The 72,089-nt window shown below is 35.8% G+C and overlaps 2 protein-coding genes across 2 annotated transcripts in view; both read left to right on the top strand.

The window, feature by feature from the left end:
• Positions 1 to 31,455: 31,455 nt before the first annotated feature.
• On the top strand, positions 31,456 to 54,987 carry LOC129237922 (probable multidrug resistance-associated protein lethal(2)03659). Its single transcript, XM_054872911.1, has 7 exons — positions 31,456 to 31,535; positions 48,051 to 48,281; positions 48,359 to 50,263; positions 50,538 to 50,853; positions 50,922 to 51,072; positions 51,143 to 52,091; positions 54,675 to 54,987. The coding sequence occupies exons 1-7, from the start codon at positions 31,456 to 31,458 to the stop codon at positions 54,943 to 54,945; spliced, it is 3,903 nt and encodes a 1,300-aa protein (XP_054728886.1). The 3' UTR covers positions 54,946 to 54,987.
• Positions 54,988 to 66,367: 11,380 nt separating this feature from the next.
• Positions 66,368 to 72,089, top strand: part of LOC129239030 (sodium-coupled monocarboxylate transporter 1) — a 21,468-nt gene continuing 15,746 nt past the window's right edge. Inside the window, exon 1 of the mRNA XM_054874298.1 lies at positions 66,368 to 66,681. Coding sequence (XP_054730273.1) covers positions 66,440 to 66,681 — 242 coding nt within the window. The 5' untranslated portion in view covers positions 66,368 to 66,439. The remainder of the gene's footprint in view (positions 66,682 to 72,089) is intronic.

Here is a 72,089-nt window from a genome sequence, read left to right as displayed (position 1 = left end):
ACCTGTAAACGGCCATATTTTTCCTGATTTTCATTAAAATTATTTAAAATGAAGAAGGCAATATATTTTTTTTCAAAATTGGCATATAGTTTATTTATACATTAAAATAATATACATTTTTTTTTCGTCGCAACGGGGCTTCTCAATCGACTTCTCAATTTTTTTCGAAATTTTACAGGTATATGTCCCCCTAAGAATATATATATATATATAGAGTCAGATTCTTCACGTCAACTTTAAACTCACTTGTCTCAAAACTACTTTTTTTGATATGTTTTTCACACCATCAATGGCTATCGCCCGTACTAGAATCGCATTGTTATTTCAATTATTTTTTATTTCTTTGATTAAATAACTGAAAACCCCCAAATTTTTAGAGTGTCAAATTTAAAATCGCGCATTTCGTCAAATTTTTGTTTTTTTATTATTCTAGTACGGGACATAGCTACAGTCATACCGATTAGTAATTTTTTTGGTTTTTGAGTTTCGGATAAATAGAATTTCGGAGTTTCGGATAATAGAATTTGAGCCAAATGAACAACACCACCCAGGTAAGATTTTTCGGTAGGGTCAACTTCAGCGTCACTTTCAAAATTATTAAAATAAAAAAAGCCTACAAAATTAAAATATCGTTTTTCATTTTTTTTATTGAAAAAAAAAATCCTGAAATGCCCTTAATTTTCGAGCTCTAGACCACCGGGACCCCTTAATCTCAGAATTTTTTTATTAATTTTTAAATGGCAATATTTATCAAAAAAAACTTTACTCAAGTAATCTAAAATTAAGTATGACAATGTCTAAGTGCGTTAGGCTACAACAATTTTTATGGAACAATATCTATTGACATAATTCATAGAACATTCTGACTCTACATATAATTCTAAGAAAAAAAAAAGTCACTAGCTCTATAGCTCTCAAGTCAATTTAACCCTAATAGACTTTTTTTTCGAACGATGATGGAAAAAAAATGTCCCGCCCATTTGTCAAGCTTAACACTCGAAGTGACTTTCTTGACGAAGTACCTCTCCAAGAGCTGAAATTTGAAAGATCCTCCTCAAACCGCCGCTTCAAACACTCCCGTATATATTTTAGTGGGCTAGTGACTGAAACACTTCTAACACTTTATAAGGCGCTCATCATGCCCGTCCTGACTATGGCGCAGAAGCTTAGACGCTGACAAAAGAGAAAAGAGAAAAATTCCACAGAATATTTTTCTACCCTTGCACGTTGGTAACGGCGAGTATTGCAGGCGGTGGAACAATGAGCTGTATGAGCTTTACGACGACATGGGTATAGCGCAGCGAATAAAGATCCATGAGATACGTTGGCTGAGCCATGTCATCCGAATGGATGCAAAAGCTCTGGATCTGAAAGTATTCGGAGGAAAAGGAGGGCCTCTTCTGCGTTGGACAGATCAAGTGGAGAAGGACTTGGATTCACTTGGTGTGTCCAACTGGTGCCGGATAGCACGAGAAAGAAACGACTGGCGCGTTTTGTTAAACTCGGTCAAAATCATTAAGCGGTTATGGCGCCAATCAAGAAGAAGAAGAAGTGACTGAAATTAAATAAAAAAAAAGTTTATACCGTTTCCAATTTCATAGTTACCTCACTAGTGGACTACAGAACGAATCCATTATTCGCTAGTAACTGCAAAAAATGTAGAAGGAGTAAAGTTCACTAAGAATAATTCACTCTCTTTCGATTTTAAAATTTTCCAAGAATATCTCTAAGATCAGCACGCGACGAGGCATTGCTCTACTATAACGATTTAATATCAGCTTGACGGGTAGCGAATATCGTAGAAGATTGTATTACGATGGAAGAATATTTCAGCTGAACAGTAGCGCCTCTATTGCTGTTAGTTCAGCTTAAAATGTGCTGCCGTAGCCACTTTCAGTCATCCGATTTAATGAGAGTTATTTCAAGTGAATCCCGCTACCCAGCTTGTCGTTTAGTAGCTATGCAACTGGGTTCAGGTCAAAGACGTTCTTCCACTTGTTTCTCTAAGAGAGGCATAAATAGCGAATCCTATATTTTTGGGCTTTCTGGAATAGACGCAGGCTATTTATTCCGTAGACGCTACCAGTTTGAGTAATAGTGTAACTAAAGTGTCATATATATAGGGTTTTTCAGTAAGAGCGCTTCAACTTTTGAACTTTTTTGAATAAAACACAAACGGTTTGACTTTTTTAACTAATTTTTTTTTTATTATCGAGTTTGAACATATACATTTAAGTATGAAATTCGATTTCTTTTGCATGACCCCCGCGTGCACGTTTTACGAAGTCCAATCGTTGAACCCAATTTTCGACCACTCTTTTGCATAAATCGGCCGAATCGGCCAGCAATTTCGCGTTCAATATTGGCTCTGAGCTCACAAATCGTCGATGGCTTGTTACTGTAGACCATTGACACATAACCCAAAACGGGACGGCTTGTTAAATGGACCGTAAAATGGCCGTAATGCTCTTAAAGTAGCAGCAACAGAACGATTATTTTCATAAAAAATTTGCACGATTTGCAATCGTTGCTCAAGTATGTAGCGTCCCATGATGAAATGTATACTAATGAAGTTTACAAATGACAAGCGAAAAATAAAAAATATTGCGTCGTTCGCTCTCCCTATCGGAAAAAAGTTGAAGCGCACCTATTGAACAACCCTATAGTACTTTCGTTTTTGGATACAACCAATTTAAGGGTTAAACAAATTTTAATTTAATTAACGAATTTAAATAAATATAAAATAAAATATTTTAATTGAAATATATTTATAATAAATAGTATAATAAATAAAGTTTATTAGAATGACTTTAAAATTTGTTCAGCATTATGTTCTGGGTGGTGCCGTTGTTGTAGTTGTAGTAGTTGTAGTTGTTGTAGTTGTTGTTGCTGCAGTTGTACGACGTCGTTTCAATCCTCCAATACAATTGGCGCTTGAAGCTCCCGCAAGAGTTTTAGCAAAGGAAGGATGCGCTGGGTTCGATGCAGCTATTAGAGTCACAGGGTCCGAGAACTAAAGCGGTGGAAATTATAAACAAAATCAGATGGTCAAGTAATACTTTTAATTAATTTCTTTTTAATTATAGAGTTTTGATGCATTTTTAGTTGGTTTTAGTGATTTTTAATAGACAAATTTTTATTAAGACACATTTTGAATAAAAAAAATGGATTGAAATAAATTTTTAAGAAAAAAAAATTGCATTAAGAAATTGAATTAAATTTCTAAGTTAAATAGGCCACTTTAAATAGTTTTTTAATAAGCTTTATTTTTAGTTTTTATGTTGTTTTGAATTTTAAAAATTGTAATAAAAAACCTAAAAAAGTCTAAAATTAAATGTGCAAGTATGCGTTCTAATTTCTTTTTCAGTTTGCTTGAATTGTAAAAATTTTAATATAAATCTTTAGTAAAAACTAAAAAAAAATTTAATTTAGGTGAATAATTAAAACATGCCTTTTTAGTAAATTGCATTTTTATTTTTTTACTTTGTTTTGTTAAAAAAAAACAGGGTATTTATATAAAATAGTATAAAATTAAATGTAACTTTTTATATTATTTCTTATTTTAAAATTTTAGGTAAACCCTTTTTAATCAAAAAACAAACAAAAAAATAGAAAGGAATATTAAAATTAAATCTACAAAAGAGTATAATATTTTAAGAAACTGTACCTCTTTTTTACTTTGTTTTTAATTGAAAAAAAAAAAAATTAATAAACAAAGTCTTTTCCAAAAAATCTCAAAGTAAAAGAATATTTTTGACTTTTTGGTAGTTTTTGGACTATTTTAAGTTTGTTTTAGTTTCACTTCGTTTTTAATTGAAAAAAAATTGTAATAAAAAACTAAAAATCTAAAATAAACTAAGATTTTTTAATCCTCCACTAAATCTTGTAGGGACACAGGTAACCGCCGTTTCATAGCTTAAACTTAAAAGCATGGCGCTATGGAAAGACCGACGGTTTGGCCACTCTTAATAGTCACAAACAAGGCACAAACTCTATTCCTAGACTCACCTTCAACAAGCTCTTCAAGACGAGTATACCGTCACGAAGGACGCGGGGGACACCAAAGCCATGGAGAAGGGGGGAATTAAATTTTTATTGTGGTTGGCTATAGAGTATTTCCGAAGGAATTAGAACTCGCACTATCGACTACCAGACTCGTTCGACTACCAGACTACTACAGCGCCTATCAGGCAGAGGTTTTACCTATAAAAGAAGGGGCTACATATCTATATAATGTGCTAATATGTTCTCGGATAGCCAGGCGGTCATTAAATCCCTGAATGCGGCAATGCTAAGATCAAGGGTTACACAGGAATGCTGGGCAGTCCTAAATGATATTTATGTCGTATTCAAGGTCAGTCTTATTTGGGTTCCGGGGCACAGAGATCTTCGTCTTCTGAACTGGCGCGATAACCACTTATGCGATTTTGGCCGAGTTTAACAAAATGCGTCAGTCGTTTCTTTCTCGTGCTAACCGGCGCCAGTTGGACATACCAAGTGAAGCCAAATCCTTCTCCACACGATCTCTCCAACGCAAAGGATGCCTTCCTCTTCCTCTGCTATCACCAGCTGGTAGCGCATCGAATACTTTCAGAGCCGGAGCGTTTGTATCTAGTCGGACGACATGACCCAGCCAACGTAGCCGCTGAATCTTTATTTGCTGCGCCATGTCTATGTCGTCGTAAAACTCATACAGTTCATCGCCTGCGATATTCGCCGTTGCCAACGTGCAAAGGTCCAAAAATCTTCCGCAGAATCTTTCTCTGAAACACTCCAAGCGACGAGGCATAGAGATAAAAAAAAATAAATAATTGGCGCGTACACTTCTGTGAGGTGTTTGGCCGAGCTCCTCCTCCTATTTGTGGTGTGCGTCTTGGTGTTGTTACACAAATGGAGGGACCTACAGTTTCAAGCCGACTCCGAACGGCAAATATTTTTATGAGGAGTTTTTTCATGGCAGAAATACACTCGGAGGTTTGTCATTGCCTGCCGAGGGGCGACCGCTATTAGAAAAATTCGAACCAACGACCTCTCAGTGAATTCCGAATGGTGATCACGCACCAACCCATTCGGCTACGGCGGGGCACAGAGATACTGAGGAAAATTATAAAGCCGATGAGCTAGCGAGGAAGAGTACTACTCTTCAACTGCTCAGAAGTACCATAGGGATAGCTATGGCCACGAGCAAATTAATAATTAAGAATAACATTATCCAAGAGGTCAATTGGGCATGAAGAGATGAAGGCACATGCGTAACAGTTAGGCTACTATGGCCGGAAATAATTAAGAAAAAGACAATGGAACTACGTAGTATTTAAAGCATATCTCGTAGATCGTGGCTTATATAACAAGTCATTGGCTATTTGTCAGGAATCCTTTGGGATTAGGAGTTTCCTCTAATGAATATTCTAAACGTTGGAGAGATGACGAAGGGGAAGAAACAGTTGAGTACTTCCTTTGCAATTGTCCAGCTTTTGCTAAATTCACGTTGACTAGGTAAATATTTTTTCAATTCCCTTACGAAACTGTCTGGCGCGGGGATGTGACCAATGCTGCGTTTCATAAGGGCCACTAAATGGTTTCACAAAAGAACATAAATGAGGTTCCCGTGTCACACAGTAGTATCACAACAGACCTGCATGTTCTAAGTAAGTTGGTCGTACAGACCAACTACCACTATAACCAAACCTCATCTAAGAGTTTTTAATTTTAAAAAAATTTAATAAAGAACTGAAAAAAACAAAAAATTTCCTATGAGTTTTTAATTTTTTTTACTTCGTTTTAATATTATAACAATTTAATTTAATTTAAAAAAAGTTTTATTTAATTTGAATAATTCAATAAATTGCGTCTTTATTTCTTAGCATTAGTTTGGATTTTTCTAAATTTTAATAAACAAAATTTGTTTCAAAAAATTTTAAGTGAAATATAGAAGTATACATAAGGATGACTCTTTAATTTTTTTATAAAAAATTGCTTAACAAATTTTTAAACATTTTTAATAAAAAATATGTTAATAAAAAATTTTTCAAAAAAACTTTCTAATTTACTTTGAATTAAATATACTCGTATACACATATAAGTAAGTATAAGCAAGATTTGAAAAAAAAATGTTTCTTAACTGTTTTTATTTACTTTTTTCACATTGATTCAATTTGAAAAATTGTTGAATAAATTTCTATTTTTTTCAATTTTTATTTACTTAATTAAAAAAAGTATAGATATAATTTTTTTAAATTTTTTAATTTTTACAAAATATTTCAATTTTAAAATATTTATTAAAAAAAAACTTTTCTCAAATAATCTACAATTAAATATATGCATAAGCATAAATAAGTTATTAGAATGAATTTTCAATACATTTTTATAATAATTTGCGAAATTGAATTTCATTTTAAAATTTATTAATTAAAACGTTTTAGTTGTGAAAATTTTATTATTTTTTTTTAATTTTTTGTTTTTCTCACTTTAAGGGAACATTTAAAAAGTTGTGGTAAAAATATTTAGCCCAATATATATATATATATTATATTTATTATTATTATATATATATAATTGACGCGTACACCCTTTTCCGGTGTTTGGCCGAGCCCCTCGTCCTATTTGTGGTGTGCGTCTTGATGTTGTTCTACAAATGGAGGCCCTGCATTGAAGGCTCTGGAGAACGCGAAGCAAACCTCAAAGATTGTTTAAGAATGTAAGAAGAAGCTTAATTCTGTCGCAAGACAAAACAGGCTTGTACTTACATATATGGGTTAAAGGAAACGAAATTGCCGACGAATTGGCCAACCGTGAGCACTGAGCCCTTTCTCTGTGAGTGTCCTGCCTTTGCTAAAGCACGGCTACGAGTATTGGGTACCGATGTCATGAGAATGAGTAATATTCGTTCTCTAAAACTGGAGGATATTTACAGAATCTGGAAAATTCTCACAGGACTAACTATCTCCATCTCTGTCTCTATTCTTTCCTATCGCTTTCTCTGATACTTTTCTCCTTCCCTCCTTGACTATCTACCCCCTTTCCAGAGCTTTAAATACAATGGGCTCTTCAGCCTGAGTGTTTTAGGAGCTCCTTGGCTCGACCTTTTCAAATTTCAATTTTCAAGACTTTTAATATTTTTTTTAAATTATTTTTATTATTATTATTTTTTTTTAATAATATATAAATTAAGACCTTTACATTTTTTTTTTAATTTTCACTTTGCTATAATATTAAAAATGTTTAACTCATTTAATCGACTAAACACGACTTTTAATTTTTTTTTAACTTCATTTTGCTTGAATTTAAAAAATTTGAATCTGAATGCAAGTTTTTAAAAAAATTTTATTTAAAATAAATTTCTATTTAAATAACGTTTGTTTTTAACTGTTTAGTTTTTTTTATAGTTTCTTTTTGCTCTGATTGCATGTTAAATATCTTAATATTTATTTCAAAATATCTTAATTTATTTATATATAAAAAAATTTTATTTAAAAAAAGTGTTTTTAAACATATTTTTTTAATACATTTTTATTCTAAAAATTATTTTATATATGCTATAGAATGACCTTTTAATATTTCCTATAGTTTTTCACTTAACTTAAATATTACAAATTTTATTCAAAAAGTTTGATTAAAAAATGTAAACTTAAAATAACTTTTTTTTTAATTATTTATTAGTTTTTTTTGTACTCCGATTTATTATTAAAAGTTAACATTTCCATTTATACGTATAAGGGACAATTTTTTACATTTTTAAAAACTTATAGATTACGAATGACTTTTAACATTTATTTAAAAAAAAATTTAAATTTCCTTGAATGTTGAAGTGTTTTTGAAAAAGATCTTCTTTAAAAGAAATTTTTCTTCAAAGAATTTTTGTTTTGATTTATACCAAGGCATGAGCCTTTAATATCTTCTTTTATTTTTCACTTACTTAAATTTGGAAAATTTTATTCTGGAGAAATATTTTTCACTTTGATTTATTATTAAAAATATTTGAATTGTACGTACAAGTGGGACGTTTTACATTTTTCAAACTCGTTTTTCAAATTTTTATTTAAAGAACTTTTACTTGAAGTATTTCGAAGAATGACCCTTAAATTTTGTATTATTTTTTTTTCTTTAATTTTAAAAGTTTTGTTCAGAACATTCCATTTAAAAGTTTCAGTTAAAAATATGTTTTCAAATTTTATATTGTTTCACTCTGATTTATTAAAAAAACTTTTGAATTAAAAACATTTAAACAAGTGCATACAAATAAAATTTTTTACATTTTAAATTTTTGTGTTTTTCATTTTGCTTAAATTAAAAAAAGTTTATATAGAAAATATGTTTTGAAAAAGAGTTTTTATTTGACGAAGTTTTATTTTAAAATATGTTAAGATATATAATTTTTCCATTTTTGTTTTTTTGATTTGGCTTAGATTTTCTCTGAAAATTTTATTAAAAAATTCAAATTAAAAATATTTTTTTTTATTCAACGAATTTTGTTTTAAAATATGTTAAAATATTTTTTTTTCACTTTTTATTTCACTTTGCTTAAATTCTAAAAATTTATATATAGAAATATGTTTTATAAAATAAACTCACCGCCAACTGCAGACTAACGCAAATGAGCAAACTTAAAATCACGAGACGCAACATTTCACCGCTTCAAAATTTGTAGGCCTTCTCAGTGCTTCAAAACTAATGCAACTGTAACAAATTTACATTTTTAAGCACAACCATCGGCGCACTTCCGTTTATATAGAAAAAATTGTAGTGATGATCAAAGTGATTTTCGATAACATTTGCTGCTACTAAGTGTGAAAAAGTTGACATTGCTTCGGAGCGGCGAAGCGGAACTTTTCTGTGGAAAAGGGACTTTTTTTGAACACAACAGAGATTGCACACAAAATATTGCGTAAATTTACTAAATTAAAAACCAATAACTAGGTAATAACCTAATGTATCTATGCATGTGACTCTGGCACTAAATCGTCATGACACATCGCCATTCACGTTTTTGGTGTAGATGGATGAGAGTTGGCAAAACGAATGAAAAAATGTATCATTAGAGCAAATTAATAATTTTTACGGCAATGAAATGAAAAAAATGAGGGAAAGGTCAGGTTTTTTTGTACATTTTCACAGGTTTACAAACTCCAGTCAACTTTTGGGCCCACGTATGCGAACACAATTCTTAATTTAGACTGGGAATGAAAGTCAAATGATGAAGAATTGGAGACATCACTCAGTGAAAGTTCGCGTCAAATGAAACGAGGGCTTGCTGAATAGTTAGAAGGTTAGAGTCGAGTAGCAATTTTGAAGCGCTTGAAAGCATTGAGATTTATATAAGCAAGGGAAGTGGGAATCAGTGGCATATGGTATGGGTGAAATCTCGTGGCGTCGGAAAGCGATTTTACTTCTTAGAAATGAAACAACAATAAAGCGGTGTGACAAAAGTCTACATGCCTTAGTTCACTCAAGCAAAGCAAACATTGAAAAAGTAACTGTAAAGTACCCTTATTTGAAAATTTCAAATCGCGTTGTTCTTACATACATATAATAATTCGTAAGAATTCGTGTGAAAATGAGGCATACGGAAAAAGTGTTCATCTAAGAACCATTACGAGATATCTTAATAATAGTGGGACACAGCAGGATACAACGTAAAAAGCCTCTGATTGCAGAAAAAAGTGTCGCCTTCGGCTTAAGTTTGCACGTGCATTTATTGGCAAGGGAATGGATTTTTGGTCTAAAGTTTTATTTACTGACGAATCGAAGTTCTATAAAGTTGGAAATGATTGCCAGGCTACAATACGAAGAAGAAGAAATGCGGACATGAAAATCAAAAATTTAGTGCCTACTGACAAGCACGGCGGTGGTAGCGTAAGAGTATGGGGAGCTGCAGCTGCACCTGGCGTTGAAAAGGTGGCCTTTATTCAAAACTATGAATCAATATTAATATAAAAACATGTTGGAACAACATTTGAAGGCATCAGTAGAATGATTGGGTCTTGGGCAACTTTGGGTTTTCGAACAAGACAATAAACCTAAGCATACTGCACTAATTATCAAAGACTGACTCTTATATTACGCACGCAGACAACAAATTCAGCGGCGCAGAGTCCGGATTTAAATCCGATAGAGCATATTTAGGACTAGAGAGAAAAATTCGACGAAATATAGTAACTGAAACAAAATCGCTAAAAAACAGTTGATGGGAGCATGAAACCAAATAACCCTGGAGCTTATCCAACTAGTTGGATCAATGCCACGACGCCTTCAAGCAGTGATTGATAACGATGGGGGACCTACTAAAAACTAAAAGTATTCAAGAGCTGGTCTGGTGTCAAAGAAGTTGTTGAGCCAGTTTTTAAAGGCGTCTTTGTTATCGAAGTAACACCCTTCATATGGATTGACAGGGAGCGGAAAATATGGTAATCGGTCGGTGCAAGGTCCGGAGAATACGGCGGATGCTGAAAGACCTCCCTTTCGAGCTCTTGGAAAGGGATCTGGTTTTTTCACTCGAATAACCACATTTACGCGGTGTAGCTGGGCAATGTAGAGTTCCTTGTTGACCGTGGCAACAGTATTTGAGTATTTCCCAGTGCACCATGCCTTCCCAGACCCACCAAACACATGATCTGCTTTCATATAGATTTATAGGCACCATTTCTCATCACCTAACCAAAAAGTCATCCTAACAACACAAAAGGCGAATCCGTACTTTTGAAAATCGCCTTTCTACATTTTACCGAAAATAAGTACCGTTAGAGGAAAGATAATGAATTTGAATTCGTTTGAGCTTACCATTCGATTTTTATGCGTTTTAGATTTTCAAAAATAGTAGGAGCGTAAAATTATGACACCTAGTGTACATATTTCGTTATTAGCGGCCTAAAATGTAAACTACTTTAATGGATAGTAATTAGCAAGCGCTGAATATAATTGAGCTGAAAAAAATTGTAAATTTTATTTATGTTTCACACTGGTAATACAAACTAAATGCAGCTGAGCACGTTCGATCAGTACCGAACTCAATTAAATTTTTACAATATTAAACTATTAGAATAATTTTTCATGCAAGGGAAAAATAATGAAGGGCAATTGTAAAGTAAATAAAGTGTAAAACTGTTTTTGTGCAAGATGAACTATTTATTCGATGCTAAACTCAATTCAGCTAGCAAAAAATTAGCTGCTTTCTTCTCTTTGTACTGTAATGAGCTACTGTAGTAAATCTGCTATGCGTTGAATAAATATTCAACTGTACTAAATCAGGTTTTCTTTCGATTTAATTACTCTGTGAGTTTAAAAAATGTATTTTAACTGATTACACAGATAATTTAGCGATAACAATCAGTACTAATTCAGGCTCAATATTGAATGCGATTTCATTTAACGCTTTCACGTTGTGTATTTTTTTTCAATTAGTTGCTTTTATGAGCAGAACTTTTTTCCGTTTAGGCCCGCTCCTATCAAGTGGCCTAAACGTAAAAAAGTCGATTCGAATGGGGGTTTTTCCAGTAATCTTTCAAGCAGAAATACCTGCCATTTGTGTGAAGGTAAATCTTGGTAAGGCACTTAGAGGAGCTCACATTTACATGCTTTCAGATAGTCAGGCGGCTTTGAAAGCCCTTCTGTTAACTGTAGGAACGTAAGTGAAATGGTTGAAGTATCAGACTGGCACACCCCAAAAATCACTTAAGCGCCGTTTTTAAACCATTATGAGACCTCCAACAGACAGATATCTACAGCCAACCAGAACTGCTGATGTAATGGAGCAAGTTAAAGGAATCTAGATTGAAGCACTGCTCCAGGCTGGAGAAAAAAGGAGCACCCTATGAATTTAATCTCCCGTGAGGAGTTGCCTGATCTCCCATCGGGCACGTCGCAGGTGGTGGATAGGGAAGCCCTGGCGTCACACGAGTGGTCTTCCCAGATGGGTTAGGTTCAACACTCGTGTGATGACTCAAAGTAAGCATAGAATCAGAGCGCCATCACACAAGTGGCAATCCCTCCGCTTCGACGGTAGGAGCATGGATTCTGGAGGCCCCAACCATTACTCAAGTCTCTCAGTTGTATGAGCGAGAGCGTATCCTGGAGGAGACCTTAATCTTCTGGCTACCAAACCCGGATATTTACAGAAAAAATGCTCCATAATCTACTTCTCTTTTCAGAAAAGGTCTCCACAACTTCTGCAATGAGGATTATGAACTCTAATCACCTCAAAAATAACAAATGACTGCCCGAACCTTCTTAACGCATTAGGGAACTTCAACAATGTATTAATAGGTTCGTTTCCTGAACATGAGGGATACGAGAGAAATCAAATGGCTGATCATCCAACTAAAAAAGGAGCAAACATACCTCTTATTGTTCTTGAGCCTTTATGTGGACTTAACAAAAGGGCGCATTAACCAATTTCTCGCAAATTATGAAGAGAAAAAATTCCTGAACACTGGTAGAATTCTATCGGTCAGCGACAAGTAAAACAATTCCTAACCCCGGACAGAGGAGTTTCTCATAAGTTACTTTCACTCAGCAGAGTCTTCTAAGTAGTTACTTTACAGGCCACTGTAGCCTGAGATTTCATTTAACAAAACTAGCCTCCCTGAGATCCATCATCCGTCGATTCTGTGAAATAAACACTGAAAATTCAGAAAACATCCTTTCTGAAAGTCCTGCACTGGACAGAAAAAGGCTACACCTCCTTCATGGTACTGCCGTGCATTCATATAAATTGTGGAACAGTTAACCTCAAAATTTGTAAAAAGTCTTAAAATATAGGGTACCTCAGTAGGCTTTGCACAATAAATTTCTTTTGGTAATACTAGTAATACTTTTATAAGTTATTATTCAACTTCTGTGCAGAGTGCCTACAGAGTATGGCATGTTTTAAGTGTTGTGTAGAATTCAGCGTAGCTGAATTGCCTTCAAATATCATTGCTATGTATCTAACGGCCTAAGTAAAATCTAATATTTTTTGAGCTGAATTCTATTCCGCATACTCGGGCAGTTGCAGTGCACTCAATGCACCCTATATTTGCTTCAAATTGTCTTAGCGTTACAAATTCCACTTTTAAATGTATTTCTTATCATCTTCTTGTATATTGGCATCATTAATTTTAACAATTTGGGAGTTTGAAATTGAGCTGAATTTCAACAAACTCAAGCTGAATTCAATAAGCTCAAGCTAAATTCAATTTTTGCGTTATTTTACGAGAAACTGAAGAATTTAGATTGTGCTGAATCTCATCAACCTCAAGTTGAAATCATTAAACTCAAGCGGAATTCAATAAACACGAGCTGAATGACATTAAGAATAAAAGTTGTCTTGTATCCATTAAACCCAATCTAAATTCAACTTTTACCTTTATTTTGTGAGAAATTTAAAAATTTGGGTTGTGCTGAATTTCATCAAGCTCGAGCTGAATTCCTTAAATTCGACCCGAACTCCATTTTGTAAGAGGCTTGTCCAGAATTTCATCAAACCCAAGCTGAATTCAATAATTTTGAGCTGAATTAAATTAAGAATAAAAGTTGTGTTGCATTCATTAAACCCAATCAAAATTCAACTTTTTCCTTTAGTTTGTAAAAAATTTAAGAATTTGGGTTGTGCTGAATTTCATCAAGCTCAAGCTGAATTCCTTAGATTCGACCCGAACTCCGAAACTTAAGCATTAGTTAGTGCTGAATTGTTTCAAACTCAAGCTGAATTGATTAAACTCGAGCTGAATTCAATTTTTGCGTTATTTTTTAAGAATCTTAAGAATTTTGGTTGTGCTGAATCTCATCAACCTCAAGTTGAAATTATTAAATTCAAGCGGATTTCAATAAACTCGAGCTGAATTCAATTTTTATATTATAATTTTTAAAACCTTAAGAATTTAGGTTGTGCTGAATTTCATCAAACTGAAACTGAACTAATTTTGGGAAATTGCATCAAACTCAAGCTGAATTCATTAAACTTGAGCTGAACTTAATTTTTGTGTTATTTTGTAAGAAATTCAAGAATTTGGGTTGTACTGAATTGCATTAAACTCAAGCTGAATTCATTAAACTAGGGCTGAATTCAGTTTTTGCGTTATAAGTATAAACTTTTGAAGTGATAGTCAGCAGTTCAGCCTTATAAAGCGCCTCTGAATCAATTTAAAACACGCTGAATTAGACAAAAGCTGCGCTGAATGTAATTTTTGGGCTGCATTTCAATTGGCACTTGAGAAGTAAATGAGTAGAAGAAGTTTTTTGAAGCAAAAATTTAAAACCGACCCAAATATTCTTATGTGTGTTGCAGTTTTGAAGCATCCTTAGAATTCCTTTAGGTAACTGCTTACCAGCATAAACACTATTTGTACGGCATATATTATTTCTCTACTTTTCTTTCCATTTTTCGAGATCAACTCCCTGTATTTTTTGTAATCAGTACGTGCTTTTTTCATTTTTTCCTTTCGAACGAGTAGAAATCAGCGCAAATCTGCATTTAACACCTTTTCCAGCGCCGTTTGAGACCCAGATTCGCCCACTCTAATAACCACTTCGCATCAAGCCAAGCGCATTTGACGCTGTGTTGGAATGTTTGAATATTTGCCAGCAAACATGGTTGCTTGCATGCACTGAGCACATACAAATGGATAGCTCTGTGTATGTGCATGTTTGTGTGAGTGATCTTAAAAGCTCTACAGTGCCTGCCCAACTGTTAAGTTAGCTCAGTGCACTCGAAGCAGGTGTGCGAGTAGCACACAGAAAATACGCTGTATTTGTGTGTGTGTGTGTTTGTGTATTCACTTGCATATGGATACAAATGGAATGGTGATTTAAAAGTGTGTATGTACGATATGCATGTATTAGTTTACACAGAAGTGCAAATATGTTTTTAAATACTTTGCGTGCATTCAGTAAAATCACTTTGTATGCTTATCAAAGAAAAATGAAAATAAAAAAACGGAAAAATAATTATATGAAATAATGAGCATGTGGTAGTGCATACATACATAAGTATTTATTTACCCACATGTTTGTACACACATACACGCGCACATTTCTTTGAATTGCATAATGAAAATCTCTCGAAAAAGCTGAAAACAGTGAATTCCTTCAAAATGCATCTTAGCGTTAATAATTAATTTGCTACGAGCTCTCATTGCTGTTGTGTAATATATTTCTAATATATGTATGTATGTATGTGTGTATTGCATCATATTGCAAAAGTATAATTTTTGATTTGTCACCTCTGTTGGTGCGACGTTGCCAGCCATTTTACCGCCACACTGCTCGTTTTACCCAACACAAGTGCAGCCCCAGCGATTCATTGCTCATTTTATGCTTCGACGAGGGCTGGAGTATTGCATCCACTTAGTTCAGAGAGCTGCTATATGCCAAAACGTATGCTTGTCTGTATGCATATGTGTATGTATAAGAAATTGCATGTGTGTATGAGCAAATTCATACAAATATTCATGTATTCAAACCAAAGCTATAAGCCATGGCAGCTTGCCCTATTTAAAATTTTTATATTATCCCACCTCCTGATTTCTGCATTCTTAGTTACTCCAAATGCAAATGTTGAAATCCAGAGGTCCAGGTTATACTATGTTTGAGATAAGGAGGGAATAGCGAGGCTTTGAAGAACTCGTGGTAATAAAGCGACGCAATTCTCGTCTCACCTCTCAACCAATACGTGGTCAGAATAGCATTAATGCGATTTAGATGCAAAAAAACCTCTCAAGCTGGCTGTATTCTGACTAAAGTGGTCAAAAAGGGGTGCGAAGAGTTCATAATTCGCTGCTGATGCGCTAAGAAGAATGCAGCTCCGGCCTCTTGGAACTGAAAAATGCACTTCCCAATTCATGAAAAGAGTAATCGTGCCTTTCCAGTCAATCATTGCGAGATAAACCTTGTCAACATCGCTTGCATATAAGCTCACATTGTTAGTACTGAACGAAAGGCAGCAGATCTTTTCATTCCACTAATTAGGCCTTGGCCTGTGACTTCAGGCCTGAAAAATTCACACCAGAGCAGATTATGCCAGTTTGAAAAATCATGGGACAAACATCAGGCAAGCAAAGCGACATCCATCGCCTTCTCATGGACTTTAAGGCCGATATCTATGACACGAAGGGAAGCCACGTACACGTCGGCATGCATGCATATCGTAGCACTTCATAGCTCATAAGGCTATATAGAACGATTCACGTTGATGAACCATATAAAAATTAATTTCTTGTGGAAGAAAATGGGTCCGTGAAAAAAACTAAAAAATCAACGCCAATTCTTTAAATTGCATTTGTTATATGGAAAAAAACGCAAAGCCGTCAGCAAAAAACAAAAAATAAAACTAAGCTTGCATTTATTTTATTAAAAATTTATGAGCCGCGTTACTATATAGCTAAAAATTTAGATTATAAATATACATATAATTGGCGCGTACACCCTTTTTGGGGATTTGGCCGAGCTCCTCCTCCTATTTGTGGTGTGCGTATTGATGTTGTTGCACAAACGGAGGGACCTACAGTTTTAAGCCGACTCCGAACGGCAGATATTTTGTTTTTTATGAGGAGCTTTTTGATGGCACAAATACACTCGGAGGTTTGCCATTGCCTGCCGAGGGGCGACCGCTATTAGAAAAAAGTTCTTCTTAATTTTGGTGTTTCACCGAGATTCGAACCAACGTTCTCTCTGTGAATTCTGAATGGTAATCACGCACCAACCCATTCGGCTACGGCGACCGCAGTAGATTACAAAGTTGAAAATTTAGTTGAAAATTTGACGAAATTTACTTAATTTTGTAAAGACCTGGAAAGTTTGATTCATATATGTAGTTTTGGTTTAAAAGAAAAAAAATGAAACAATAAAATTAAAATGAAAAAAAAAAAATTAAAAAAAATTACAATTAAATAAAACATTTTTTATATATAATAAAAAGATATAAGATAAAAGATATAAAAAGATTTTTTTATATCTATAAAATATTTTTTTTAATAAAATATGAAAAAACGTTTTTTTTAAATAAAAAATAATATTAATTTTTTTTTATAAGAATTAATGAAAAAAACCTTATTAAATAAAAGAAAAATAATAAATAAAAGGTTTGTTTGAAATAAAAATAAAATTTAAAAAATATGGAATAAAAATAAAGTAAAGATTTTTTTTTTGATAAAAATTAAATAATAGATACAAATTTTTCAATAAAAACTAAGTTCAATATAAAAAAAATTATATAAAAGTAAAATACAAAAAACAAATAATAAAATATAAAATAAAGTTAAATAAAAATATATAATATATATTATATTATATATTTTCAATAAAAAGTAAACAAAAAATAAAAACAAAATTTGAATTTAAATTTTTTTTAAATAAAAATAAAATAAAAATAAAGTTAAATAAAAAAAAATATATTTTTAATAAAAATGAAACAAAAAATAAAAAACATTTGAATTTGAATATTTTAAAATAAAAATAACAAAACTTACATTTTTTTTAATAAAAAAAAGTCAATATAAAAAAAAACAATAAAGTGCAAAATAAATGAAAAATAAAGTTACATAAAAAAAATATGTTATATATTTTTAATAAAAATTAAACAAAACATAAAAAATATCAATTTGAATTTGCATTTTTTTGAACCAAAAATGAAATAATATATAAGTTTTTATTTAATAAAAACAAAATCCAGTAGAAAAAAAATTAAATGAAAATAAAATACAAAACAAATAAAAAATAAAGTTGAACAAATATATATATATTTTTTTAATAAAAAGTAAACAAAAAATTAAAATAAATTTGAAATTGGATATTTTTAAATAAAAATAAAATAAAATGTACAATACATTGAAAAAAAAAACAAAATTCAATACATAAAATTTAAATAAAAATAAAAAAAACAATAAAATACAAAATAAATAAAAAATAAAGTTAAATAAAAAAAATATGTTATATATTTTTAATAAAAATTAAATAAAACATATTAATTTGCATTTGAATTTTTTTAACCAAAAATAAAATAATATTTAAATTTTTATATAATAAAAACAAAACTCAGTAAAAAAATTTAAGTAAAAATAAAATACAAAATAAAAACAAATAAAGTTATATAAAAATATATATTTCTTTTCAACAAAAATTAAACAAAAAATAAAAAAAACATTTAATTTTGATTTTTTTAATAAAAATAAAATGGAAAGTAAAAAAATTATATATTAAAAAAAATTAAAAAAAAAATGAAATAAAGAATTTTTTTTTTATAAAAATAGCATAAAAATTTTTTTTTACTATAAATTAAATATAAAGGTTTTGTGGCTTTAAAAAAATTATAATAAAATAACAATATTTTTTTAACAATTAAAAAAATTATAATCAAAAAAATATTGGTTTTAATAATAAAAAAAATATAATAATTTATTAAAAAATTATTTTATAAAAAAAAATGAAAAAAAGTTTAAATAAAAATAAAATAAGAAATAAATAGATTGTTTATATAAAAATAAAATAAAACTTTTTTTACATATATTTTATTTATAAATTTAAATTGCGATAAATTAAAAAAAGAGGTTGTCTGTAAAGTCGGTTTACTGACGATAGTTTAACGTGACAACGTCATAAGAAAATATTGATGGAATGGTTGCAATTTTCAAAACAAAATTCTAATTTTATTTGTTTGATAGATATTTTGTATGGATATAGAGGAGGAGGTAAATGGAATTGCAATGGAATAGGTCTAGTTACATTTACACAAACGTGAAGAATGACGAAACACTTATCAAATTCATGAAAGATATGTTCAATTTCGATTGTGCATCAGACGTTAATAAGTCAACAAAACTAAGAGGCACCATCATCGATTTGCCTTTTTCAAGACACTTTACACTCGAAACACTCCCTTTCATTTCCTACTTTTTCTATCATTGTCCTATTCTCAACAGAGAAATGGTTCATTACCATGCACACAGGAAGAAGGCGTATGCAAATACAAGTGTGTGAATTTATATACAAATGCGCATATACATACATATACATACATATATATGCTCACTCAAGTAGGACAGAGCCAGATGTCGAACGTTGCCGAACGCGGGGACCGATTGTGCTCTTTGTCGTTCGTTCCGCGCTCTCGCTTGCAGTTCAAGCACATTAGCTTACATTTTCTTGCGTACGGAATAGATTCGTATATTTGATATGTCCATATGATTTGTATGCATCTTTACATATAGATTTATTCTTTTTGAAAATTGCGCGAAATTGTATATGTATATGCATGTTTATATACATATATTAGTATACAACATATCTTATAAGGTATGTGGTAAATATTACCATACATTTTTCCTTCATATATAATAAAAAAATTAATAATAATAACATTAAAACAACAGGTATTATTAACAAACTTGGTTTTATTTTAATTTCGTCAAGTAAATCAAATTAATAATAATCAATAAGAAGGTATATGCAAATACAAATACGTGAATTTATATATGTACATATGCGCATATACATACATATGTATATACGCTCACTTAAGTAGGAGAGAGCAAGATGTCGAACGTTGCCGTTCGTTGCTTTGTTCGTTCCGCGCTTTCGCTTGCAGTTCATTCAAGGTAACGGCAAATAAGCAAGGTAACGACAAATGAGCAAGGCAACACTAATGAGCAAGGTAACGACAAATGAGCAAGGTAACGACACATTTTTTAGTGCGTGCAGCCTGTTAAATCGAATTATAAGACGTTATCACGTCAAAAACCGTTGCAGATATTAAAAAAAGTGCCTTATGTACAATTATGCTCGTGAGTATATATTGCGCTGGAGTATATTGAATTTTATACGATCTAAAAGGAAAAGCCAGTCCAAAGCACCACTAAGAACAGTGAATATAAAAGACAATAAGAGCGAGAATATCTTGTCTTCCAAGATTTTTAAGGTTAATTGGGACCAAACGTGGTTCCTATGTGGAACATAGGGCTTCAACAAACTGATTATAATTTCATTTATTTGAAGCTAGAAATTTAATTTGTTCCCACGAATGACCTGCTTTCTGCGCTTCTGCATCCCCCTGTCGCTTCCAGGTGTTAGCTGGTCACCCGCGTCTGCGAATCCCTTGGGGATTCCAGGGGTTTGTGTCGTGTAGGGCTGATGTACAGGATGGGTATTTGTTTAGTAATAGCCCATAGTTCAGTGGTACTTAACGAAAACTATAAGAAGACACAGAAAATTTTGAAGATCGCAATTTTAAATATCTATTTGTAGAACTGCTATGATATTAACTCCAAATAAACGTGCCATATTCTAAATTGGAACCTACGAAAGGCATTTACAATGAAGGATCTTTCCAAAGTGACACCTCAGATGTCAGTAGTGAATAATTCCTAGACGGTACCTATTTTTTATCTAATCTTTAATTAAAAAATAATATCGAAATACTTCATTTCCCCAACATCTTCAAACAAAGAATTATAAATACTTAATGAACCAGTAAAACATTTTTGAATTTTCGAAAAATAAATTTTGGAGGTATTTTCAAACAATTTTTCATGCGACCGCTTTTGCCTCAGTTGATCGAATTAGTAAAGCATTACTGCATTTTGTACGCTAAGCATTTATTCAAAGCTATCAAATGTCTTTACAGACGCCTAAAGGTTGGCAATAAATTTTGGTCGTAATATTGCCAGTGATCACAAAATACAGTGGCATTGAAATTATTTCTATTAGAGGTGTTCACGATCAGATAAAATAACAGAATGGCAGTTTAGCAGCTTAGCATTTAAAAATAGGCAGGGTGTAGGTGATATACCACCTGATCTTAACTTTCTCTCTATTCGACCATTTTGCTTATGAGCGACTCCATGTGAAGTGTCGAAGTATTTCAGTCATCGTCGTAAGTTTTTCTGAAAATTGGTTTACTTAAACGGAAAAATGTTGAAAAAATTTAATAATTTTGAGATTCCTTTGAAGTTGAAAATTTTGGTATAGATTTTTTAAAGTGAAATATCTTCGTTTTTTTTTTTAATTTTCAATCTTATTTTATTTTTTTATTTAACAATAAAATTTGCATGGAAAAAAATTGTACCTTTTTTTTGGCTAAAAACTGTTTCCAATGCTTAGTAATCAAAGTTTCATAGTGGGATTCTCATTACCTTTCGAGACAATTCCCAGTAATCCCTAAAAGCTTCAAAATTGAGGTCGACTTTCAGGTTTCGCCCGTTCTGGTATTTTTCATATTCGTAGGTGCCTACGATTCGGTGTTGCTCAAATAATAGAAATAGTTTTTTAATAGCATTCGCCCCTCGGCGGGCAGTGTCAAACCTCCGGGTGTATTTCTGCCATGAAAAGGATCCTAATAAAAAACCATCTGCCCTTTAGATGCAGGTCTCTCCATTTGCGGGAAAACATCAAAACCCACGCAACAAATTGGAGGAAAAGCTCGGCCAAAGATGAAATAAAGGGTGTAAGCGCGAATTAAAAAAAAATGGATTCTGCAAATCCCGCAGCTCCGCATTTACCGTTGCTTTAAACTCGAGAAGGAGTATTGCAGCAGCGGTGAAAGAAATTGCCACCGCACGCAGCTGTTCCAATCAAAATTTTAGCTGCTTTTTTCTAAGGGAAGAAGAAAAATTTGAATAAAAAATAATTAGAAACCCATCAGAGAATTTTTCTGCAAGGCATGATTTGTATGCAAAAGCAAAATGCATTCATTCATAAATGAGTATAACAGAGTAAAAAAAAAATTAGAATAAAAAAGATAAAAAATTGTGTTTTCAGCTGTTGCTTTGCCTTATCTCCATTTTAATATATTTTATTATTTAGATTAAATTAATATTTACTGGTTTGCTTTTATCTCTCATAACCCACCACCAATAAATTTTCCAGTTTATTGCGGTATATTGCCTACACAAACACACAAGCGCACATAATTGCACACATTAGCGCTGATTGCCTAGCAGCTAAGTAGCCCGTGTAAAACAAACTTTTTGAAATATTTTAATTATAATCGTAAAGAGCCTGTGGCGCTCGGAGTAGCTCTTTTTTTTGGAAAGCGTAGACTGATAAGATATCAGCGCTGCCAACCGCAGGTAGGAGCTGCGCACATCAGCGATTCGATTGTTATTTTGGTGATTAGTCACTCAGTTTTCTGATTCGACAGTGAACGGCTGAAAAATGGTGGCTAAGGGTGCGCGAAATCTCTCCGTAAACCATTTGTTTGATTTTTTTCGGAAATTGCAGAAAACCCTAAAAGTCAGTGGAATGCAGATTAGCAGACAGTGCTACTCAGTAGGGTGAAATTCAACGTAATTCACGGGGACTCTCAACTCAGGATTGTGTGGAGTTTGACGAGGAGAAAATGTGGGTATGTGAGAATTTCAATATTTATTAATTTACCGTTAACTGATACGTGGTTGTTTTTATCAATGGTTGCGGAGATTTTTCCACATGCACAAAAAGTGCATATTGAAAATGCTAGGAAGCGTAATTGTCTAATCAGAATATACCAATGAATTGCTGCTTCATGAGAGGTGGTGAGATGGGCCATTGCACTGCTTACAGTAGCGAGCATAAAAATTCGGTAAAGCAGTAAGCCTTCAAAGGGTTATAGGATCTAGCAGGGGGCTTCTTTTATTAAGGGGTTACATGGGTTTCGTTGGTTAAAAAATCGATTTATTTTTTTCTGGCTTATTTATTTCTACAACATCTTAGGAATATTATCCTAAATTTTCAAGTCGATCCGAATAATAAATTCGGAGATACGGCCTTTGGAATGTGTGCGCTCCAAGCCTTTTTTATTGTTACTCAAAACTTTACACGCGTTTTTTCTCGGAACTGTGTTTTCAAAGTCGGTTGTCAAATGTTCTCGAAAACTATTCAACCGATCTTGATGAAATTTTACACAGGTGTTCGAAATAAAATTTACTCGTGCTTGAACGAAGGATTTTGTTTTTTTTTTTTCAATTACAACTATTTAAAAAAAAACAAAATGTCAAGCAAATGTGACCGAAATTTTCATTTTTTTGCAAAAAAGTCTGCCAAAATTCCAATTTTTACTTTTTTTTCTTTCCTTCGTTCAAGCTCGAGTTTATGGTCTTTTAATAAAGCACTAATTTTTGTTTTTTCATTTTTGATGAGCCTGTCAGGAGTTATTCTGACAACGCAGACGCACTTTTTCTTCGAGGGGTCACCGGATATGACGTCACAATGGAGGAGTTTTAATTTTTTGTTTTTTTTTTTTAATTTCAGAAATTATTCTTTAAACATGTATCTATAAGACAGAAAAAAGTTTGAATTAAATAAATAATTTTTACATAGAAAAAAAAAATATTGAAAATAGGCCTTTTTTTACCCGACGAAACCCATGTAACCCCTTAATATAATATATTAATTAATTATAATCATAGTCCGTAAGGTTTGAAATTCATAGACTTAAATATATAAAATAAAATATTAAATAAAAATAATAAAATAACAAAAATTAAATAAAAATAATAAAATAAATGTTTTTGCAATTTAACCACAGATAGCGTGAGGAAGCTCACGAACTCTAAAATATGCTACAGTGTGTCAGGTGACAGAATCAGGAATTAAAAACTAAATTAAAAAAGAATATCTGATGAGAACAGCTTAATTCAATAATTATAACAAAGAATTTTTAAAAATTACTACATGGTCCAATAAGTTCATAAGGTGAGGCATAGATGGCGGCGTCAATATCAAAAGCATATGGTATTTAGTGAGAACCACCCTTTAGGAGCTACTTGTCAAATTTTCATGACATTTTGCCGATTAGTTTGTGAGTTACAGTCGTTTAAGTGAAGCTACTTTTGGTTTTGTGAAGAAAGAGGGAAAGAGATTTCGATCAAATGAAGAAGTTGAATGGGAAACAGACGCGTATTTTGAAAGTCTTTCTATCGATCATTTTTCGAAAGGCATCAAAATGTTAGAAGACCGAAAAGTGTATCGCCTAGAAGAGACCTATGTTGAAGAATAAAATGAATTTTGGTTGAAAAAATTCTTTTTAGCCTCTCACATTATGAACTTATTGAACCATGTGGTATTACTAAATTAAAAATACTCAAAAATTATTTCCTCTAAATGTTGACCGTTACGTCGGATACACTCTTGAAAACTGGCCTGCGTACACCGTGCAATTCGCTGCAAAATATATATCTGGATGCCATTAACCTCGCGAACGAAATATTCTTTTATTTTTATTTTTAAACAGTTGGTTGAGATTTGTGTATAAATTAATTAAAAATTAAAATATTTTAAGTAATCACCCCACAGGAAGATTTACAATTTTGCAAATGGCGTCGTACGTCTATCATATTTGACTTTTATGAACTGGACAGCCGCAGTACAAAAACAAACAAGCAATGAGCGCGTACAAGTCAAAATAAAGATTTCCATCACTCAAAATATTTTTTTTAGTAAAAATGGACGATAAATTTTTGTAGTAGAAAAACTGCATGAATAGTAGCAAGCTGGGGTATAGCTAATTAGTTTAACCTTAGGTAGACACACTGAGATGTGAGTCACCCCACAAAATGTTTAATGGGTTGTGATTCGTTCATTTCTAACATCTGGAAATATATCGTTAGCTGTATTTTAGAAACGCCGATTTTACTCTTCAAATTCATGCAGTAAATCCTCAGAATTTGGTACGTACGAAAAGAACGCGAAAAGTGATAAAAGTAGGAGGAATTTACCCCGCGCGTAGTTCGCATACTTTTTTGCATATACAGTCAATGTCAAAAGAAAGTGTACAACATATATTGGCATGTCTAGGACACTATCATCGTCATCACCCATATCAAATAAAAAAAAATTCCAGCTCGCTTTCTTTTAGAGGTCAGCTTCTAGATCACATTGTCATTATTGCTCTAAAAGAAAATCACTCCTTATAGAAATGGAATCAAAAAAGACAAAAATTCTCCTTTGACAAAACTAAGCCAAATATATGTAAGTACATACCGTCTGCGTCAAAGAAAAGTGTACAACATATATTTTTAAGTTTTGCCTATTTATTTATTTACTTTCTATTTTAATTAATTTTATACAGAAATATAGTTCATACTAATACAAAACACGTAGTTGCATTATTAATAACTCACTAACTAATTTTTGGGAATTTTCAACTTTTTCGTATTCTTTTATTAATCATCAGCATCATCATCAATAGCACTGCAGTCTTGTGCAGACCATTGCTTCCACAACTACGGTTCTCCACTACGATTGATCCTCTGTTACGCCTTTCCAGTTTGCGATCCCCATTGTCCGCAAGTCGGCTATGACCTCATCAATCCAGCGTTTGTTTGGTCTCCCTCGGCCTCTCCGTCCAACCACTTGCCCATGGAACTCAATACACGCAGCTCTCCATTTGCGTATTCTGTAAATGTACCCCAGACATCTGATTCGTTGACTTTTTATAAAGCGAATTGCGTTTCAATTTTGAATCAAGGCAACGAGTTCGTGGTTATATCTTATCCGATATGTTTCGTCATCTCGACGGAAGGAACCATTTAGTATTTTCGCACTTTCTTTCAAACCTCAGTATTTGGTCGATGACTGTTGTTTTAAGTACCCATACCTCGCAGTATGGGTCGTACAAGCGCTTTATACATTGCCATCTTTGGAGCTTCTGATAACAATCGAGACGTATTATTTTATTCTTTTAAATTTATTTTATCTACAAATACGTAAAAACATACGAAAACTACCCCAGTATGTCGCTTACTCCAAAAAAAATAGGTGTGTCTACCGAAGGTTCAGTTAGGTGGTATGGCTACTAGGTAGTAGAGGCGCACTTTGACAGGCAAAAACGAGTAAGATGCCACACTTTACTCTACCATCTATACTAGTCAGAACGATACAGTTCTAAAGCCTCCATTTATAATTAATTATTATTAGCCTTTTATTATAATTAATCATAAGGAATAAATAAGAGTTCTCTGACACCTAAATCCAAAATTAGTAATAATATAATATGAAATAAAAGTTTAGTGTCTAAAATATTGGGTATTTTGTCAATACATTTCGTTGGAGTCATCTATCTCCAGTGCTACCAATCACCTTGTGTCATATCATATGGTGTTAGAAAGGTGACATTTTAAGCTTCATTTAACTAAAAAAAATTAAATTCGGAGAAGTTGAAAAAAAGTGATAGCTGTTCAAAAATGAGTAAAAATAATGAAGAAATTCGCTATATTTGGAAATTTTTGTATAAAAAGAGGTTGTCTGTAAAGTCGGTTTACTGACAATAGTTTAACGTGACAACGTCATAAGAAAATAATGATGTAATGGTTGCTATTTTCGAAACAAAATTTTGATTTTGTTTGTTTGATAGATATTTTGTATGGATATAGAGGAGGAGGTAAATGGAATTGCAATGGAATAGGTCAAGTTACATTTACACAAACGTGAAAAATGACGAAACATTTATCAAATTCATGAAAGATATCTTCAATTTCGATTGTGCATCAGACGTTAATAAGTCAACAACACTAAGAGGCACCATCATCGATTTGCCTTTTTCAAGACACTTTAAACTCGAAACACTCCCTTTCATTTCCTACTTTTTCTATCATCGTCCTATTCTCAACAGAGAAATGGTTCATTACCATGCACACAGGAGGAAGGCATATACAAATACAAATATGTGAATTTATATACAAATGCGCATATACATACATATATATGCTCACTCAAGTAGGAGAGAGCCAGATGTCGAACGTTGCCGAGCGCGGGGGCCGATTGTGCGCTTTGTCGTTCGTTCCACGCTCTCGCTTGCAGTTCATGCATGGTAACGACCATGAGCAAGATAACGACGAATGAGCAAGATAACGACCATTGAGCAAGACAACGACACATTTTTTCGTGCTTGCAGCCGGCTAACTCGAATTATAAGACCTTATCACGTCAAAAAGGGAAGAATGCCACGCAAGCCACCAATGAAATTTGTGAAGTTTACGGAGACGATGCTGTATCAGTTCGTGTAGCACAACTATGGTTCGCTCGCTTCCGTTCTGGAAATTTCGATGTGAAAGATTCACCTCGCTCCGGTCGACATATCGTTGAAAAAGTCGATGAAATTATGGAAAAGATTGACCAGGACCGTCACATAAGCTGCCATGACATCGCCAAGGCACTAAACATTCATCATCAAACGGTTTTGCACCAATTAAAAAAAGGCTGGTTACAAAAAGAAGCTCGATGTTTGGGTACCACATGAATTGTCTGTGAAAAATTTAATGGAGCGAATTAACATCTGCGATTCTTTGCTGAAACGAAATGAAATCGAACCATTTCTCAAGCGAATGGTAACAGGAGACGAAAAGTGGATCAAATACGACAATAATGTGCGAAAAAGATCATGGGAAGCTCAACAATTGGTCGCAAAGCCAGGATTGACGCCTCGAAAGATTATGCTGTGTGTTTGTGGGATTGGAAAGGAATCATCCACTATGAGCTGCTCCAGCGTGCTCGAACGATTGATTATACACTTTACTGTCAACAACTGATGAGATTGAAGCAAGCAATCGAAAAAAACGGCCAGAACTGATCAGCAGAAAGGGCGTCGGCTTCCATCAGGACAACGCTAGGCCACACACATCTTTGATGACTCGGCAAAAACTGGGAGAGCTTGGCTGAGAAGTTTTGATGCATCCATCATTTGTTTCGGTCAATGTAGAACTCCCTTAATGGAGTAAAGTTGGCTTCAAGAGAAGCCTGTGAAAATTACTTGTCGCAGTTTTTCGCCGAGAAACCACAAAAGTTTTACACTGATTGAATAATGTCTCTTGAAGAAAAATGGCAAAAGGTGGTCGACCAAAATGGTACATATTTGGTTTAATAAAGTTCATTATAAATATAAAAAAATGAGTTGAAGTTTGATTAGAAATACGAAAATACGACTACCCAATATCCTCAGACCAACCTTCACTTGTGATTACCAGTGACTCATACCGCCTAAAATGGTAGTCAAAGGGAGCTTTCAGATCCTTTTTTCAACAGCGAAAAAATCTGACATTTTCAAACGAATTCCAATATTTGACTTATCATAAATTAGAGTTGTACAACCTGTTTTCATAAAGGATTCAGCTGCAACTAAAGGCTGTTAATTGAGTGTTAAAAAGCTATTTCCACTAAGAATTTAACAACAGTCATCAGCTCAGTTAAGAACTCTGTTGATTGTGTGCTTCCACCACAGCAGTAAAGAACTCTATAAATAGCATATTTCCATCAAGAAATTAGCTGAAATCAGCTCTGCTACAAACTATTTCCCCTAAGAACTTAACAGGAGTTAGCAGAGTTCAGAGCTCTGTTAATGGTCTGCATCAACCAAGAACTTCCATAAAGAGTAAAGCCATGTCAAGTGATCCTCGAAAATTTCACTAAGATACGGATTTTGGGGCAAGATGTCTCGTTGTGTAGTCAAAGTCATGTTAACGCTATTCTATAAATATTTCGCGCAAATTCCAATTTTAGCAATTGTTATTAACAATCAAAGTTTTAAGCAAGATTAAATTGAAAAATTAATTACTCCAAAACTACAATAGATAATGACGTGAAATTTTGCATACCATTCAAGTATTGTCTGTACTATTTTTCAATTGATAATAACTCTTTTTATTGTGACAAATAAATAAATAAATAATAACTTTTTGTAATCAGTTGCATTTTTTCATGTGTTCTTCACGCTGTTAAACAATCGGACTTACGCATAATTGTGCGGAAAACGTTTACCTTCAATAATCTGAAAATAGAATTTTGTACTTTTACTTCATTTCCGAGATATTGACTGTTTTGTAACTTGATGCGCTCGACGGTGGCATTGCTGCCATCGGCTTATCGGTCGCGCGGCGGCTTGAGGGACCGCGCAAACTAAGCAGCGTACTACTAATTTCATTAAAATATATTAATTATATTGTATTAAAAGTCCGAAAGATTCCAACTATAGTACTTTTGTTACAATAATATGACAGTTGTATTTACTTTTCCTACTTTTATTTGCTGATAGAATTTTCAAACAAAGAATCGTCGTTTGAAAAAATTCGACTTTGAATTTTTTTCCAATTGTAGGTTGAAACTGGTGCTATTGCCGCGTATCAATCAATGTATTTAACTTTTTGTTTTTTTATTGTATAGATAATTCAATTTTATTTTATGTAACTAATTAGTTTTGAAAATAATAGAACGTAAATGACCTCCATGCTCATTCACGCATATGCGACACCTGATGAGAAAATTGTTCATTGCGCACTGAAGGGTTGAAGTCGGGATCGCCTCAATTATTGTTGTGATGGATTGCTTCAATTCAGTCAAATTACTTGGTTTTGTTTTATACACCTCTTGTTTGAGATAACCCCATAAAAAAAAATCTGGTGCAGTGAGGTCAGGTGACCTTGGGGGCCAGCGGAAAGTGGAATTTCTGGATATCTATTTATTTCTAAATTTTCGTTGGAGCTCCTCCATAACCGGTCTGGCAGTGCAGTTGCTCCATCTTGCTGGAACCGAATGCTGTTAAAAGAGATACGTCTTCGCCGCAGTTCTGGATAAAAAAACTCCTTCAACATGTTTAAATAACGGTCCCCATTTACAGTCGCTGTTACACCGTTTTCAGAGGGTTTAATTTGCTTGTGATTTGAACTTTGTACGGAAACAAGTTTAAGTCATCATGAACTATCCGCTGCAATGACCGTCTGCTAACTCCAATTTGCGCCGACAAGTTACGAGTCGAAACTCTTGGATTTGCCTGAATTGACGATGCTACAGCCGCGATTGTGGCTTCGACCCGAACATGGGGATCTCGATGGTACGGTCTGCGTGCGATGCTTCCAGATTCAGCAAACATGTTCACCAGCCTCATAATGGTCCATCTGCTCGGGGGAGTGCCGCCAAACTCCCGCCTAAATTCCCTTTGGACGGAAATGATGGACTGCAAAGCATGGTACCGCTGCACTATCCAAATCCTCTTTTCGGTATCCCAAGCCTCCATTTTTTGTAAATCTAAATACTAATCTGCAAAATAAAAAAAAAGCCTATTACTCACACAGAAAAAAAGTTATTACGTTTTGTTTTTGTAGCACGATTCGTGCGCCACCCTGTATTATATATATAAATAATTACCGCGTACATTTTTTTGGGTGTTTGGCCGAGCTCCTCCTCGTATTTGTGGTGTGCGTCTTAATGTTGTTCCACAAATGGAAGGACCTACAGTTTCAAGCCAACTCCGAACGGCAGATATTTTTATGAGGAGCTTTTTCATGGCAGAAATACACTCGGCGGTTTGCCATTGACTGCCGAGGGGCGACCGCTATTAGAAAAATGTTTTTCTTAATTTTGGGGTTTTCACCGAGATTCGAACTAATGTTCTCTCTGTGAATTCCGAATAGTAGTCACGCACCAACCCATTCGGCTACGGCGGCCGCCATATTCCACTAAAAACTTAACAGCCCTTCAGAGCTCTGTTAATAGCATATTTCTACCAAGAACATAACAGCAGTTAGCGGCTCTATTAAGAGCTCTGTTAATAGTCTGCTGCAGCAAGAAGTTTTACACAGTTAAAGATTTCTTTTAATAGCCCATTTCCATCAAGAAATTATATGAAATCAGCTCTGTTAAAGAACTTTTTCCACTAAGAACTTAACAGCACTTCAGAGCTCTGTTAAAAGCCTCTTTCTATCAAGAACATAAATGATATACTTATTAAGTTTTTTCAATTATTGTATTATAATGTGAATTTGAGTGGAAACATATCTGGGTTTCATGAACATTCATGAAATATTCCCCCTCATTGACAACTTAGGTGTCAGGGGGGCAGTTACTCTAAACAAATGCTCGTATGCAACTCAAGTGTGTGGCGTTTCAATCGTTTCATATACTTTTACTATAATAAATTTCTCATTTATTTTTTCTCTTACGTATTTGTTTATATATTATTTCAATTTTTTCTGTTTAGCTTTTTGGCACTCACTAGCCTCCTGTCTACTTGTCTACCTGCTTGACGCGTAACTGTCAACAAGGATTTAGATAAAATATGTTATACAAGTACCACTGTACCATATCAGGCACTCATTGGTATGATTATTTTGAATAAACTCGATAACATGTAAAACCCATTTAGTTAAAATTAAGTTTCGTATTGAATTTTAGCGCATTTAGTTTTCGTCAGCCATTTCGGACGGTACGGTATGGGTTGGAATTGACAGATCTATGCGCCGAATCTGAGAAACGTAGTAGCGTAGTGTTATGTGAAATTTAAAGGATTTACATAATACAAAACAAGGATTAAAATACGGAAAAGCGGAAATATTAGAAAATTATAAATAAAAATTAAAATTAAACACAGATATTAAAAAAAGTTTAATAAAAAAATTAAAAAAAAAATTTAATTTATAAATTTTAAATAAATGAAAAACTAGTGCATAAATTAAATAAGGACATAAAAAGATTGTTTTCCTGTGATATCTGTAACATGCGAATTTGTTGACAGGAGCGAATTATAGCATGAATTCATCTAAAGAGAGCGTGAAACGCAAACCAAGTCCTATACATGCCGCGAATTTTTTCTCAAAATGGTTTTTCATGTGAGTAAAGTTGCAAAGAGTGTTTAATAAAAATATACCTAAATTCAAGTTGACTCATTCGCGGATAGTCATTTTTTTAACAACCTGCACGAGGATCATTTGCTCTATCTTTGAGTGTAGTCAAGATAATCGCTTTGGCATTGATGCCACTTCAGCCAACCGAAGCATTTTGGAGGGCACAGACGCAGAAGGGCCGGCAGAGCTATATGCGGATTTCTCCCGCATTAGCCTTGTCAACCGCTTTTTACTTTCCCTCCTTACCACGCTCTTCGATTTCCTGTCTTCATTGGGAGACCGTGCCAGAACCGCAGTGACTTCATAAGCAAGCCCTCCGAAACTGCGAAACGGCTTTCTGTCTCTGAAGAAGAGGAGATTGCGATAGCAACCCCCGTCTCCTCCAGGATGCGCTTTTGCCTATATAGCTGAGAGACTTTGGTAATGGTTGTGGCCTCCTCACTCCATTCCCCTGCCGCCGAAGCGGGTGGATTGCCGCCTGTGTGGGTTTCACATTTCGTTGTCCATTGCCCGACGATTGTTTTAATTCGGGACTCCTCCCCAGCCAGTTTGGTTGGCGGATGGCACCCTGATTCTATGCCAACTTTGCGTCACGAGTGTTGCAACCTAACCCACTCGCGTGAGGCTTTCCTATCCACCACCTGGGACGCGCCCGATGGGAGATCAGGCAACTCCTCAAAGGTTATCCCTTGATAGATTTTCTTAATGATCAAATCAAGTAACTGATTTCTTTTAATGACTATTTTTGTTTACTTTGCTTACATTTATCAACAAATTTATTAACTTCTGATACTAACAAATATGTCGCTCTCGCGGGACACCACATATCAATCGCTAGACGGCAAATCAGGTCTAGTCTCGATGAACCGAAAAAAACTCAGGCTGGTATAAATGAACCACAATGCCTGTCTGCAAATCATTACAAAGATTTGAAAACATTTAAACTCATAGGGATGCTAAAAGCTAGAATCGAATATACGAGGGGGGTTCAATAAGTACTTGTGTTAGAAATGAGGACACCATCTTAAATAAAATAAAGAAAATAAAAAATATATTTTTTTTTTGTGTTTTTTTTATTACAAATATTTAACTAATATATATATAGGTATACAATGTTTGTTGACACTACAACTAGTTTAAGGGAAACTAACAAGCAGTATGATTTTAACAATTTTGTGGGGTTTTTATGAAGAGAATTTTAAAATCTCTTCTTTACATTAACTACCGATAAGATCATATGGTTTTTTTCGTTGGAGTCGTCGGGTTAGGCCTGCGGTGTTGAGAACTTTGCTGACTTCCTCGTTAATGTGCCCCTGGAGCCTCATAGAGTGGGCTTCTGCTTGTATTTTAATAACTTCAGCGACCGTAGGAATGCAGAGGTCACGATGAATATCTGCATTGCGAACGTACCAAGGTGCGGATAATTTTATTTTGAAATCGTTGAATTATGTTAATATTATGTTGACTGGCACAGCTCCAGATTTGAGCGCCATAAGACCACACGGGTTTGGTAATTTGATTGTATATCATTATTTTGTTATATATGGAGAGTTTTGAATTCCGTCCAATAAGCCAGTTCATTTTTAATATTTTCAAATTAAGTTCGCTTCGTTTTATTTTTATATGCTCCTTCCAACGTAGCTTAGCATCGAGGGTTATACTAAGATATTTGGCAGTATTTGCGTATGGAATTGGAGCACCTAGTAGCATTATTGGGTGATGGTTTACTTTTTTATTGGTAAAGGTCACATGAATTGATTTGTTACTATTTAATTTTATTCGCCAAATTTTCGTCCATTTTTCTACTGCGTCTATAGCGATTTGAAGTTTAGTTGCAGCTACTTCGGCGGTTTTTCCTGTTGCGAGGATTGCTATGTCGTCAGCAAAGGTGGTGATCATAGTGCTTGGAGGTATTGGTATATCTTTCGTATATATAAGGTAAAGAAGGGGTCCAAGGATACTTCCTTGCGGCACGCCAGCGTTTATTTTCTGCAATTTGGAATACTCATTCCCTTGTTTTACGCGAAAATACCGTTCAGTTATATACGATTTCATAAATGCACTATATTGCAGTGGCAGGCATGAGTTCAATTTGTTGATAAGGCCTTCATGCCAAACCTTGTCAAATGCTTGCGCGATGTCCAGAAAGACTGCTGAGCATATGTTTTTCTCTTCGAACGATTTTTCTATTTCAGCTGTAATTCTGTGCACCTGATCTATGGTGGAGTGTTTACAGCGGAATCCAAACTGGTGTGAAGGTATCAGATTGCGAAATTCAATTATTGGTTTTAAGCGATTTAGAATGAGCTTTTCTAGTAGTTTTGAAATTTGTGGCAACAAGGAGATTGGGCGGTATGAAGAAACAAAATTTAAAAAAATATTTTTTATTATATTTTTATTAGTTTTGGATAAATATTTATTTATTTTTTTTTTAATAAAAAATATTTATTTTAATTTTTAATAAAAAATATTTATTTTAATATTTAATAAAAAATATTTATTTTAATATTTATTTTTTATTATATCTTTATTTTATTTTAAAAAGCTTACATGCTAATAAAAGTATTAGTAAACTCAAGCAAACACAATGCTAGCAGCAGAGTCTCGGCTGGTAACATAAAATAAAAATTTAGTATCTAAAATATTCTTGGAGCAACCTTCACTTCCAACTCATGTTTACCATTTCTAAATTTTCCAGCAAAATAACGATTACCAACGACTCATACCGCCTCCAATGGCAGTTAAAGCGAGCTTTCAGGTCCTAGCGAGTAAATGTAACATTATTAAAATTAATATGAAAAGTCAAATCACCCCTTAATCTTTGACTAATCACAAATGAGTGTTTAAGCCTATTTTCAGCAATAGTTCAGATGCAGTTAAAAGCTCTGTTAATAGACTATTGATAAACTATCTCTACTAAAAACTTAACAGCAGTAACAGCTCAGCTAGTCTGCATCCACCACAGCACTAAAGAACTCTACAAATAGCATGTTTCCATCATGAAATCAGCGGTTATGAATAGTGAATTATTATTATTAGTGAATTATTTCTAACTGGACCTACGCAGCAGTCAACATCACTGTTCATAGTATATTTCTGCCAAGAACTAAACAGCTGCCACCAGCTCAGTCAGTCTGCTTCAACCAAAACATATACAATTTAAAATATCTATTTTAATAGCCTATTGCCATCACGAAGTTAGCTGAAATGAAGAGCTCTGTTAAAGGAATATTTTCACTAAAAACTTAACAGCACTTGAAAGCGCTGTTGAAAGCAAATTTATACCAAGAACTTAACAGTAGCTGAGAGTACTGTTAATAGCCTCTTTCTGTAAAGAACATAAATGTGCCTAATGCTATGTTAAAATTGAGATATTTCAAGCATTTACACGGCTATAGAGCAGGAGTGGACAAGCTCCTTGGTAGTTCGAGCCATTTTTCAAAATTTTCACTTCTTCACGAGCCGCAAAAAAAACAAGTATGCAAAAGTGTTTTAATGCAAATATTTAAAAAGCATGCAAAAAGATATTAAAATTTTTTTTTTACAGAAATTATGCTTTTTGTAAACATAAGCACACGACAATTTTTATATTAAAAATTAAATACATTTATTTCACTTCTCTTGATAATTCTTTAAAATTTGGTGAACAATTGGTGACCGCACTTCTCAGTAACTCTTTGAGCTGCTGGTTAGTTAATACTGACCGGTGTTTGGCTTTCACGAATTTTAAAGTGGAATAAAATAATTTATACACGTACGTTATTCGGAATATTGAAATAATTCGACAAACAGCCTTTTTTAATTGAAGATACTTCGATTGTGGTACACATTTCCAAAATTCCGTAAACGAAGTCAACTTATATTTTAATTGTAGAGCAAGAATTGCATCTCTATTCAGATGCCTTTTGGGTTACAATTATATTGGAAATGGAAAACTCACCTTGAATTATGCTAGTTTCAAATGGACTAATTTGCGACTTTTATCTAGCAATCCAGTGAAGAAACTCAGAGGAATTATTGTGAGACAATTTCTTTGTATAAAAACGTAACAACTTCCTTATAATAAAATAGCACAAAAGTGAAAAGGGAGCTCGTGTACATTTATCGAAAGCCACAAATAATCCTTCTAAGATCCGCATGTGGCTCGCGAGCCGCAGATTGGCCTCCGCTGCAATAGAGTTAACTTCATAAAATGATTTTTATTTACATTTGAGATTTTCTGACAACAGTTGGCTTCTAAAAACGTTTGTATTTTTATACAAAACAGGTCATCTGGAATTTGAATTTGTTTGCTTTGAATTTTTGGAATTTATTATATTGAAATAATTGAAAATTAAGTGCGTTTATTATGAAGAAGAAATATTTATGCTAAAAGTATAAGATAGAGTCATTTACTGTACGAAAATTATAATAAACCAAACTTAACTATTGATTACGCGCTCATTTGTATGGTTACAGATCAGGCTGCGCCTAAAACCTTCTCAGAAAAAATGCTTACACTTTCTAACATATCATTTAACATTTCTCTGTTCACATAACATTTTCTGTTAGGCCAGTAAATTGATTCGCATAACTCCCTTCTGAAACTGTGTTCACGAGCTTTGATACAACAGCCATTGCATGGGAATTGGAGCATTAAAAGCCATACTTAATCGTAACTTAATCGGTAAAGGAAAAACGTCTTTAAGTTAATGGCTTGATAACAGGCCACCGTCTCATTTCGACAATTCTAGAAGCTGCATAAATGAGGAGAACGAGGAGTCTGTCAGACTTGTTCTCCTGTCACTGTCCCGAGTGGCAAGCCTCTAGGTTCAGCTGCTTTGGCTTCAATGATACTGATGACCTTAGGAATATAAGTGTTAGGCCGGGTCGATTTGTGGGGAGGCAAAAAAATCGCCCATTGCTCTGTAAAAATCATATTCTTTGGATCAAAATAAGAAAGTTTGCCGAAGGAACCATACCTCTAAAACGAATTCTGATGTCCCCCAATTTGGGTCGAGCTTATAGTGTCTTTTGTGGGGAGATAAAAAAATCGCCCATTGCTCTGTGAAAATCATATTCTAGGGATCAAAATAAGAAACTTTGCCGAAGGAACCATACCTCTAAAACGAATTCTGATGTCCCCTTGTCGAACTTTTTAGTTTTTTTTCTCATGTAAAGGCCAAAAATGGTGATATTTTGAAATGATTGTATGGGGAACCCCCCAGGGGAGTTCCAGGGCGTGTGCCACTGGCATGGGTGGATCGGCCGTCCAAAGTTAGTGGGGGTCGGTCATACATTTGGACTCGATTGGAGCACTCTAAATAGGTCAAAGTGGGATTTTTCGTTCGACCCAAATTGGGGGACATCAGAATTCGTTTTAGAGGTATGGTTCCTTCGGCAAAGTTTCTTATTTTGATCCCTAGAATATGATTTTCACAGAGCAATGAGCGATTTTTAAATCGACCCGCCCTAATAAGTGTAAGCCAAATCAATGGATTCGCCCTTAAAACAAAGTAGTTTAACGTAGAGTAGCTGGTAAGATGCTTCTTTGGTTTAAATACCAAAGGCAAATTGTACCTACCTATCTAATTGTAATTAAGGCCCGGTGGAAATAATGCATTATAACTTAAATTATAGAAACTGTCTTCCAAAGTTAATGCTCAATGAAAGGTTTGTTCACAAAGCGCTTCAGTCAACGCTTAGTATTCAGTATTCACCGCTGACGTACTCTCTTTTCCTTACCAACTACAGATCAGATAAACCTGTACGCAAATTGTACGTATATGAATACACCTTAATGGTGAAGTCACTTGCACTTTTAACTCGGTTTTCTACTCGTACAACTGCATATCTCTTGCCCGAACTCATAAAACAAATCAGCTTATTATTTAAGATAATCATCGAGACTCATAATCAAAAGCGTCAAAAGTAACTCGAGGGGCTCCTCGTCGTTAGTCGTTATCATTCACGTTTCTACGTATTAAATTTACCACTCACTGCTCGACAAATTGTGATAAGAGTGCAATGTTTCAAGGTAGACATTTGAAAACAAATTCTCGAGATGTGTGCAAATTTATATAGTAAACAAAAAAACTCACAAACCCATGCCGCAAACGTATGGTATGTACCAACGATAAGATTGTCATTAACAAATCCTCACAAAAAAAATGGCGCCTCTGATAAAACATAAAATCGTAAGAAATATGTGTGGTGCAAAATCGCATGTTAATCAACCAAAATGCCTGTTTATTTTTTCCAAGGTTAGATTTTGTTAGACGGGCTGCTCTTATCAATCATTCGGTGGCGCATAGACCCGGTGAAATGTTTAAGCGAAGATTTTCACAGATCTATCCCTACTTTTCCTTAAATCAATCCAATCTTTTGTGCAATCCACCTGTCCTCTCAAACAAATCGGTGTCTGCGTCTGTATAGGTCCTCCGGATATATGAGGCGTATTCTTCGAAGTGCAGAATGCTCGCATAGGCAGTGCTGAATTGTTACTTCTTCCGCAATTCCTCAAATTCTACCTATATCTCTCTATAGTTTCAGCAGAAATCATTATGCGAAGCATCGAATCTGATGGTCATGTGACCAATAGTAAATACAAGTCTTATTCAGAATTCCCATTAGAAGCCATAATATCGGTTAGATGGGCTTCAGCAAGCTCAATTTTACTCTCGAGTTATGACCAAAGTTAAAGAGATATTGCAGGTTAATAAACTTTCTTTTTAGTAGCTACCCTAGCCTTATCATCTATCTTGTAAGAAAAGGTTCCCCAAGCGCTGTCGCAGAACATTTCCTTGCGCGAGATGTGCTGCTGGAAATAATGTGGGAACTTTAGACATTCTTTAACGCTTAACCGGTTAGTCGTTGCCGACCCAAGAGATTCGATTGCAGACTGATTCTCTCACTTCTTTGCAATTTGGAGAATAAAATTCGGTTAACCGCAACTCGCAAAAGATAATATCTTTTCAAACTGTTGTATAGGTCCGGCAGCAGTTTGAAGACTTTTTTCCTCATTTTTTGCTTATGAAGATGTACAGCTATTTTTCCCTTCCAGTTCCGCTTCTTCTTCCGAATAAGTTTAGTTTTCACAAATGAAGCTTTAGTGAACACCATTTAGTTCTAAGAGAGTTATCGATGACATTTCAGTCTTCTCGAGTTAATACTTGAGCCACAACGAGTAAACCAACTGAATACATCTCGTGCGTCTTTTGAAAGTCCATCAAGTCAAAAGTATGTACAGAAACTTGCACTCTTAAGGGGTTAGGGGTAGTCAGAGGCCCGAAAAAATGATGATTTTCACGAATTTTTTTTTGCTACTTAATTAATTTATTTAACAAAAATAAAAATATAGCATAAAAACATCATGTTTTAACTTGACTTCACCAAAATTTCAAAAAAAAAAATTAATAATTGCAAAAGTTATCGCTGTTTGTGTGAAGCCCGTTTCTCCAGAAGTCCCTTGCGGTGAACATCACAAGTCCTTGCAGATTCATCTAAAACCAATCGGACAAGAAAAATTAGTTTTATTAATAGATAATCTTGTGCCTGATCGAAGCTTTTTTTTTTTTTCAAAATGAACAAAATGGCGGCCTCAGAAAATTTTTTCCAGATTTTAGAGCAAAAAACCAACAGTTAATTGTTAAAAAAAATCGAAATTTTTGAAAAAAAAAAAATCCTTCGATCAGGCACAAGTTTTTTATGTTTTTCAAAAGCTGTATAAATTTTATTGAAATCTACGTAGCGGTTTTTAAGTTACAGTGTTCACCAGTTTGAAAAACATAGTTTTGAGAAAAACGCATTTAAAGTTTTGCTATCGGCTCCGGAGCGGCCGAGCGCCCTTTGTTAATTGTTGAATAACTTGAAAAGTATTTGTCGGATTCACTTCAAATTTTTACACAATATTTTTAAAACATTATACTTTAAGAAAATGCAAAAAAAAAAAATCAATTTTTTGAAAATTCTGACTACCCCTAACCCCTTAACACTCACAATGGACAACAAGCGGATGCGGCTGTTAACTTCGAAACGGTGTTTGGAGCAATTTAAGCGAGATCCGAAGGAATTTTTGAGTCGAGTTGTAACCGTTTATCAAACCTGGATTCATCATTACACACCAGAAACTAAGCAACAATCAATACAATGGATTTATCCCGGTGAATCTGCTCCAAAGAAGTCGAAGACAGGTCATGGCAACGATTTTTTGGGATGCGAACGGCGTCATCCTTATGGATTTAAAAAAAAAATGATCACTGGACAATACTGCAGTAATTTATTTGACCACTTTCACAAAACATTGAAGGAGACACGGCCGAATTTGGCGAAAGAGAAGGTGCTGTTTCACCAAGATAACGCGCTAGCACAATCATCCGGAGTTGTCACCGCCAAACTGCATGAATTGCGATATGAATTGCTGCCGCACGCCCCGTATTCACCCGATCTGGCTCCCTGCAACTTTTTATTTTTCCCTGCCATGAAGAAATGACTCGTGGGAAAAAAAGTGGTTCAAACGAGTAAGTCATCGCCAAAACAGAGACGTATTTTGGAGAGTTCGACAAATCCTCCTTCTAAAAAGTGCCTATGTTGGAAAAAATTTTTTTTTTTTTTTTTTTTTTTGAAAAATGTTGTCTTCAGTTCTAACACGGGTACTTATTGAGCCCGCCTCATATTACTTTGAGGTTCGAGTTTTAAGCAGTTACATTAGTTTTCCGACAGATGCAGGCTGCCGAATGAGTGTGAGAAAAGAAGTTGCTAGCCTTTCCCGTTTTTTGAGTTGCAATGACAAGAAGGCTGATACAGCCGAATACTACTGAATTCTGAATTTGACAACTTCTAAATGGAAGGATTAACTAACAATACTATGAAACATAATTCAATCCAAAACCCATTTTTCAAATAACAAGATTTCGCCGACAGAATATGGCGAAGAGTAGTATGTATCGGGCACAAAAGACCTGATGTTCGAAGTATAAACCTCCTTTTCGTTCAGTAAAAACTGTTAGACAGAGTTTCTCTTCGCCACAGCAGCAGGTTCTACGTCTCCGAATCAATACGGATTTGTATCCGACCAAGGACTGTCACACTACAGCAGCATGCCCCCGTAGGTTAGGTTTGGTTAGCCAGGTCGCTTGTCTAAGACAAGACACTCGGTGGCCCTAAGACCCATTGTGATACCGGCATTTGTTTTCCTTCGCCTAACTAAGTTGCTTAAAACACTTAGATCTTTTAAAGTAGCTAATTAGTCCTTCCAGTTTGTAATTTAGCAAATTTCCCAAGTTTTCAAAGAAATAATCGCCAGGATATTTGGCACGGCTTCTCTGAAGTGCAGGATATTCACAGAGTAGGTGTTGTACCCACTCAATTTCTTCTTCATCTCCATCAACTCCTGCAAAAGTCATTGTGAGGCACACCCATTCTACTGGCTAGGGTGCCAATAGTGCAGTGACCCCTTACAACACTTGCGAGGACGCTGGTAGTTGATCTGTTGAATCCAAGTCGATATTTTGTACTTCTAAGATTCAGTTTTGGCCAGAGCGCTTTGGAGGTCCTACAGTTAGTAGTCAACCTTCTATTAGTTTCCGCGATTACGGTTAAGTCAATCGCAATCTAGAGATCGTTTGAAGAAATGCTTATGTTCTCTACTACTCGCTGAAGGTCAACCTCAGAGCTTTTCCTTGCACACTCATCCGGCATCCAGAGTGGCCGAGTACCCAACAAAGTGTAGTGTTGTGTTGTTGGCTAAGCGAGAGGTATTTCCTGCATTCTTTAACACATCTTGAATTGATGCACGCTGAGGCCAGTGGCTTGATAGCTTGACTATCAATAAAAATTGTAAGTTTTGTCTGAGGTAAGTAAGTCCATTGGTTCTGTCGTTTTTTGGAGGGTAGATTCAAAGTTCATTCTTTCTTAGGATGAACGGCTACGAAATTACAAGAATTCTACATCTGCGACATGAAATAACTCAGCAATTTTATGTGGCATCTGCGAGTATAATTTCTTTAGAATACATTAACCCTCTACCTCCTTCACATATACAGTGGCTCAATAAAGAACTTGGACACCCAAGTGATATGGCTTTAAATAAAAAATATATATATTAAAATGCAAATCGAATGCGTTTGTGTGTCACATTTATTTTCGTTCATCAAGCGTATTTTTCAAAACTACAAAAAACATAAACCAACTTCATCTCGATCGTACATAGAAAATACTACAAACATAAAAAATTAACTTAAAATAAAAACTTAATATAAAATAGAGCCAGGCAAAACAATATTTGAGAAAAAACAAAAAAATGAATATTCAGTCGGTAAGCTATTATTTTTTCTCACAGCATTCAGTCTTCTTGGCAGGGATTCGACCAACTTCTTGCATGTTAAAGGATCTATTTCCCCCCCTTTTCTATTTTAATATCATCTTCTAGATCTTTCTTTTTCCTAATAACATGAGATTTCAGTTGGTTTTCCAAATGACCCAACAGATGTTCAATTACATTGATGTCTGGAGATTGCGGTGGTGTTTCAAGCACTTTTGGGCAGTTGTGTATACGATGTAGGCGGACAGCAAGTGCCTTATGTTTCGGATCGTTGTCTTGATAGTACTGGAAATTGTCCTTAATTCCCAACTTTTCAGCCCTTTGGAACAAATTGTCTTTAATAAAGATTGTTAGGTATTGTTTGGTGCCCATATTGCCGTTAATAAAGGAAAAATTTCCAATATCAGCAGCGGACATACAAACCCATATCATAACCGACCCACCCCCATGTTTAACTGCCAGACATAAGTTTTTTTCCAGCAACTCTTTATTAGGGCTTCTCCACACATATGATTGTCCATCTGACCTATATAAATATGTTGAACTTGCTTTCATCTGCAAATGAAACGTGCTTTCAGAACTCGAAATTCTTATCCCCGTGACACTTTGCGAATTTTATTCTCTTGTGTCGGTTAATCTCGTTGATGAATGGCTCGTTTTGTGAAACTCTTCCATTATAATTATTCTTTCGCAATACTGTCGGGGTTGCAGTTCATATTAAGGTGTTGCGCGACTTCTGTTGCGAGACTATATATATTAGGCCGGGTCGATTTGAGGGGAGGCAAAAAAATCGCCCATTGCTCTGTGAAAATCATACTCTAGGGATCAAAACGAATTCTGATGTCCCCCAATTTGGGTCGAGCCTTTTAGTTTCTTTTCTCATGTTAAGGCCAAAAATGATGATATTTTGAAATGATTGTATGGGGAACCCCCCAGGGGAGTTCCAGGGGGTATGCCACTGGCATGGGTGGATCGGCCGTCCAAAGTTAGTGTGGGTCGGTCATACATTTTCGTTCGACCCAAATTGGGGGACATCAGAATTCGTTTTAGAGGTATGGTTCCTTCGGCAAAGTTTCTTATTTTGATCCCTAGAATACGATTTTCACAGAGCAATGCGATTTTTAAATCGACCCGCCTTAATATATATATATATATAATTATATAATTGGTGCGTACATTCTTATTGGGTGTTTGGCCGAGCTTCTCCTCCTATTTGTGGTGTGTGTCTTGATGTTGTTCCAGAAATGGAGTGAAATACAGTTTCGAGCCGACTCCGAACGGCAGATATTTTATGAGGAGCTTTTTCATGGCAGAAATTCACTCAGAGGTTTGCCATTGCCTGCCGAGGGGCACCCGCTATTAGAAAAAATGTTTTCTTCATTTTGGTCTTTGGTCTTTTACTGGGATTCGAACCGACGTTTTCTCTGAACTCCGAATGGTAGTTACGCACCAACCCATTCGCTACGGCGGCCGCCTGCTTAGGAGGTGGCGAGCTTCGGAGCGCTTAAATTTGGAATTTTTCTCGCCGGGGCCTCCAATCAGCTAAGAAGCTGGAGAGGGTACAAAGGTCTGCCCTCATTGGAATCAAAGGGGCGCTCCGTACGACTCCTACTTTAGCGCTTAACGCTATGCTGAATGTGGCACCCGTGGACTTTGTAGGAAAAACTACCGCTGCACGCGCCGCAATCAGACTAAGGTGTTCGGGCCATAGGCTAGACTTAAGTTACGGACACTCTAGCATTCTTAAAAACTTTGAGTTCATCCCCATGGTGCTGGATCACTGTACACCCACGCGAGCGGACCTTTTTCTACTCACATTCCCTCAAGGGAGGAGTGGGCGGGGTACAGCATTTGGCGGCAAGGCTTGGCAAACATGTTCACGGATGGCTCGAAATTGGATGGAAGGGTTGGTGGGGGAATATTATGTAAGGAGCCTCCCATCAAACTTAAATTTGGGCTCCCGGACCACTGTAGTGTTTTCCAAGCGGAGGTATGCGCAATTAAGAAAGCGGTGGACTGGTTACTTACTTCGGTTATTACCGTTAAGGAAGTAAATATTTACTCTGATAGCCAATCGGCAATTAGGGCCTTGTGCTCGCTATTTGTGCGTTCGATATTGGTCGAGGAATGTCTGGCTTCTCTCTCGATTGCATCCGAATACTTCGTCGTCAGGCTCATTTGGGTTCCCGATCACAGCGGCATAGAGGGAAACTGCTGGGCCTAAGGCTAACAAAGCCCCAGCTCTCGAATTTGGTGGGCATCCTTACCGGACATTGTCCGTTAGGTGTTCGTACCGTGAGACTTGGGATTTCCTCAAGTCCGTTCTGCAGAAACTGTCTGGAGGACGAGGTGGAATCATCTCAACACCTTCTTCTCAGCTGCCCTGCTCTCGTCTGGCAAAGACTTAGACATCTGGGCTCTCACTTTTTTGCTACGGCTGCGGATATAGCCGGTGTAAATACCATAAATTTGGTGAAGTTCATCAGTAGCTTGTTACGGCTAACTACGAACGCAAATCAGCCACCGTCGGCGTCGTCGTAAAATGTATGGTCATCATCGTCTCTAATCTCAAGGCGCCTTCTTTCTTCCCTTCCCCTTTCTCCCCTCCCATGTATGGCACCAAAACGGACGAATTTTTTAATATTTGTCCAAGTGAGCCCTTAGCTAGGGCAGCCATTTAACCTAACCTAACCTAACATAAATTTGTTGTACTATCCACGGTTCATCTGCATCCGAAAACTGTTTTGGTCGTCCCGATTTCTTTTTATTTTCCACGAATTTTAATTCTTTGAAACGTTTTATCACGTCATATACAAGCACTCGAAGGGTTGCCAATTAAAAACCTCATACATTTAGTTTGGCAAATTTCTTTTATTCAATTCAAAGTAAAAAATGTGTGAAAATAATACAAAATTAAGAATCAATTTACTTTTGCTGGATATGACCACCTTTTACCTTTACTAAGGCCTTGAGACGGTTCAAAAACGAATCGCCAGCTGCCCGAATGTGACTTGCAGGTATTTTGGCCCACTCGCGGACAATGGCTTTTTTTTAGCGCCTCGAGACTGGTGAATCTTTTAGTTCGGCCCTTGCCCTTAAAAATTACCCAAAGATAATAATCCATCGGACTCACGTCTAGTGAATTTGAGAGCCATTGTGTGAACGTTGTGAAGTTCGGAGCGTTCTTGGGCTTTGTGATACGGTGTCGAGCCCTGTTGAAACGTCCATGGTTTGCCATTAAAATGTTTGTCTGCCAACGGCTTCAAAGCACCTACTAGAATACTTTCCCGATAATATTTCGCATTTACCTTGACGCCAGGCTCGATGAAACGATTGTAGAACGCCCATCTGCGATTGCAGCGGCCCGAACCATTACCTGTGGCGTGTGCTGCCTCCTGGAGGCCAATCAATGAAGCAACTCCTTCGCTCTCTCAAGTCTGACTTCTGGCTACTTTGCTGTGAGAGCATGCGCAGGTGGGTCTTGTAAGGCTTGACTTTGAGATCATTTTTCAGTATGCGGCAGATGCTATGGTGAGATATTTTCAGTTCTTTTCCCATTTGATTGGCTCTTCGTTGAGGTTTTCGCTCAATTTGAAGCTGCATGCTATGCATGTCCGAGTTCTTTATTGTGCCACTGTAAGTATTTTTTGTTCTTTTGAAGAAAATAGAAAAAAAGTATTACATAAAAAACAAGTGCCGATTACATTATGATAACCAAAAGCGCTTCAAAACGATTTGTGATGTTCATTTTTATGTTCAATATACGTTAAAGTGGCTGAATTTTCAAAAGTGTTACAAGTGGCACTTCTCTTAGAGAGTAGTCACAGACGACTTTTTTTCTGTTACTAAAACTCAAGCACTTTTATGAAAATGCAGGAAATATAAGGAGGATTTTAGCTAAATTTTTAATTGCTACTAAAGCATTTATGTGCGCTCATATGATCACGCAATGAACAGCTACATAAGTACACTTAAATCTTAATTAGTTATAAACAATAATTATTCGCTTATCGATAAGTATTGCTTATCAGCTCCAACTATATATCTTTTTTCATTGTCCGCTTAATCTTTTATAGCAAATACGAGTATGTACAGCTACTTATATAGGTATTAATGAAAAAAAAAAATTTACGCATTTACTAAAATAACAAACGCAAAACTCTCCGAAGCACGTACTTCGTTGATATCGTTGACATCGTTGATATCTCGTTACTCAAATAAAAGCAATTTTGTAACAAAAATGGACGAGTGCTCACATGTGAAGCTCTTCACTATTCAGTCATAAATAAGAATTTAATTTTAATGACGCTACAGTATATTCTTAAGCTTAAAGTTTAAAATTTCTTTCAAGCGTCTTAGTCAGTTTCTGCGTGACAGTTGATAAAGAGAAACAGAATGATAACGAAATGCCAATGCCTGTGACGCCAACATAACAGCTGGTGATATTTTATCGCTTAAAACCTCATTAAGACCCGACTAAGGGAATAGTAAATATTATGACGAATTTGATTTGCGAGCGCTCTCAGCATACGAGTATTCCTTTAATTGTAGTTAAACAATGTTAATCTTGAAAAAATACCATTACTTTTTTTAAACTAAAATGGTAGAGGTACATCGTCCATATAGAGATGGTTGTAAGGAGGCAAATCACCAGGATCGTAGGTAATTACTGTGAACTGAGAAACTTAAGCCCTCTTCAAACCTTAAGGAGCTGTCACAGTTGGACACTAGGCAACTGTGAAACCTCTTATACGAGGGGTGCCTTTTATATGTCGGGATTAGAGAACAAAAACAAATTTTAATCATCAAAAATCACTTTATTGTTTTTCAAAATATTCTCCATGAAGATCTATACACTTTTGCATGCGTTTAACCAATTGTCGAAGCACTTTTGCCACTCTGAATGAGGTACCTCCAAAACATGCATTCTGAATGCCGCAACCGCTTCTTCAGGTGTCGAAAAACGTTGACCTCTCTGTTTGTTTTTTACGTACGAGAATAAAAAGAAGTCATTCGGTGCCAAGTCAGGACTATACGGCGGATGACCCATTAATTCGATGTTTTGGGTGCTCAAAAATGCAGTTGTTTGAGCCGATGTGTGAGAGCTCGCATTGTCCTGGTGAAGAGTGATCCGTCTTTGGCGATTGGTTTTCCTAATTTCTTGGAAGATAACTGGCAAACAAATGGTTGTGTACCACTCAGAATTTACTGTTCTACGTTGTTCTAGTGGTACGGTTGCGACATGCCCAGTCTTTCCGAAAAAAACAGGCGACCATTTGCTTGGAAGTGCTTCGTGCGCGAACAACTTTTGTTGGATTTGGCTCATCTTGAAACACCCATACAGTCGACTGCTGTTTACTTTCGGGCTCATACGCGTAAATCCATGATTCATCACCTGTCACGATGTCATAGACGTGTTTCGAAGCCCCGCGATCGTATTTTTTGAGCATTTCCTTCGACCAATCGACACGAGCGATTGACAAATTGTGTGGAATCCAACGCAAAGAATTTTTTTTACAGTCAAATGTTTATGCAATATTGAATGTATGCTGGTCTCACTAATGCCTAAGATTGTCTCAATCTCACGATAGGTCACATGATGATCTTGCAATATCAGTTCGCGCACAGCATTAATGGTTTTCGCAACAACAACTGATTTTTTACGACCTTCACGAAATTCGTCTTGGAGTGAACTACGACCACGATTGAATTCACCATACTATCGATAAACACTGGTCCTTGATGGAGCTTCATCACCAAAAAATGAATTAAGTTCATCCATGCAATGTTGCTGAGTTAATCCACGTCGAAAGTTGCAAAAAATAATCGCACGAAAATGTTCACGATTTAATTCCATTTTTGGACCGAGATGAATCTTTTAAGTTACTGTAAACAACACAAATAGCGCTGGTATTTCAAAACGTTCTGAGTACGTAAAAGCCAAAAAATGTCAAACTTTGCGATACAGCTGTCAGTTGCCAGATTGCAACACCAGGGTTGCCAAATCCCAAAATATAAAAGGCACCCCTCTTTCATATGTACAATCACACCATAACGGACTGATCTTTAACTATCTGCGTTTTCTAGCTTATTTTAACTTAACTTCATTTTTACAAAATGTTTAGATATTCTCAATTTAGATGTCCACAACACATTTTTATACAAATACCTTTTGAAAATACTTTTCATTCTCATTTTAGTTGGACACGCGGCGTCTTCAAGAAGGGCTACTTAGAAAAATTAGGACCAGATGATATCTATGAGCACGTACCGAAACTGGATAGCAAACTGCTATCCAACTCACTCATTAGCTACTGGGAAAAGGAGGTGCGCAGAAAAAATCCCAGCCTTTTGCATATGATCTTTAGCGCATTCGGATGGCGATTTGTGCCGATGTGTATAATCTACTCAATATTGGAGATAATGTTACAGTGAGTACCAAATATCAGCACATCTGCACCCATATTTTCATCGACCTCAAGATAATTTTCTACTTCTTCTTCTTCAGCACATTTCAACCGCTCTTTCTTGGCTTATTCGTTGCTTATTTTGCCGAGGGTCAAACGGAAATTACCAAAAACGATGCTTATCTTGCCGCCACTGGCATTGTAATCTGCTCACTCGTCGCTTCGCTGTGCTTTCATCCATTCATGTTCTTTCTCTTCAAAACTGGCACCGCCATACGTGTCGCATGCGCTGGTTTAATCTATCGCAAATGTCTACGCTCTTCCGTAACTTCAGACAATAGCGGCATGAGCGGTTTCGCTATCTCAGTTCTGTCTACCGATCTGCCACAATTCGATACGACTTTCTATTTCGTGCACGATCTCTGGAAGGGACCTATTGAGGCGTGTGTTTTCGGTTACGTAATGTACACAGAGATCGGCTGGCCGGCAATAGTAGGTATTGCGGCGATCGCCCTATTTATACCGCTACAAGCGTGGGCAGCCAAGGCCACCGCCAAGTATCGACATCGTTTCTCCGAATACGGCGATGAACGCGTCAAGCTGATGAATGAGATTATAACGGCCATACAAGTGATAAAGATGTATGCGTGGGAGAAATCCTTCGCTAGGCTGATATCGAGCGTACGTAAGAAGGAGATACACGCCATTAGGGGTTCCCTGAATATTTACTCGGCTATGCAATGCACTAACATGATTTCGAAATTCGCGCTCTTTCTCAGCCTAATCGCTTATGTGTACACTGGCGATGTTATAACGGCCAGAAAGGTTTTCATTATATCCTCGTATTATGACGCACTCAACGAATCGCTACTTCACTTCTGGCCGCTGTCGGTCACAACGTGGGCTGAAACTTTTGTATGCGCGCGACGTATACAAACATTCCTGATGCAGAGTGAGGACCCTGCAGATGGTGGTATCGAAAACTTTGCTGCCGATATCGAGAAGAGTGAAAAAGCAAACTTTTCGGGGCGTGTTCATAATCCAAATGCGTCTGAAAAAAGTGTTATATTGCAAAATCTGTCAGCCAGTTGGGACCGTGAGGATGTGGAAAAGCGAAGAAACCACATAAGCGATATCACTTTCCACATACGTCCAGGACAATTCGTCGGCATTGTTGGCAATGTAGGTGCCGGTAAGACCACGCTCTTAACTGCCATACTCGGTGAGCTGGAAATCGCCAAAGGCAGTATGGAGGTAAATGGCCGCATCAGCTATGCACCGCAAGAAGCGTGGATCTTCGAGGCGAGCATACGTGACAACATCTGCTTTGTAGAGCCTTACGATGCGCAACGCTACAGAGATGTTGTACAAGCTTGTGAACTAGAACGCGACCTGCAATTGTTACCCTACGGCGACTCGACGATAGTCGGCGAACGTGGCATTAGTCTGAGCGGCGGCCAGAAGGCGCGTATTAGCTTGGCACGCGCTGTTTACCGCCAAGCAGACATTTACATATTCGATGATCCTCTATCAGCTGTGGATGCAAAAGTGGCCAAACGTTTGTTAAGCAACTGCTTTCAAGACTATTTGAGCACCAAGATACGCCTAATGGTGACACATCGCGTGTATAATCTCAAAGAGGCCGACTGGATAATATTGTTGGAAGCGGGCACTATCGAGGTGCAGGGCACCTATGAAGTACTCGAACAGAAGATCAGCAAACGATTGAGTTTGACGCAAGAGCAAGTGGAGAACCGACCTAAATTGATGCATAGCGAGAGCGTGATGGTGAAAGCGACTGCGGAGGAAGAATCGGAGCAAATCGAACTACCGAGTGATACAGGTTTGGAGCGAAAGGAACAACAAATGCAGGGTTCTGTGCGCTTTCAAATCTACGCTGCCTACTTTCGCGCACTTCGCAAACCTTGGCTGATATTTTTGATATTCTTGATGTTCATTTTAGCGCGCGCTTGCCAAGCCTTAATGGATGTATTCATAGCCAGATGGTGAGTAAGAGTTGGAAGTGGGTATTAGGTGGGTTGAATCAATACTAATTTACAGCAGTTCAAAGGCGAAGGAACCTTAGCACATGGATACACCAGTATTCGTATTTTCGGAGACTTGAACTGACCAAGCTGCTCTTCGAAAATGTTTTTTTATCTCTGGTGTATCCAGTATCTCTGGTGCAGAAGTTGGCTCTAAAATTGAACTTAATTTCAACCCACATTTCGACACATGCTCATATTTTAAATATATTTTTTCTTCCTCTCCTTCCATCAGGGCCACTTGGGAGGAATCTCAGCCGCAGGAGCATGAAACAACCAATGAATTCTCCACGAAGCGCATGCAGATAGTAATCATCTATACGATGCTCATGCTGGGCACACTTCTCCTGTACATAGTTCGTACCTTTGGCTTTTTCTTCATTTGTCTCGCTATATCGCTACGTCTGCACGATTATCTCTTCAATGGTATTATTCGCGCCCGCATGAGATTCTTCAATACGAATCCTTCTGGCAGAATACTAAATCGTTTCTCCAGCGATATTGCTAACATAGATATTACACTACCTCAAACCATGTTGGACTCGTACTCGGTGAGTATAAATATTCCCGTATACCAAATTCTTGTCTGCTCTGCTTCATTGGAAGCCTTTCGCTGCAGTTCTACGTAAATATTATTGCCGTGTTGGCGATTGTGGCCTTTGCGAACTATTGGCTTCTAATACCCGAGTTCATCGTGATTTCCCTACTCTACTTTTGCCGCGGGCTCTACATTAGGGCAAGTCGTAGTCTCAAACGGATCGAGAGTATGAGTGAGTAAAATATTTTCTTAGTCTGCGCTACGTGCCTACTGGTAACTAAACCCTTTCTTTCCCGACTTAGCACGCAGTCCTGTATACACACACACGAATCAGACCTTCCAGGGTCTTACTACAATTCGTGCACTCAACGCTACAAGCCATTTGGATAACGAATTCCATAGCCACCAAAACACGAATACATCTGCCTTGTTTCTCTTTGTCAGCGTGAATCGCGCTTTCGCCTTCTGGACTGATCTCATCTGTGTACTTTATATCCTGGCTGTCACCTTTAGTTTCTTAATAATTGAAAAAGATTTCTATAGTGGTGATGTCGGCCTCGCCATCACCCAGTCCATGACGCTGGTAATTATGTGTCAATGGGGTGTGCGGCAAACCGCCGAGATGGAGAATAATATGACGAGTGTAGAACGGGTGATGGAATATGTGGAACTACCACCAGAACCTCCGCTAGAGACCGACCCAAGCCTCAAGTTGCTTGAAACATGGCCAAGCTCGGGTGAGGTCCAATTTAGGGATCTTGTTCTACGCTATGTGGAGCAGGGGGAGCCCGTACTCAAAGGGCTGAATTTCTCTATTAACTCAAAGGAAAAGATCGGTATTGTAGGACGAACAGGTGCCGGCAAATCGTCCATTATACAAGCAATCTTTCGGCTGGCGCTTAATGAGGGAAGCATCCTCATTGATGGTATTGATATTAACACACTGGGTTTACATGATTTGCGCAGTCGCATATCGATCATTCCGCAGGATCCTGTGTTGTTCTCAGGAACTTTACGCTACAATCTCGATCCTTTGGCAGAGAAAGCAGACGAAGAGTTGTGGCGTGCGCTGGAAGATGTTAAGCTGAAAAGATATGTGTCTTCATTGGAGGGGGGCTTGAATTGTCGCATGCACGATGGGGGTTCGAACTTTAGTATGGGCCAAAGGCAGCTGGTCTGTATGGCGAGAGCCATACTGAGGCACAACAAATTGCTAATAATGGACGAAGCGACAGCGAATGTGGATCCAGAGTAAGTTTGATAACTGTCAAGAGACGGAAAAAATATAGTAATAACTTAACATAATAAAAACAAAATGGCATAGCATAAAAAAGCGTAGGTGGAAATATAGTAAAATTTAGCAAAATAAGGCAACACTACAAAACAGAATATGGCATAGCAATGCACAACTTAATAAAAATAAAATAAAATAACTTGGAATGACAAAACATAGTTCAGCATAGCATAACATAAGAAAAATATAAATAGCAGAGCAGGAAAGGTGGGAAAAGGTGGGAAGTATGGAAAAGAAAAGGAAGAGTAGATCAAATAAAGTCAAATAAGATAACATAACAAAACATACCTCGACATGGCATTTCAAGGGATAACATAACATAAACATTTAAATATATAAAACTAATAAACGAAAAATAAAATAACTTAACTTAGCGTAAACATAACATAGCAAAATAAAAATAACATAGCATAGCATAAAAAATTTAGATTAAATAAAATAAAATTTTAATAAAATAAAGTGAATTAAAACAAAATAACAAATAATATACAAATAAATTAACATAAGAAAGCATAATAGAATATGGCATAGCAATATATGTATAACATAATAAACAATAAATTAAAATTAAAAAATCACTTCAAATAACAAAGCACAATTCAACATAGTATGGTATAACATAAAATAATTAAAAATAGCTCAGAAATTAAATGCAGTAAAGCACAAGAACATACATAGCATAACATAAAAAATTATAAATAGGAGGGACGGAGAAGAAAGAAAAGAAAAAGGAGAAAATAGAAAACCAAACTTAATAAAATGACCTAACTTTGCATAAACATAGCATAACATAATAAACATAACATAGCATAGTAATACATAACATAATAAAAAATAACCTGAAATTAAAAAAACAAATATAATCACTTCGAATAACAAAACACAATTCAGCATAACATGACATGGCATAAAATAATTTGCAATAGGAAAGGAATTAAACACAGTTATGTAAAAGAACATAACATAACTTAACGTAAAGAATTATAAATAGGAAGAGAGAAAGGAAAAAAAGAAAAGGAAGAGTCGATAAAATTAAGTCACATACCTTAACATTACAAAACATAGCACAACATTGCATAGCAAGACATAACATAATATAAAAATTTAAATATAAATAGCTAAATAAAATAACCAAACTTAGTGTAAACATAACATAACATAACATAATAAAAACTACATAGCATAGTAAAACATAACATAATAAAAATTATTTAAAATTAAAAAAACAATTAAAATCACTTAGAATAGCAAAACACTAATCAACACAATAAAACATAACATAAAATGATTAAAAATAGTGCAGGAATTAAATGCTGTAAAACAAAATCAAATAAATTAGAGTTAAATACAGCAACATTACAAAACACCGAGCCCATATCTTTTATTCTTTTTAACTTGTTCATAACTTTTTTTTGCAATTTTCTAAGATAAATTACGCTTAAAAATAAAAGCTTAAAATTTTGGTATCAAAATTTTTAAAGTAAAACATCTCCGATTCTTTGCAACATTTTCCTTTTTTGTTTTTGAATTCTTTAGAATAAAATATTTTTAAAAATTTTGGTTTAGAGATTTTAAACTGAAATGTCTTTGATTTTTTTTTACATTTTTAATTAGATTTTTTTTTTTTGGAAATTTTTTGGATTAAAAATACCTTACCAAAAATGTTGGAAATTTTAGTAAAGATATTTATAAAGTGAAGCCCGACATAGCCAAACATAACATAAATAAAAATTCAAATAAATAAAACAGTGCAACCTTGTGTTACATAGCATAACATAATACAACATGGCATAACAAAACATAGCAAAAAACAAAAAAATAAATAAAAGCAAGAAAAAGAAGAGGAAAAAGCAAAAGGAAATAAAATTCAAGGATTACCAATGATTGGAACCCGTGATCCAGAAATTTGCGGAATATTTCTAATGTAATCCTGATAACACCAAATTAAGAAACACATTTTTCTAATAGCGGTCGCCCCTCGGCAGGCAATGGCAAACCTCTGAGTGTATTTCTGCTATGAAAAAGCTCCTCATAAAAATATTTGCCGTTCGGAGTCGGCTTAAAACTGTAGGTCCCTCCATTTGTGGAATAACATCAAGACGCGCACCACAAATAGGAGGAGGAGCTCGGCCAAATACCAAAAAAAGGTGTACGCGCCAATTATATATATATATATATATATATAATCCTGATAAGCCGGAACTCGTTCCATTATATGACAGTCTTAAATCCAATTAAAATAACGCACTAAGCTACAAATTTAAATCAAATGAAGTATAGAATAAGGCTTGTCAGTATCAGGGATGCTAATATTAGCGGTCATTTTCGGTTTTCAGAAAATTTCTAATGCCATTCTGAAATACCGACTTTTTTTCTATCGCTTTCTTAATTTGAATTTGCTTTTTTAAGATAAGAAAATTTAATAAAGTATATACAAATCTTTTATATAACTTCTTGTCTCTCTCGGCCTCTCTCTCTCTCTCTCTCCTTTTATCTCTTCCTCTTTCTCTCACTCTCTCTCTCTTTCTTTCCTTATCCAGAACCGACATTCTCATCCAACAAACCATTCACACTAACTTCCATCACTGCACCGTACTAACCATCGCTCATCGCTTAAATACCGTTATGGACAATGATAAGGTGATGGTAATCGATGCGGGACAAGTGGTCGAGTTTGGACATCCTTACGATTTGCTGCGCAATACAGATGGTTTTCTCTACAAGCTGGTGCAGAATACAGGCAGACTCACGTCGGAGATGTTACACCACATTGCAGAGAAAAGCTACAAAAAACGGGTGGCAAATGGCTGAGGCAGTAGGATTAATAATTTGATACGTACTTAATAGCGATTAATAAGCGATTTTGTTAAGGCTTTCAAGGTCTAGAATTTTTTTAAATTACAATTTTTATAACTTAAAATTTTTACAAGAAAAAAAATGTTATTTTTAAAACTTTATATGATTAAGAAAAAAAAATGGGGAAAAATTTTGGAATTAAGCTAGGCAAATTATTTTTTAAAGAATTTGGTTTACACAAATTTGATGAATAAACTAACAAAAAATCATATGTTGGCTTTGCGTGTCGAATAGTCATCACCACGGTTAATGACCAATGTTGTTTTTAGTAAATTTTTAAATAGATTTCCACAATTTATAATAGCCGCTCATTGCACACGTGTCACGCACTCCTGTCGCTAAACACTCAATCAATTGCAGATTTTGCTAAATCATGGCGTCATAATATAACTAATCGCCACTTAAACATTAAAAACTCGTGCCAATTGAAAAAAGTTCCGCGAAGGGGATACTTGAACTATTTAACTTAATAATAGATAATATCCCTGTAGGGAAAAGCCAAATTGCTCGGCAAAGAATCAAGTTCATAAACAGATATTTGCTACTCTGTGCCTAGTATGACGAGTTGTACCAGTTGTAAAATTCCCAAATAGAAATGTATGCAAAAAACAAAAATATTCTTCAATTACCCCAAGTAAGTATGCCTCAAACGTTGAGGATGCATGAAATGAGCATTGAACAAACGAAGATATACCACCTTGACGCTCAAAGTCAACTGATGAGTTCTTTTTTTTTTTTTTTTGTTCTTTTTTGCTCGTTTCCACATCTGTGCTTAAAATTCCTACCAAAATGAAGGAAGTAAAGGAAAAAACCAAGACGGCACTGATAACTATACCGAAAATAGAGTTCCAGAAATGTTTAGAAAACTGGATCAAGTGCTGGTTGTTGCAGTTGATGGGGAGTACTTCCAGGGCGATAATATCAATTTTGAGGAATCAATTTGAATTTTGAACTTTCTGAATATATTCCGGGAACATTTGGATCAATTTGTTACACGTCTATGTTAATGAGTCAATCAACTCTTTTTTTGTCCATAATGGACTAGTTCACTAACTCGTATAACACAGATGCAAAGGCCTGCTAATTCGTTAAAAAAGTATGATGCTAATGAATAAACTGAAAACTATTAGATAATTGGCATACCGAAGGACTCTCGCCGTATTAAAAATAGTCCACCATTTACCTTTTTTGCCCATTATGAGCTTGTTCGTGAACTGGCACAATGCTCATGGAGAGGCTGACTGGTTTTTCAACTGGCATGAAACTGGTACAGAAGCTGACTAGTGCCTCAAATATATATAACACTCATGCAGAGGCTAACAATTCACATTTTGTAGAGCATTTTCTTCTTCTTAAGCGATTTTGATTGAGTTTAACAAAGCGCGCGCCAGTAATTTCTTTCTCGTGCTAACTGGTGCCAGTTGAAATTATTATCGGTGTTAATGTTGTAAACGATGTCTCGTAACTGTCAACAGTGGCGTGGGTGCCGATACGCGATTCTGCCGACTGTTTGTTTGATGGGAGCAAGTACTTCGTTTTGTCCTCGTTCACCACCAGGGCATCGCCTTGCTGAAAATATCAGTTGCTAGCTTTGAAGGAATTAGTTAAGGAAATATTTCAACAGCAAAACATACCGATAGTAAAATAAGTGATTCAGAACTAGTAAGTTTGATTGTAGGACTATTAAAGAACAGAGACCTAGTTACAGTGTCATAGCTCCCTAAATCAGGTACTAGTTCAGAACTAGTTCGCTTCTAGTGGATTAAGGACGACAACTAGTTCTCATTTATTGCTTTATTTTTCCAATTTATATATAATGTAATGCGAAACCCTGTAGGAAAAGAAACTAGTACCGGACTAGTTTGCTTGTAATCAATTTAGGACCAGAACTAATTCGCGTTTTTTGGTTTTTTCTTTTTAATTTTTATACAAGATGGTGCGAAACCCTGCAGTAAAATAGATACTAGTGCCAAACTAGTTCCCTTCTAGTGAATTGCGGACCACTACTAGTTCCCGTTTTTTTTTTTTCTCAACTGGTTTATAAGGTGAGCCGAAACCCTGCAGGAAAAGGTACTAGTCGTTTCTAGTGAATTTAGGACCACAACTAGTTCACGTTTTTTGTTTTAATTTTCTAATTTGAATATAATGTGATCCGAAACCCTTTAGAGAAAGGTATTAGTACCGAACTAGTCTGCTTCTAGTGAATTTAGGTCCACAATTAACTAACTAACTTATTGTGTGTTTAGTTTAGTAATGGGTGTTGTGCTGGGAAGTGTCTATTGCGCCACAATGCACACCATATTCGAGAGTTCAGCGCTAGAGCTGAGTAGACGAGTATAAAATGGTAACTACTGAGGCAGTACTCAGCATTGGCGTGCCATTTAGTGCCAATTTCTGTTTTTAATTTCACTATCCGAAGGCAGAAGTCACTAATCGTAAGACGACACTGGTACTGAAAAAATTTTTTTCTACTAGGTCAGATTTTTCTACAAACCTACTTCTTTGTTGTCAGTTTATTCAGTTTTTCGAACAGCTGCACGTTAATCGATTGCACCACGCCGTGGTGGAAGAGTGGGTTCCATATAAAAATTCAGTCATGGAATTTTTTCTCGTCATAAATATTGGTTACCAATTTAAAGAAAAAACTACAGACTTGCAATTTAGCATAATTAAAAACAACAAAAATGTTGAAACTTGAAAAAATAAAAACAAATGTTTAAATTTGGAAAACAACTTTTAAAATTATAATAAACATTATTTTTAAATTTTTAACAAATAAGTAAAAAAAAAATTGTTAAAAATTCACAAAAATAAAGAAAAAAGAGTTGATTTTATTTTATAAACAACGACAACTCTACTGGCTACTAAGAAACCAATCAACCCTAAGCTTATTTAATAAACAAATTATATACCTACAAATCAATAATCAGACCGACATGGACCTACGGACTGCCAGTAAATCAAACCTACAAATCATTCAGAGAAGTCAATCTAAGATGCTAAGGACAATCACAAACGCAAATAGGTACATAAAAAATTACGATATTCACCGCGTCCTCGGTATAGACATTGTCACTGAAGCATTAAAAAGAAGCAGCAGGAAAAAATAAATAAAATAAAATATAATAATATAAAATTATAGAAAACTATGTATTAGTAAAATTGTAACTAAATACCACCAAAGACAATAATGTTCTCTTTCTCTCTCTCTCTGTTTTCAAAAATGTTGAAACTCGAAAAAAAACTTTTATTTTAGTAAACATTTTAAAGAAATTAAATAAAAGTAATTATATTTAAATTTTTAGCAAATAAATAAAAAAATTGTTTATGCAAAAAGTCTTATAGAATTTTTTTTTGTCTTATTTTTCTTTTAATTGCATGAAAAACTTTAAATTTCAGCACCTATGTACATATCGACAACCATTCAATTTTTTCTTTCTGCTTTTCAGAATTTATGCTATTTTTTAGCAGAGCATCTTCACCAAATTTCGCAAAAATATAAGCGATAAAGTTTTTAGGCGGGTACACTTGTCGTGTTTTGGCCCATATGCCGGAAAGTATGCTCAGTTGGAAAGTAGTCACTGGCCACTATATTGGACTTGGTTTTAATTATTAGCTCACTCACTCTTTCTCCTCAAAAAATATATCAAAGCTTCATTTAGAAATGTAAGTCAGTAAGTGATTGAGAGTAGCCGCAAATCGCTAAAAAGTTAAGGGAGCTTAAAAAAAGGAAATCGTTCGAAAAGGTCATTACTGTTCCTTTAGAAAAACCAGCTGGAGCTCATCGAGAAATTTCCATGCTTGACTTTGATTTTTTTTTTTTTTTTTTTTTTTTATTGAAATGTTATAAATTTTTATTTACATTCCATAAAGATTACACCTAGTATAAAACTAATAAGTAATTTTCATTTGACAATTTGAAGTAGCTTAAACAATATTGACAACTAAGTCTTGAGGTTTCTTTCTTTTCAATCTTCTTTTTACAGTTGCTTCATCGCTTAGTACGGAAGCTTCTGCGTTAATGTGTTTTTTTAATTTTTCAGCATGCTTAACTGCACAGAAATTGGCTGTGTCTGAGACGGTTTTTAAATTTAAATCCTTGTGCAGATCTTCATTACGCACGTACCAGGGAGATTTAACGATCCCCCTGATTACTCTATTTTGGAGGCGCTGTATAATGTCGATGTTGGTCTTTGCAGTACATCCCCATAATTGAAGACCATAGGTCCACACCGGCTTTAGCACTTGGTTGTATATGAGGAGTTTATTTTGAGTTGATAGCTCAGAGTTTCTGCCAATTAGCCATTGCAGTTTTTGCATCTTTAGATTCAGCTCAGCAGCTTTGATTTTCACGTGCTCTTTCCACTTGAGCTTTACATCTAAAGTCATGCCTAGATACTTTGCACTATTAGCATTTGGCACTATTGCTGACAAAATATGAACTGGTTTGTAGATAATTTTTTTGTTAGTAAAATCCACGTGAACTGATTTAGTTTCGTTTAGCTTTATGTTCCAATTTTCAGTCCATGTGACTACTTCGTCAATGGACTTCTGCAGTTTCTGGATGGATTCGTTTTCAGTTGATCCAACGGCTAAGATGCATGTATCGTCAGCGAATGTAGCTACTTTGCACATTTTCGGTACTGGTAGGTCTGCGGTATAGAGTAGGTACAGTACTGGGCCGAGTATGCTGCCTTGTGGTACTCCGGCCAATATTTGTTTTATTTTCGAATACGCCTGCTTTTGCTTTACTCTAAAGTACCTATTTGTTATATACGATTCCAAAATGTCAGTGAACTGCAACGGAAGAAGGGATTTTAATTTACAAAGTAGTCCTCCTCCTGACTTTGACTTGCATGACTTCAAATGGCGATTTCCAACTGGGTGTGTATGCCACACATACATGTAAACATTCAATCTACACCCCCAGCTGCCCTCGCACACGCACATAGCCGCGCTTACCAGGCGGTTGCTTTTTTGAAGCGAATTTCTCGAGAACTTTGTAGTTGAATATTTCGGAACAATTGTTAAAGTGGGTTTTAAAATTAAATAATTGGCGCCAATATACGCAGCGGGCAGTGCTCCAATTTTAGATCAACTAAATCTGTCAAAAGTGTGAAATGTAGTGTTTTTGCTGTCTCTCTATGATCTGTTGTATGTCATCGCTAATTTAAGCAAAAGCAAAACTAACTGGACCTTGAACTACGAAACTTATTTGTGATCGAATTTAGTAAAAAGATTATTTAAGAGGTTTCTGGCATTGCATCACATCGGTAACAAAAAAATATTTACAAAACATTCTGCTTTTGAAGGAAGTCTACAGAACATCAACCATCTTTTCGCATGCCTCTTAGGTTAGGTTGGGATGATTGGACTGTTGACTGTTCCGATAGCACGAACGCAAGTGTATGTTTATATGTATGTTGTATGTATGTATGTAAGCCTACTGTAGAGACTGTTGGTAGACCGGTTAGATCCAAAACACATACTATAATTCCTCTTCCAACCAGTCCGCAGACGAAACTGAGCAACTGCCAAATTGCAAACTTGCCACTGCGCAATTTTCATTTAAAAACTCAAAACCAAAAAAGTCCTCTATCTCCCAATGCATAAGCGCTGATCACATGCTATACTATATTTCATGGTTTCCGACTCTTCTTCATATTGCAACTTCTGGAAAACTCATTCTGAGAGGCTCTTAGTAGGATCCGTTCAAACCAATTGATCTGACAAAATTTATTTTAAGATAGGAGCCACAGAAATATGCTGCTTCCTGGACCAACGACAGATCTCAGGTAGCACTAAAGCGCCATTATGAGACCTCCAGCGGGCAGATCTCTAAAGTCAGCTAGAGCTGTTGATGTAATTGGGAAGAGTGATGAGATTAAGTTGGCGCACTGCCCCATTCTGTCGAAGAAAGGATCTCCCAGTGACCTTAATAGTCTAGCTGCCCAACCCGGCTCAACAGCCACCTTCTCTGAAAGGTCTTCACGGCTTCTGCAATAGGGATTAAATGATAAACATAGCTTTTCTGCGTGTGTGCCGTTCATCCAAATATCGGTAAACAGTTTGGAAATTTATTCGCGTGGAGTCCCCAGAACTTTCTGTGTCCTCCGTCTATTGTACTGGGACCAAAGGGTTTTCGAAAGACCATCTTTTCTGCGCTTTCCTGAAAAATGAATTGTGCAATTCCTCTTTAACAACAGTCAGGGGAATGCCGATGACGGGGTAGGAGGTGTTTGAGACCAATTCGGCCCCTTCCTCTATTTAAAATGTTTTAAAAGATCCCTATTTTAGGACGGGCTTAACGGGAAACTCATGAGTATAACACAACCTTCTTAATTGGCGCGATAACCGCTTACGCGATTTTGGCCGAGTTTAACAAAGCGCGCCAGTTTGGAGGAGGCAGAACTAACAGCGCGGTTGGTAAGGCCGATGATGTCAATATCATCGGCATACGCCAACAATTGTACGCTCTTATAAAATATTGTGCCTGAGCGATTAAGTTCTGCGGCTCGTACGATGATCTCCAACATCAGGTTAAAGAAGTCACACGACAGCGAGTCACCCTGTCTGAAACCTCGTTTGGTATCAAACGACTCGGAGAGGTCCTTCCCAATTCTGACGGCGCTGCTGGTGTTGAGCAACGTCATCTTGCAAAGCCGTATTAATTTTGTGGGGATACAAAATTCAGACATCGCGGCATACAGATATCTCCATTTCGTACTGTCGAATGCAGCTTTGAAATCGAAGAAAAGATGGTGTGTGTCGATTCTTCTTTCGTGAGTCTTTTCCAAGATTTGGCGTATTGTAAATATTTGGTCGATGGTAGACTTTCCAGGTCTAAAGCCACACTGATAAGGTCCAATCAGCTGATTGACGGCGGGCTTCAGCTTTTCACACAATACGCTCGCTAGAACTTTATAGGCGATATTTAGAAGACTAATCCCGCGATAATTGGCACAGATTACAGGATCGCCCTTCTTATGGATTGGACAGAGCACACTTAAATTCCAATGGGCAGGCATGCTTTCTTCCGACCATATATGGCCTAGGAGCTGATGCATGCACCTTACCAGCTCCTCGCCGCCATGTTTGAATAGCTCAGCCGGCAGTCCGTCGGCGCCCGCGGCTTTGTTGTTCTTTAGCCGCGTTATCGCTATTCTTACCTCGTCATGGTCGGGTAGCGGAACGACAATTCCGTCGTCGTCGATTGGCGTATCGGGATCTTCACATTCTCTGTGACATGCGCAGCTGTCACTGTTTAACAGGTTCGAGAAGTGTTCCCTCCATAATTTAAGATTGCTCTGGATGTCAGTCACCAGGAAAACGCCCCGGTCTTAAAACCTTCTGTAAGCCGACGAACTTTCTGGTAGAATTTTCGGGCGTTATTCCTATTGGCCAGCATCTCAAGCTCCTGGCACTCACGTATTTCGGCCTCTCGTTTCTTCTGTCGGATAATACGCCTCTCCTCCTTTTTTAGCTCTCTGTAGCGATCCCACATGGCTCGCGTTGCGCCCGATCCCAGCGTGGCTCTATAAGCGGCATCCTTTTTTTCTGCGGCAGCATCACATTCCTCGTCGTACCAATTATTTTTTCGGGCTCGCCGGAATCCGATCTCTTCTTCGGCGGCGGTACTTCGGGAACGAGAAATGTTGTTCCATTGCTCGTGCATGCCAGTTTGTTGGGCAGTGCTCTCTGAGAACAAGAGTGAGAGTCGAGTGGCGAATCTTCTGGCTTTCTGTTGTGATTGCAGCATTTCGATGTTGAACATTCTTTGCGTAGGTAGATGTACGATTTTTGCTGCACAGAGACGTGTGCGCAGTTTGGCTGCAACAAGGTAATGATCCGAGTCGATGTTGGGTCCTCGGATCGTACGTACATCTAATACACTAGAAGCGTGTCTTCCATCTATCACAACATGATCGATCTGGTTTCGCGTTTTTTGATCAGGGGACAACCAGGTAGCTTGGTGGCTAGGGCAGGATAATTTTATAGTAGGTGCAGAATCAGCTTCTGCAGAAGTCATGTGGTTGCGTAGCCATTCTCTGGGAATCTCGGCCTATTAGGCAGTGCTTCTTTATAACGGAAATCAGTGTGCTAAAACTGTGCTTATTTTGGCTTAGCAGAGATTCTATGAGTTTTGCATTGAGAGCTTTACTGGTCGATTGCTTAATTTCTTTCGTCTTAGAAGATAATTTTTTCAGCCAAACCATTCAAAACTTTTTGGATAAAGGTAACGAGTTTCCGATGTTGACGATGGTTGGTCGCATGGCTTCAATTCTTAGGCGAACTTAACCTTTTAGGCTGTGATTCCTAAATAAAATTCCCCAGATCCCGCTGGATCAATTTAAAAAGTTGAAGACAATTTTTGAAATTTGTAAAATATTTGTAAATTTCGTACAAAGTCTGTCATTTTTATTTATAAGGTTTTCGCTGTACAAAAAAAACTATATTTTTATGGAAAATTAACGAATTAATTACTTATTCCCATAACACTTAGTACTTTTTGTTGCATATATACACTCGTATCACAAAAAGTTTGTATGTAAACACTTTAAACAAACAGGAATAAATCTTAATTTACATAAATGACTTTAAGCGCGCATAGGCCAACCACATACAGCTAACTTTGCACTATTTCCGTGCAATAACAACATAAACTGCACAAGAATCCATACTAGCATACCTATACAGAAATTAATCATAATCAACTACTAGTAATTTGCAGATACGTCAAGAATAGCTCGAGTTCAAAGTCTGCAGAGAGCAACACTTTATTACACGCAGTTCACCATTGCACACTAGCAAAACAAAACAAACAAAAATTAACAGTTTGATCGACACTGTAAACAAAACGAATATCCAATCGGAATGCAGCTGAAAGGCTGAGAAAATAAACAGAGAGTGCGTATATGTATAGATGTGTGCATACATATGTATATGAGAATTTTCATGTATTGAAGAGCAATGATTACGTGTATGTTCTCTGTTTATTCAATAAGCTTTATTGTGATCTTGCGGTACTAAGCAACTCGGAGCGATCAATTCACAAATACAATAGCATAATAAATATGAGCAAGTGCGCACACCACACACTGAGTAACTCTCCGCCGCGTCAAGCACCACCCACTGCATTGGCAATCAAGTGCAATAATATAATAATATTTAGATTTGCCAAGGAGCTGTTGAATGTCTAGAGAAAACGCAACGTAATAATTGTAAAATTACCACAAATTGACACCCCGAGGTTCTAGCTGTCACTTTGTCATCAACATGTTGTGAGTTCGTTGATCAACATTTGACGAATCACTTAACGTATACGAATGCATAAGTATACACAGTATCTCTCCAACAAATTGTAAACGGTATGAGTTTCTCAGTAAATCTACCATTGCTAGGCGATATGTGGAGACCAGCTCGAGAGTTGAAGCGAGCAGATTTGAGGGGTTATACGCAGTTATGAAGCAAATAAAAGACGGGTTGTCAAGGATTTATCCTGAAGAAACTTCAGAATATTTTAATTTGAAAATTTTTGGCGGTTATAAAAGCATCCTTCAAGAACGTAACAAAATTTTTTATTTATGAAAATGTTGATTATAAAGCGCGCTGCAGGCGATTTCTGGAACCTCCTTTAAAAAAAGACGATTTACGGTGTACATCGTAACTCAGGATTGGATTATCTGAAATCAAAAAACCAAACAAATTTTGTTAATACATTAGATTATCTAGTAATTAATCGTTCGGCTAATCAAAATAGTGAATTTTCACAAAATGGCAGCTTTTAAAAGAAATGATTTCGATTTTTAAATTGATTATAAAATGGAAAATAAATATCAGATTTACAAAAGGAACGATTAATTACTAGAAAATGTATCTTTAAAGATTGAGTTAAAACGGTTGACCGATCAAACAAGCCGTTTTCGAGATATCGTGTACACCGACTTGAAAAATGCCGTTTTGAAAAAAACATGTTTAAAGTTTCAATACCTACCTTAAAACGTGCCGAGGCATCTCTACATATTTAGATATAACTCCGAAAGTATTGCTTAGATCTACTTCAAATTTCGTGCGTATACTTTTGAATATATGTACATTACAAAAATTCAATAAAAAATCGATTTTTTTTGAAAGTCATAACTGCGTATAACCCCTTGATGCGACGTTGGAACGCTTATTGTGCACACAACATAATTGAGCTCTGAGGAAAGGAAATTTGACAAAAACTAATTTTCTTGCATTTCTCATGTTAAGATCATATTTCTTAAAGCAAAGTAATCAAATTTCTATGAAATTTTTTTTACTGCGATGTTATTGAAGTACAAAAAAATTGGAATTTGACGAAATAAAACATTTTTTCTTCCATTTCTCATGCTAAGATTATTTTTCTTAAAGTAAAGCAATACAATTTTTGTGAAAATTTTGTGCGATGTATAGTAATTAAACTCCAAAAAATGAGAATTTGACAGAACCAACTATATTTGCTTTCATTTCTTATGTCCAGATTATTTTTCTTAAATTAAAGTAATCAAATTTTGGCGAAAATATATTCTCTACAATGTAATTGACCTCTGAGAAATGAAAATTTTCCCAAAAAATACTTTTTTCATTCGATTTATTATACATTTCTTCTTCGTTCGGATATTTAAAAACTGTATCGAATCAAATTTTTTTCGCAGATTGACGTCACAATATCCCCATTTGAGGTAATGGGCTGCATACATTGTCCGGATTTTGAGTGGTATTCACAAAAAAAAACGAAAAAAAACTAGTACAAAGATACTCACTTACAAATATCCACAAAGTAATAAAGAAAGTATTCACCTTTGAGGAAAAAGTAACCACAAAATATTGACTAATATGAAAAAACAATATTTTTCAAGGACATGAAAAAAGGAGGAGAAAAATACAAGCAAAAACACCACTTACTTTGAACACATCCAATATTTTCGTTTTTATTGCTAGTCTCGGTAAGAACTCGGTATATATTCCGGCCGTTCCCAATTCATCGAACAGTTACTGTACTCACATCTAGTGGCTAAATTAAGCTCGTTACAATTCGCAAAATTAAGCGATCAACGCCGAACGACGTAGCTTAGTACGTATGAAGTTAGATCTAACGGGTAATAAGATTCAAAGTAACAGGCTTAATTCAAACAGTTATATGTCGTGCGCGAAGGCGTAAACATCGTCGGCCGGTAGCAGCAAGTGAAGTGATCGTGTGATTGAAAATAAGTGGCAAAGGAAGTGGAAAAATATTTCAGAAAAAAAGGACACTCACAAAGGACTTTAATGGCAAAAGAACTAGAAAAGGTGTTTGTGTAAAGTAAATTAACAAAAAAAAAACACAAACAATAAAAGCCTTTTAGTGTTTATTGCAAAAAAATATATAAAATATTAAAAAACAAAATATCATTATATCTGTATTTATCCACTTATAACCACCAAAATGCTGCCTAAAATGAATGTGGATGAGGTGCGCGTTAGCCTGCAACGCTTCGGCTGGCCCGATTATGTGGTCTTCGTCTTGATGTTGACCAGCTGTGCAGTGATCGGTATTTATTTTGCACTGCAAATGCGTCGTGAGAGCAAGGCGCGTAAGTCGCTCACCACCGAAGATGCGGAGGATGCTTACTTGGTGGGTGGCAGAAATATGAAGATTTTTCCCATCGCCATGTCGCTGATTGCGAGGTTAGTTGTGAAGTACTTTTATAAAGCGTTTGACAAAGTAAGAAAGAATTTTTAAAGCAAAGGTGTTTCTTTGCAAAGGGGTTTTATTTTGTAATTTTTTATACAAATAATAGGACAAAAATTCTGACTCTATAAATAAATAGCTGAAAAATTATTGAATGGACTTCAATATTTTTTTTTGTTTAGAAACAGGCTATGAGCTTATCCACTAGGGGGCGATGCAGTCTAAATGTTTAGAAAAATTATGTTTAGTTTGGTTCATATTCACTAAGAAGGCAATTTTTGTTTCTGAAATATCAACCCCAGCGCCTCCTAACAGGTCAACGAGTAAAAATTCGCCCGAGCCTACATTTTTGCCTTTGATGTGCATCTAAGGACTAGCAGTTTCTAGCATAACAAATTCCTTCCTCTCGCATCAACTCCCACCTGACTGTGTCTATATTTTAACTATAGATGAAAAAACGTGAACGATTGTTCGATTTACTCCGAATGTGGACAAAAATGCAAAAATTGATAGTTTTGGCACTTGAACTTTTGGTGTCATTTGAAAGCTAAAACTCCAATTAAGAAAAGCGTTTAGTCTAATTTGTGATAAAATAGACTTTAAGTCTTATAAATTCCCTTAAATCACAAGTAATTTGTGTCCATCATTTCACGTCCACGCTTGGCGTATAAAAGTAGTTGTGATAAAAAATTTGCTAAAAATAGATTTTTAGCCTTAAAAGAACGTACAGCTGTACTTTTATAAAGATAGTTATGATGAACCCAAAAAAATATGTCTCGTGAAAAAAAATTAAAAACAAATATTGTATTTTTTTTAATAGTAAGTAAATCCGTGTTAGAAGATGCTAAAATCCACAAATTGGGATAATTTATAGCCAAAAAAAAAAAAACTTCTAAAATTATTTTATGACTTATGACAATTTGAGCTCTCTATTATTATACAAGGGAAAAGTTATAAAGGGTTTTCCAATAAGAGGTTTTATTTTGATAGTCAAAGAAAAATGCTATTTTTTAATATAAATGATCGGGTGTTTATTTCATTATAAAGAGGAAGGTATGCCGTTAATGGTTGGAAAATAACATCAGACAAATGACCACCACGACCACGCTTACAGGACAATATCCTTTTCATGAAATTTTCCATAACCGAATTGCAAAGTGGATGCCCTATGTCCTCAATAGCCTCACGAATTTCATCTTTCAGGTCTTCAATCGACCCGGGGCTGTTGGCCCCAAAGAAAACAGTCACAAGGTGTTAAATCACATGATCTCGGTGGCCAATTGTGATCACCTCTTCGAGAGATAAACTTTTTCCGTAAAAGATCAATGGCTTCGTTGCTTGTGTGCCACGTAGCCGTCTTGTTGAAAATAAAAGTTGTCCAGATCAATACCATCCAATTCCGGCCATAAATAAATCGTAGATCATCTCTCGATAGCCATAGATAACTCCTGTTATTGAAAACCCCTTTATTTTCTCCTCCATTTTCCATCTCTTCAAATTTTTATTTTTGATAGTTAGAACTCGATTAGGCGCTACAGGGAGTTTGAAATTTGATGAAATGAAAAACCAAGGAGATATAAGACGATTTTCGTTGAAATATATTTTTGGAGACGGTTGCCACCTATTTTTAAAATCAAATTTGAATAAATTATATCCAAGTTATGTGAAATATTTCAGTTTTGGTGTCAAGAGAAAGGGTGCTAAGAAAAATTCATTCCTCTGTATGAATCTTTAGTATACAATTTTTCATTGTTTCCGCTTGTGGAAAAGTAATTAAAGTCTATGAGTGCGGTAATTCAGCTTATACCTCAGAAATTAAAACTGGTTCAACATGCCTATTTTTTTCATTTACCAATAAATAATGAACCACTGTGCTAACTCTTTTTTCTTTTCTGAAACCCACTCTATCATAAAAGGAAACAATACCTCAGCAAAGATTTTTTTTTACTCTCCCTAAAATCAACTCACTTCCTTTCCCTTACTCACCAGTCGGTTCTCAACGCAAATGTTCATTGCATATTGCGACCGTTGGATATCAGAGCTCCAACGAGGAATCCTTGCGCCACAAGGACAATAGCAAAGACATCTACGAGTCTCTTCTCTTACAGACATATAGAATTGTTTTCAATACCAAGCGGCACAAAGTCTGTGTTGCCACCTTTAGCCTTTTTCGTAATTAATTTAAGCTCATTGCAGCCTAAATAAACTATCAACTGATCCTTGATATTGCCAATTGAATGAAGGCTAAGTAATCGTAGGCTTCAGATCTAAATCAATTTCTTTCGCCCACACGACAGCTAAACTGCGGTCTGCAGAATGCACAGAAAATCTTCACGAAATTCTTATCAATTCAATCCCAATCTGCACTTACTTTCCGTTGACCTTGAAGTTCAATCCATTGCGGCTCAAAACGCTGTTAGGTTAAAGTAGATTGGCCTCTGGAGGCAATCTTCTGTAGAAAATTATAACATTTTGAGGCAAATTCCTCCTTTTCTCTACAGATCTCTCCATCCTCAAAATGGGATTTCAGGATTGTGCTAGGGCTATCTTTCCAAGCAGACTTGATTGGACGGAGGGTAGAGTATGTACTGACACAGGTAACTCTGTTTTCACCGACGGATGCAAGATGGCATCTGTGGTTGGAGTGAGAGTTTTCTCTAGATCAGCCAATATTTCAGTATCCTTTAAACTGACGAAAACTAGCAGTGTTTTTCAAGCAGTGGTCTTCGCAATCGTACAATTTTGCAAAATGCTTAGACATAGCGCTTGGCAGAGAGACATAATGTAAATGTTTCCTCCAATAGTCGAGCAAGACCTAAGCACAAAATAAAAAAATAAGCAGGACGCTTAACGTGCTTGGATATCCCGCCATTCAAATTCCAAACTCATAGCGATGGTCAGCAATCACTGGGTAATTAGAACCCGTGCGAAGAAGCTTGGACCTCCGTGCAACCCCCATTGAAGAAACTGTGGGGATGTAGAGAAAGAGATTGTTGAACACTTTCTATGCAAATGTACGGATCTGGAGGCTAGGTGCTTGAGATTTCTTAGTGTGCCTATCGGGGATAGGCTGAGGCAGTTCTCCAGCCTAGAATTCTTCGTTTTTCTCCACTACATCAACGGAGCAAGATGGCTGTAGATGGGTTTTCTTGTTTTAAGGTTCTTTTCTTCACAGGCGCGGGTCTTTATTATGGTATCAAAACGGCACTCTAGTGCTACTTGCAGTATACCCGTTGTAATCTTGCCATCTAACCTACCTACCTACCTACCTACTTCAATGCCTTAGTGTCGAAGTAGCCATCCCATTAAACTAATAGGAAAGTATAGACACCACGTGCTCGAGGAGTTTCATTCGCCTCTCCTATACGCTACTACAATTCCCATTAAGTTCATGAAACAAAGAATTGTCATGAAGTCACATAGTTCACTGTATGATAAGCTAAGCTAGGTGGTAAACTACTTTTGGCAATTACTGTCACATTGTGTGTTATATTGTAGGCGAAACATCGATTGGTGAATGGATGAATTTGAGTGGAGTATAAGATTGAAAAAGAAGGCGAAATTATCTGGTGTGGATGCCTTTACTTAAGCTCTGATCAGAAGGACGGGAAGTATGGTTAGGATGAAGACAGTTCGAGTATTACATGGTTAGCTCCTCTTCCACTGACTTTATTAGCCTCTAAAATAATAAACAATCAGGTGTTTATGCTCATCACCCTTTTTATTCCTTCTTCGCGAACATTTCCAGTAGATTATTATTATTCCATACTCCTTTAGGAACTTAAGGATTCAACAAAAGTATTCCAAACATTTCTATTTCCAGACATATCTTTAAACGATTTTCCAGTTTCATTGCGGATAGTCCTTTGCCAAGTCATCACTGGTCTGCCTCTTCTTCTCGTTCCTTGCGGGTTCCAAGTCAAAGCGGCATGCGGTATTTCCTCAAAAGGCTTTCGCAGAGTATGCCCTATCCATCCATATTTTCTTTTCTTTATTTCACTGTTGATGCTATTTTGGTGCGTATTTCACCAGGGCTCCTCGTTAATCGCAAGATATCCACAGATCTCGAAAGCATTGCTCTAAATTCACCATATCATAACGAAGGCAATTTTCAAACATACAAGCCGTCAAGGTCTAAAAGTTTGTAATTGACACAAAAATTAGTAAGTCACTGACAAATGCAATCAAAAAATTTAGATTTTCGTACAAATCGGGGTAACGTGCGTATTAAAAGTATTTTATTGCATATCACCCCAGCGGCTGCAGCATCCAACATTGCCACACATGCATTTCCATTAGCGTATATAGACTGGCACAAATACATACGCACATATGTGTGTGTGTGTGCACATTGACCACCATTATCGCGAATAACTGAACCAAAATCTTCGCAGATAAAAATATCAAACCGCATAATAAGCGCAATAAACTGCTGTCGGACAGTTGCTAAATCGCGCGCTCGTGTCATATTCAAATCTGAACAATTTCCATACAATTTTGATACGAGTACACAAGAATAAACGTAATTTTTGTTTTTCTTTTTCTGTTTCCTACTTTTGTTCAACAACAATATTTGTATGTATTTGAGGCAATTTAATAATTGTATGGCAAATTAGACGCATTCGCATACGAGTGTGGGCTCACAAAAGGGAGGAGAGCAGAGCATACCAGTTGACAGCTGCCAAGCGATGACCTACGCATATGCAAAGTGCTTCCATAGTTTATTTAAGCAGACTGACTAGTAAATCGGGTAGCTACTACTTTGACTGACTACAGCTGGTTGGCTTGACGGCTGGCTCTGGCATGAATGAGGAGACATCGCGAGTCTGAGTGCTCAGTAAAGCTACTGGGGCAGACGGATGTTGGTGGGTGTATGCGACAGAGCAAAACAAGGAATAAGAAAAAAAATGAACGGGCTGACACTAAATGATCAAATTGAAATTTAGCTAAAAATAAATTGCACTCAACTAGGCAAATTATGAAGTAAAAAAAAGAAAGCAAAAGATGTTAAGCGAAAGAAAGGAGTAGAGGAATACGAGTGTAATTTGATAAGTATACGAGGTGTGGCAATTAGATAGGGAGACTGATGCGGGTAGATGTTTTATTTTTATTTTTATAATCTTTTCTTAAAAAAAAGAGGAAGTCTGTATTGTATGTCTTGTACGCTTCGTACGCTATACCAATTCGTTTTTTTCTTTTTTCGGGAACTGCCGCTTCACAATCGAAATTATATTCAAATAGTGGTAGGGACAGATTAGCTTCCGAAAACCATAAAATTCATTTTATGATTAAATGAGAACAGAAATTAAAATATATAATGAAGTCAACTGCAAAACCAAAAACAAAAAACAAAAAAAAAAAAAACAAAAAAAAAACAAAAAAAAAACAAAAAAAAAAATAGCCG

This window comes from Anastrepha obliqua, chromosome 2 (assembly GCF_027943255.1).
Source record: "Anastrepha obliqua isolate idAnaObli1 chromosome 2, idAnaObli1_1.0, whole genome shotgun sequence".
Classification (NCBI taxonomy): domain Eukaryota; kingdom Metazoa; phylum Arthropoda; class Insecta; order Diptera; family Tephritidae; genus Anastrepha; species Anastrepha obliqua.
Note: the sequence above shows the minus strand (reverse complement) of the source record. Positions and strands in the feature narration are given on the sequence as shown.

Coding starts and splice junctions, on each gene's coding strand:
- LOC129237922 (XM_054872911.1), top strand. CDS start 31,456: ATGAATTCATCTAAAGAGAGCGTGAAACGCAAACCAAGTCCTATACAT. Junction 48,282..48,358: donor ATATTGGAGATAATGTTACA/GTGAGTACCAAA, acceptor CTTCTTCTTCAG/CACATTTCAACCGCTCTTTC. Junction 50,854..50,921: donor CCATGTTGGACTCGTACTCG/GTGAGTATAAAT, acceptor CTTTCGCTGCAG/TTCTACGTAAATATTATTGC.